The sequence below is a fragment of the Panthera pardus genome, unplaced genomic scaffold (genome assembly GCF_024362965.1).
Source record: "Panthera pardus isolate Hobbes unplaced genomic scaffold, ASM2436296v1 HiC_scaffold_8, whole genome shotgun sequence".
Taxonomy (NCBI): Eukaryota; Metazoa; Chordata; class Mammalia; order Carnivora; family Felidae; genus Panthera; species Panthera pardus.
In genome coordinates this window covers 113,146,267-113,218,355 of record NW_026527013.1, presented here as the reverse complement: position 1 = coordinate 113,218,355, position 72,089 = coordinate 113,146,267, and the positions used below count along the sequence as shown (strand labels likewise).

The following is a 72,089-nucleotide window of genomic DNA, read 5'->3' as shown; positions in this document are numbered from 1 at the left end:
AAAGCTTATCTGAGGCACTGATTCTGCTCCGTGCTTTCTGAAGCTCTGAGGCAAGGGCTTCAGTCTGCAGAACGGTGGGTTCCAGATGAGCTTGCATTAGAATCCCTGGAGTGCTTGTAAATTACACATTTCTGGGCCTCAACCCAGATTCATCGGTCTGGGGCGTGACCATTTTGCATTTTTAACAAGTTTCCAAAAGTGATGCCAATGATGTTGGCCTGGGACCACCTTTTAGGAACTAATCTACAGAACTGAGAGGTCATTCCCTAGCTAAAAAGAGTTCCAAAGTATAGGCTCTTCTTGATGAGCTGTTAGGATTATTTTTAAAAAGTCCTTTTCTTCTTAGAACACCCTCTGTTTATGGGCCCTGACATTTCAACCCACATCATCAACATGTTCCTTTGCCCATTGTCCTTCTTGGCAGTTTAGTTCCCTCAATTTCTCTTGCATCCCCACTCTCCTTACAGAAATCTTGCCAACAGATTTTTTTGGTTAGTGCTTTGGATGCTTTGTATTGCACTTTTCCTGCTCTATCTTATTAGAAGGTTCGGTTGCTTTGTAACTGAAATCTTCCTTCTTCTCTAAGATTTCCCCCAAAGTCCTTGCCGGTTGTCTTATATGCAGAACAGAAATATACCTAACAGAGCTAACTTTGATAGTACACTTCATCAGAATGTATTTACCACGTAGCACACATATATTTTAAATCAAAAGCAAGACAAACTACCAACACTTGCAACTGGTAATTTAGGTTATGTGTAATGAACTGACTTCTTTAGCAACAGTAATAAAGATTTTGCTAGTGACTTTGGTCCTATCAAAGGGCCGAAAACCTACAGAAACTTTTGTGGCCTTTTTGTAGCTTTTAATTAATTTTACCTTTTGGTTTTAATACAAACCTTAATTTAGACTCTGTTATGGCCAATTTAATATTTAAATATCAGTTTGCAACACTATCTCAACTGGATCCCCCACTGTGTCCAATTTAGTATTTTAATTTTTAGAATGGCCAAATACAGTTTTTAAAATGTTGCTCAAGTAGAAATATGTGGCCAAGAATAAGAATCCTAGTGAAGTTTTAGCTTTAACTTAATTTTGCTCTTTCTTTTGAGTCGAGACAACGAAATGGGTACTTTCATTTTACTTATTACAACTGACTGCTTTCTTTATAGCTGTGAAAACATAAACAGCTTGCCACATTCATCAAAGAAGTCACGGTGCCTGTTTGTTTGTGTATGCAGGTTTGTGGTTTGTGCGTGTGTGTTTGTGTGTGTCTTTTTAAAATGCCGCGCCTGTTCTATGTGGTACTTAACCACAATGACAGTGACTGGCCATAATAAAAGCTTCCATTAATTCTTGCTTTGCGTCAGAAAAGTGAGCATTTAAGTCAGCTCTACAGATTCAGGGAATAGGTCTCTTTCCTAAGACACCAAAGAAGGGAATAAATAAAAACTCAACTCCAAAGGAGAATTAATATAAAGGATGACCCAGTAAACTAGTTAAAAGAAAAACATAAATGTCCTATCTCTTGTGAGTTGAATTTCCAAAAACACTCCGTCTTATCCGGCCACTATTTTTTAAGCAATCACACTTGGGAAACAAGAAGATGTGAAGTTCATGTCACTTTATTAAATGGGGCAAAGGGTGGCGGTGGGGACTCTAAGCAAAGATAAGGCAGGGTAGAGAGGATTTGGCTAGAAAAAAAGGAAGGGGAGAAAGGCTTCAAATTCCCCTTTACTCTTTTTGGCTTATACTTCAGATCTCTCATGAATGGATTCTCCACATATAAAATTTGAAAAAGTCTTCTTTTGATGGGTGTTAAACCATTTCAAATTATCTCAGGCATCAAACTGAGCTCAAATGTTCTAAATAAGATAATATCCACGTTTACAAAAGCTTTTCAAATGGCCGTCTTGAAAAAGAGATGCCCCCATGTTTTATAATATCCAGGAACATATTTTAACCTGTAGGTGTGGCCAAGATCAATTTTGGTGATAAGCTCTGTGATGAGAAATATGAAGGTTCCAGCACATTTCTTTGGGTGGTAAAATAGATTAGTGCAACATCTATAGAAAGTGGTTTACAGGGGCGCCTGGGTGGCTCAGTCAGTTGGGTGTCTGACTTCGGCTCAGGTTACGATCTCGCGGTTTGTGAGTTCGAGCTCTGTGTTGGGCTCTGTGCTGACAGCTCAGAGCCTGGAGTTGCTTTGGGTTCTGTGTCTCCCTCTCTCTCTGCCCCTCCCCTGCTCATGCTCTGTTTCTCTTTATGTCAAAAATAAATAAACATTTAAAAAAATTTTTTTAAAAAAGAAAGTGGTTTACAGTATCTATTAAGACATAAAGATGAAAGATAACCTGTGACCTAGCCATTCCTCTTTATGCATTTAAGCTACATATACAACTTCACATGGGTGCAAAGATATATGTTGCAATGATATTCATTGACATGTCGTTTCTTTACTGGTATGCTACTGATTATAAATTTTGTTTTATCCATCTGATGGAATACTATGCAACTATAAAAACAACCTCTAGGTATTGATATGGGGTGATATCAAAGAGATATTAAGTAAAAAAACCCCTCACATTTATATTGCTTTACATGTAATACCTCTGAAATGACATCGAAGAAGCTGATATACGTGGTCAGATCAGGGAAGGTGTTACTTAAGGCAGGGAGCCTGAAGTAGGAGGGGACTGAAACCACATTCACTTTGAGATCTTTTGAATTTAATACTCTAAGCATCTATTTCCTGTTCAGAACGAATTAAAAATGTTAAAAGCACATGGAACCTCAAGTCACTGATAAACCTGAAACTGGGTTAATCCCACTCATTTCAATGACTTCAGTAACCCAAGAACTGAAAGTCTAAATCACTTACTTCTAAATGTATTTATTATATAGAGAATGCAAAAGTCTTACTCGAGGCTATGCAACGTCAGGGCCAGAAAAGCATTTCTTTTTAACAACACATTTCTCAAATACACATTTGTAGAACTAAAACAGACCCAGTCTTTGCTTTCCTGACATGTTTAGTAAGTTTGAAGCCTGTGTAAGGTAAAATAAAAGAAGCTTTGTAGCCATCGTTAAATGTCTTCACTCTAAGATTTATGGCCATAATTGTGACAGAGCAAATGATTTTTTTCCCTGGCAACAAAAATAGTCTTAAAAAGAAACTACGTATTGTTTTTTCTTTTTCAAGCAAAGTATAGATACCCCCGAAATTACATGGTGTCACAGAGCAAGCCATACTTAGAAAAAATGATGCATGGCCTCTTCAATCTTATTAAGAAAATTACATAATTAATCCTTTCTATCTTTGAAGGATGTTTCTGTCTGATGAACTTTGTAATAGAACAACATTTAGCTGGAAATTGTGTATTGAAACAAACTCAGTTTGGAGTTAAGGTAGATTCTGAAATGAAATAGGAATGTCATATCAATAGATATAGTATATCCTATAACTATGGCTGAACTTCTCAAGATTTTTTATGTAGTTATTGGTGGAGGGAACAGTAAGAAATGCAAAGGCTGTCTACTCTACCAAATGATTGACAAGTGGGTTATTGATGAACTAAGGGCAGGGACCTGCCATTTTCTGCACCATTATCTGCACAGACTAGTATCATGGGGTTCATGCTATGCACTCACTCACTCACTCACTCACTCACTCACAAATTCATCTTCCTTATTTGGTTAATCAGTCACCAGCCACTGGTGTCATTGCTAGGTGCTGGGAGACCTAAAAGTAAGTAAGGTATAGTTTCTGTCTCCCAAGCACTTATAGATTAGTGAGAAGGAAGCTCGGGGGAAATGAACACATAAAGAGAGAAATGCAATGCCATGTAATAAGTGTGATAAGAGAGAAAAACCCTTAGGAGCCCGGAGGAAAGTCATCTAATTACATGGATTCGTGTGTCCAGAGGAGGTGAAGAGGAGAGGATCCAAAAAGATGATCAGGAGGGTGTGATACCAGAAGAGAGTTTCAATAATATGTGGAGGTTGCCACAACAATTGTTGCCACAACAATGTGTGTGTGTGTGTGTGTGTGTGTGTGTCTGTGTGTGTCTGTGTGTGTCTGTATAAGGGGGAAGCACAAACAAAACTGCAGGGGGAGAATGCAGCTCTCCAAGGATACGGGGGTAAGAAGTATCAAGGAAGTGGAGGATAGCTTCACACAGTTTGGAACATGGTGAAAGGACGGAGGGAAAAAGTAGGTATGAGACAGAAGCAGGGTCCACACAGGAGATTTCCAGCAAACAAAAGTTTGAATAAGGCTGGATTATGAGGAAAATGTGTCAGGAATCCCACACTTGGTCCTTCTTGAAATCTATTTACCTCAGAAGTGGAAACTATACCTCTAGATGCTAACTAACTAGTGCTAATTTAGGTTAGGAGGGGACAGCTAACATAATAAGCTGAGACTATGATAACAGTTAGGTTGTTTTGCTGAGTAACTGGAGCTTAAAGAAGAATAGTTTCTCAGTGGAAACTATGGCTTGTGTGGAATTGGCTACCACCATACAGTCTGCATCTGACAAACATGATTCACAGACATGTTACTGGTCTTCAGGAAGCGGGTGTCCCAAGTCTGAGGGTGCTATCACTAGATAATGCTTTTCATTTGGAAATACTCCAAAATATCTGGGTTTTTAAAATTCAAAACATATTGAGTAAACTATACGAAGAAAAAGTCACTATTAATACTAAAAGTAACTGTGAAAGGGTAGGATAAAGTAACATGAAGTGATTGTTTTGAACATACATTTGTGCTTTCAGTGTATATTCTGCTTTATTGTGGTAAAATATATTTTGGTAAAATTTACTACAGCCTCTGTCCAAAGCAAGGTAGCTAGGGCTTCCTTACAGCACAGTGGCTGTGTTCCAAGAGAGCACAAATTCAAGACATCCAAGGCCCAGGGTAGACTTTCTGTTGCTTTTTATTGCTCAAAGCAAGTTACAAAGTAAGCCCACGACCAGGGCTGGTGAAGTCAACTCCACCTGTCGGTAGGGCAATAGTGACAAAGAATTGGAGGCCATCTTTAATCTACCACAGTATAGTGATGAATCCCTGAATTCTACTCCTGAAACCAACACGGTGCCGTATATTAACTAAAATTTAAATTAAGAAAAAAACTACAACAGTATTTATTTATGTACCTAAAACTAAAACAAAACAAACAAAAAACGCTATTTCTATATTAGGTTGTAAGACCACATGCTGTTCTTGAGTTCTTTGATAAAATTCTCCTTCTGGGGGCCTGAGGGAAGAGGGATATGGGGGAGGTGGTAACTTGCTGGCATGTATTGTCAAAACTGGCATGTTTATTTTTATTTTGTATTTTAAGCTTCCTGATGATACTGTTCTCTTTGTTTTCTTCTGCTATGTATACAATTATTCCCCTACTGGTATCTTTTGCAGTTACTGACAATGGAGACATTTTGAATCAACTCTGTAATGATATATTAAATTTATCCTGAAACCTGTATTTCCTTAATTCTCAAGATCATAAAAAAGAAATTTTGATTCTCCTTCCTCACATAACATATGACCAAGAATTTAGTGGTCCCTTAATTTTCTACGGCCTGTCTGAATTCCAATTCCAAATTTTTATTTCATTTGAGGTTGTAAACCTAAATCACCTTTATACATCATTTTAAATCACTTGAATCTCCTCTTTCAACATCAGTTCTAGGTTTCTCATTGAATTCTGTGATTATAATAGTCACATTTTCTAAATATTACATTGGTTTCAGTGAATCATGCCAATCTTTTGAAACTTGATGCTATGTTCTTGGATTGTTTTTTATTTTCGTTTGGTCAGCTAGATCCACCTTCAAGTATTCTTCTTGGGAAGGACACATAGTGATATTTCCTTTAACTCTTGCCTCATTGAGAGTTTTCGTACAGACATACCGCCAAACCTTACATAAAATTCTTGCTTTTCAACCTGTTAATACCCTAAAATTCTATAGATATTGGTTGTTTTCCTTTCAATAATGTTGAAAAAGAGCAATTTGAGTATCCTTAGTGTTGTTTCTTTCCAAAAACTAATTATACAACTTTCTTTTTTTTCTTTTTTTTTTTTTTAATTTTTTTTTAACGTTTTATTTATTTTTGAGACAGGGAGAGACAGAGCATGAACAGTGGGGGATCAGAGAGAGGGAGACACAGAATCTGAAACAGGCTGCAGGCTCTGAGCTGTCAGCACGGAGCCTGATGCGGGGCTCGAACTCACGGACCGCGAGATCATGACCTGAGCCGAAGTCGGCCGCTTAACCGACTGAGCCACCCAGGCGCCCCACAGCTTTCTTGAATTTAAGTTTTAAAAATTATTAGTGTTCATTTAGATATAGGTTTTTTTTTTTTTTTTTTTTTTTTTTTTTTACCAATTTTGCCTAGATTCCAATAAGTTACTTTGAGTTGTGATTTTATTTCAGCTCAGGAAAATTTCTTCCATTACATCTTTGACTATTGCTTTACACATATTACTCTGGTTTATGCATTTGTGAAATTATTATTTATGTCTGACCTCAAATCTCTGTCTTTCACATTTTTTCCTCTTTGCATTTTTAACTCTGCTTTTGGAAGAGTAAGTGTGTCCTCTACAGTATGAATGTGGATTTGCAAATTTTTTGTGCTGTCTATAATTAACACCAAAGCAAATTTATACCTTTCATACTGATTTGAAGGGATACATGCACCCTGATGTTTATAGCAACATTAACAACAATAGCTAAATTCTGGAAAGAGCCCAAATGTCCATTGACTGATGAATGGATAAAGAAGAGGTGGCATATAAATAAATAAATAAACACACACACACACACACACACACACACACACACACACACACCATACATATATACATATAATGGAATATTACTCAGCCACCAAAAAGAATAAAATCTTGCCATTTGCAACAACACAGATGGAGCTAGAGAGTATTATGCTAAGTGAAATAAATTAGAGAAAGACAAATACCATATGATTTCACTTATATATGAAATTTAAGAAACAAAACAAATGAACAAAGGGGAAAAAAGGGAGAGAGAAAGAGTGGCAACCCGAGAAACAGATTCTTAACTACAGAAAACAAACTGAAGGTTACGAAAGGGGAGGTGGGTGGGGGGATGGGTGAAATAGGTTATGGGGATTAAGGAGTGCACTTGCTGTGATGAGCACCAGGTGATGTATGAAGGTGTTGAACCACTAAATTCTATACCTGAAACTAATATTACACTGTATGTTAACTAACTAGAATTTAAATTAAAACTAAAAAAAAAATTATACTTTTCCATCACATTTTTTTTCTTGCACAGTTTTCTTATTGTAGCTATATTTGTAGCTTTGACTTTGCAACAGCTTGATTTTTCCTAGCGTTGCCTATTTTTTCCTATCGCTGCCTGCAATTTTTACTTTTTGAATTCTTTTGAGAGACCAAGCAGAAATCTCCTCTCATTTTTATCAGCTTATTGTAGGGTATGTCAATCTCTTCTTCTGAGTCTTTGGGGCAACATCCTCTTTCTGTTAAGTGGCAATATTTATTCACCTTCTTTTCCACAGAAATGATTTGCCTGATTACTAAAATGCAGCAAGAGAAAATCAAGTAGAGGCAGGAAAAAAGAAAAACAAGCAGAAAGACTTTAAACAGATCTAAGTATAAAGCCATATAAAATGCCTACCCTGAAGGCCCACACTCTTCCTGGTATTAGTAGAAACCTATTTGGATGATCCTTGTAAGCAACAAATGGCAATACAACAGTCACTTTATGCATAAAACAAAAATGAACAAATGTTAGAAGAAGCTCGGTTCTTCTAGACACTAAGGATGAGGAAGAAATTGTCCTGAAGGTCACACCTCCATGGGACTGTGCACCATGATGACCAATGTCCTCAACAATATCTGGAAGGGAGGGACACGACCAGGGTCCTCCTGACATGGGCTAACCACTTGAAAGGCATTCAAGTATGGAGACTGTGCTCTTTGGCAATTATGTGGAGTGTGATTACACTGAGAATTACAATCACATTGAGAACTACACTTTTTGACTGTCTACCACAAGTACGGTTGATACTCCCTTACGAAATTACTGGAGTCTAGCAAAAAGCACATGGCCAGGAAAAAAAAGTCACGAAAAACTATTATGTCTTCATGAGCAGAATGAGGCCTCTTCTTAAAAACTAATTTACATCTACTGTAATGCACAGACAAATGGGACTGGAAACCTCAAAGTTCTACTTCTAGACCTTAGCGACAACAATTTTAGCATGAAAATCTATTAAGGCAGGTGTATTCAAATACTCTACTATAGCCATAATGCCAGTTTAGTAGAGTATTCGGAATGCACTACTTTGAGTGATACTACTTCCTGTTGTGTTCTTTTTAATTTTTTTTAATGTTTATTTATTTGAGAGAGAGAGAGAGAGGCAGAAGGAGAGGGAGAGAGAGAATCCCAAGCAGCCTCTGTGCTGTCAGCTCAGAGTCTGACACATGGCTCAAACTCAGGAACCATGAGATCATGACCTGAACCTAAATCCAGTCGGCCACTTAACTGACTGAGTCACCCAGGTGCCCCTCCTGATGTGTTCTTTAAAAAAAAACTGTTGTCTAAATAAATACATAGCAACTACACGATTTGATGACTAAATATAAATAAAAACTTGGAAAGTATTATAAAAATACTTTAGTATTTTTAGTTGTCTACTTTAATTAGCCTTAAACTAATTGAGAGCCATTTGGAGAAATGATCAGATGAGAGAGCCAGGTGTCCATTAGGGATACACCTTGATTACGACAATGACATCATATCTTTTATATGTTTGAAAACTCTCATTTTTTTTTTCTGGAGGACATTCTTCTCAAACATATTAGACAGCAGCTGAAATAGCCTCTCCTAAGTCTGTGAAGACCTTTGAGGGTTTCTTTTTCCTCTTTAACTTAGGGTTTTCCTATATACAACACCAGAAATATCCCAAAAACCCATTGGTTAGATCATTAGCCTCTAAGTATCTATACACTTTCTGGTTTTGTGTTCTTGGGTATATTTTCTTCAGCTAGATTCCAAGATCATTTGTAAAAAAAGTTTTTTTTCCAAACTGCCTGGAAATGTCTACTTGTCAATAGGCAGCAGTGTCTCTCCTAGAGATCTGAGGCCAGAATAATCCTGCCTGGAAGAAGTCAGTGGGAAAATCATCCTGTGTACTTTACCCACAGCCAAAAGATAGTTAGATAGAGACAGATAGAGAAATTGGTGGGGAGTGGGGGGGAAAGGGAGGAAGGGAGGAGAGGGCGAATAGCGGAGAAAGGATAAAGTAAGTTTCATTGTATGTGAAGGTAAAAATAAATCTTAAAGGATACTGTATCGCTCAAGGGAGAGTGGCAGTGGGGGTTAGGTTGATGGAATGAGTATAAGGCTCCCTACTGGAAGCTTCCCTGGGTCTCTAGAGAGCTAACAGCAAAGGGGTGGTTTTCCTAAGAGGGAAGACTAAGCTATTTCCCTCCACAGGGCTCTCAGTTTGCACCTTCAGCAAATCCTTGACTATATCCTGTCACAATGATTCCACTACAGCTAACCTCATAATAAATAAGAAAACTATTTGTTTCCCCCATCAGAATGGTGTGTGTGTGTGTGTGTGTGTGTGTGTGTCTTAAAGAATAAAATAAAACCAGTAAATTTTTTATGCCTTTTGAAGTGTCAATGCAAAATATGGTAAAAGGCATCCAAATGCAATCCAATTATCCCTTTCCCTCTCCAATGGAGAGATTGTTCTGGCGTGACCTGACCCTTGCAACACATCTGAATGAAATGGTGCACTTTAAGGAGTCTCTTCTGGGCCGGGAACATATAAGCCTGTGAGCGCTCAGAGGGGCTGATGAGGAATACAGCCCCAAGACTGCTCCTACATCCAGAGATGCTGCTGCTTACGGGTGTATTTCAACACTGTGAATGTCGTTCCTATTATGTGACAAGATGACAAATACTATCCAATGAACCACAACACATAAAAGGGAAAAATAACATTTTCTCACCTTGGGAGGGCTTGAGGGGTCCATCTAGCTGCAGATACCAGCTTATATTATTTTTCCAAGAAGGTTTCAACCTGGAGTTGGGTTCAAAGAGCAGAATTTTAACTAAGAAGGAGGTTGAAATAAAGTAAGCTTTTCTCAAGAAGCCAGCCTGGGTAACACAGGATGGGCTTTGATGAAATATTCAAAATCTGACTTTCCGAAGGGGACTTCTGGTCTCCCTTCCTTAAGTCTGTATTTCCATAGGTGAATAGGTGAAAAGGTTTTCTACAGTCCAAGCAGAAGCTCTCAAAATCAGAGAAAGTCAAAGACGGCTCTAATAAACAGGCCTCTGTACATCTGCTTCTCAGTCCCAACCCTGCCTGGGTATCACTTACAAGCAGATAATATTTTTTATTGTTTCTCCAGGCTGCTACTAGATAAAAACTTATCATCTATATGATCAATAGTCATTTTGTAAGTCAGCTCCATTTACGGATGCAGGCTCGCACAGCAAACCGGCTGTCAGTCAATTGAGCCGTCCCCTTAAACATGCAGGCTTGACCGAGTGATTTAGTTTTTCACAGCCTGATCAAACAAATATCATCCAGAATGTCTATTTTCTCCCACTCTGGGTTGTTTGTTTAAGTTCAACAAGTGTCAGGGGAATTTAATGGACCATGTGGTAACAAAATCAGCTAAGTGAGTGATTCTTTCTTTGATGTCCCTGTTCTTACAAGGAGCTACTAGGGAACTTGTAGACTTCAGAATAAATTTGAGGGGACAGGGTTTGGTCAAATTGTCTTGTGGTAAAAACTTAGTACTACTTAGCAGCTGTGATTTAAAAATGTACTACTTCAGCTCCTAAGCAAGCTCCAGCCCTGAGGGTAATTTACAACAGAACAATATTCATATTTGTGGAATGATTAGATCTTGGCGGCTTAGAGGGACAAGGGGTTGACACCGAGCTCTGGAGGTCTCACTGTGTGATTCCTTGTGTACAAAGAAGTTCAGGTAAGAGTGAGAAAAAAAGGTTCATATTTCAGAGCATTGGGTTTGCCTATACAATTACAGAAAAAATGCACCCGTTTTCAGACCTTCCTCTCTATATAGGTTTTACATTGTTGGCTCTGTATTACCTCTCGGTGATAGGTTATTAAAATGTACAAAATAGTTTGCAATTCCAAGGCTAAAAATAAAAGGCACAGAGAAGTACTGATTTAGCACACAGGCTCTAGACCACACCATCAAGTTCATATCCTGCATCTGACCTTGGATGAGATACCCAACCTCTCTGAACCTCAGTGTTTGCAGCTGTAAAAAAGGGGATAATAGCAATACCACAGAGGAGTCGTTTGAGGGTTACATGAACTGACGCATGCACAGCTTTCACATCAAGATCATTTTAACAAATGATAATTGTTTTGAGATGTGACAAAAGTAACCTTTAGGAATGTAGTGTTTGCTGAGGAGGTGCTTTATCCATGTGAAGTAAGTAAAAACAACCTCATTACCCGATTCCACATTTCCCCCTTGCTTGCCTTTCCTTCCGTTGATGTTCCATCATTCATCACTGCATAAATCTCAACCCAACCCAGTCAGGACAAGTCTACTAGAGGAGAACAGAGCAATAGTGAGGTCCCGTGAAGATTGGTAGAGTGAACAAATGAATCAAAAGAAACTCGTTATCTGGCTCAGTGTAGACTGCCCAGTGGGGGAAATGGTATAAGCCATCTGTTGAAATACATTTTTATATATTGTGAGAAACCAATGATTATTTTGTTGACCACAATCAGTATGGAGCATTAGGGGGTGAAGACAGGCATGTGTTCGCATAGGCCTTACTCCCCCAAATGCACACACATGTACTTGTGCACACACATGCACAGAATCTCCCTCTGACATTAGCCCCCTTCCATTTGCAATAAAGTCTGCCCTCAATTCTACACAATATTGCTGGCAAAAGGCCATGGTTGCTGGATAAGTGTTTGAGGCACTGACGGCAGCCTCTGGACTCAAACATTGATTCGCTGGAGTTCTGCCCTCTTCTATAAAGTAAAGATCATGTCCTCTGCATCAGTGATAGAAAAATCTTCAAAGAAGGGGTTTGTTAAAAATGAGCATTTTCGTAAAAAATACTTGCTATTCCTCTGTCACTACTCGAGATAGGAAGATGTGGAGTCAATTTAGTGAGCTTCAATTGCAGCTGACTTTGGAAGGAATAATATACTCATGTCTCTTTGGATGCATATCGAATAGGGAGCTCTCTCGAGGGCTGCGATTTTGCAGATTGCAACCTGATCAGACTTCCAAACACAGAGTATCCCCTTAAAACAGCAAGAGGCAAATCCCTAGATTTTTGGAAGGCCAGTGATTTAAGAGCTTCTCACTATACTCCTAAAACATTCGTGGGCATTTCTCCATTTTTATAATTTTCCTGTCAAGCTCGACACCAGGAAGAGGTAAGAAAAAGGCCAAGTGTTGGGAGCCCCCTTCCATTTGTTAGATAGGATGCTGCCCATTTCGTGAATTGTTAATTAAGGCCAAGTAGATCCTTAAAACAATTAAAAATAAAAAGAAGTTTAAAAAAAAAAAGAGGGGCACCTGGGCAGCTCAGTTGGTTGAGGGTCACTTGATTTCGGCTCAAGTCATGCTCCCAGGGTCACGGGATCAAGCCCCATGTCAGGCTCTGTGTTGAGCATGGAGCCTGCTTGAGATTTTATCTCTCCCTCTGCCCTTCTCCCATTTGTGTGTTCTAGAAAGAAAGAAAAAGAAAGAAAGAAAGAAAGAAAGAAAGAAAGAAAGAAAGAAAGAAAGAAAGAAAGAAAGAAAGACAGACAAAGAAAAAGAGGTGAACTCTAAAAAAAGAAAGAGAAGAAAAGGTGCCAAGCATTATAGGTAAGCAAGGCATTTGGAGAGATTCCAAAGGCAAAGAGGGGCCCCTGTCTCTCACATCCCACACATCACACTGAGGCCTGAAGTGCCACCATGATGCCTTCATTCTAAAGTCAATACCTCTGAAGTCGTGAGTTTGGTAAAGAGGAATGAAGTGGCTGAGGTGGAGAGTAGCTGGGGAAGGGACAGTGCAGACACAGGTTTTCCTCCACACAGTTTTGTGCACTGCTGGCTTGGAGGGTGGCTGCGTGAGAGGCCTTCAGAGAATCAGACCATAATGACCCCCTGAGTGTGCCTAATTAAAATGAGCCCAAAATTGAAAGGGAGCAATATCGGTGAGAGCAGCTAGGCGGCTCTACTCTATGGGAGATCTTTGGAGAAATATCCTTCAGGTGATTCAGGTCCTGAGTGTATGATGAATCTTCCTTCTCAGAGAAAGTACAGATAGCAGGTAGACCATGAATAGCTCAAGCAGGGTTCCCCTAGGCCTCTTTTAGGAAATGACTTGTCAGTTTGCAAGAAAAGAGAATGTAACACCATTAAGCAGCCTGGTAAAAGCCCCTCTTCTTCCTGAAATCATGGTTTTCTTTTTATATTTCTATAAAAGAATAGGCAGACACTTGCCCATCTGTGTTCCAACTGAGGCACAAGAATATTGTATTTGGCTGTCAGCATGACCTTTACTCCTGCCTTGAGCAAAACAAATGGAGAGGTGAGAAAAATTTCCTCTCCTTTGGAGTAATTATCTGGAGGTGACAGCAGGGGTTTGGCTAGAGGTCTTGAGCAAAACCTTTGGGACTTGAGGAGCCTGGGTGGCTCGGTTGGTTTAACGGCTGACTCTCTCATTTTAGTTCAGGTCATGATCTCAGGTCATGATCTCACGGTTTGTGAATTCAAGACCCGCGCCAAGCTCTGTGCTAACATGAGGAGACTGCTTGGGATTCTCTCTCCCTCTCTCTCTGTCCCTTCCTTACCTGTGTGCACTCTCTCTCTCATAAATAAACATTAAAAAAAAACTCTGGGACTCAGCAACATGATCAAGTGTCCTGTGTGAGCCTTGACTTGCCGATGTGGGGGCAGTTGAAGAATCCCAATTCCAGGCAGAGGACAGGAAAGATTTCAGGAATACTTGGCTTTGCAAGTGATAAGGAATGGAGAGAGAATGAAACCCTGCAATTGGTCTCATTTTCTTGGCCTCATTCCGTCTGTTGGAAAGTAATCAAAACTTCATGCAAAGTTTTACTGAGTGACAGGACTGAGTCTAGAAATCCCATATGCTAGGTGAGTCTGGAAAGGCACCATCTTGGGAGACTTGGTCACAATACCGGAGGATAGTTGGTAGGTGAAAAAACACATATAGCCTAGGGATGGGGGAATCTACCTTTTTATCATGAATATACCCCAAATGCAGCTGTACCGAACAATACAGCGTAACACATCATGCACAATAAAGAAGAAACGGTAGACATTCCTTGCTGGGAACTGGATACATGAGAGAACAGCTAGTAGTGTACCTCAAAAGGAAAGGTAGTGCTCACCACGGTCAAGCACTGGTTTATGGATGACAACAAAACTTCATTGCTTTCAAAGTTGTCCTTCCATCTGTGTGTCAGTGAGTACACTGTTTCGTGTCTCTCAGACTCGGAAGGAGAGGTTCTTGAGAACTGAGGCCATTGAAGAACTTTTAAAGTTTGCACTTCCAATTCATTCATTCATATAATGGTTAAGTATTTTTTTAAGTTTATTTATTTACTTTGAAAGAGAGAAAGCATGAGTGGAAGAAGGACAGGAAGGGAGAGAGAGAATCCCAAGCAGGCCCCATGCTATCAGTGGGGCTTGAACCCATGAACCACGAGATTATGACCTGAGCCCGAATCGGATGCTCGACCAACTGACACATCCGGGTACCCCTGTTATTTATTTAGAGCCTAACCATGTGCCAGGCACTGCCCAAGAGCTGGGGACTCCATGGCGAACAAACAAAACAACAAAACAAAACACAGCTTCATCTCTGCCTTCAGAGAACTTACATTCTGGAGGATGTGATAGGCATTAATAAAATAATCATACAATGAAATAGAAAATTCCATCCTTGGTTAGGGCTAGGAAGGAGAGGAATATTATGTTATGGGCAGTTGACAGAGTCTGGAGGGGGAAGGGAGGAAGAAACAAAAACCTAGACGAAATCTGAAAGGTGGGTTGGATTATTTAGGTAAAGAGGTCGGGAAGAAGAGAATTCCAGGCAGAGGGAACAGTATATGGGAATGGTTTGTGGCAGGAAAGTTCATAGCACATTCGAGGGTGGGTTGTGGAGATTAAGGGAGCATGGAGAGGCCTGGAATGCAGAGAGTAAGGGAGCACAGCTGGCAAGGTAGGTCTGGATCATATAGGGCCTTGCAGGCTATTTTAATTGTATTGATTGCCCTTAAATTAGTGAGAAGCCTAGAAATACTACCGGCTTTTTAAAACTGGTAATGCCATGAAACAGGGCATTCTTAAATTTTTTAATGCTGAAGACTCAATAAAATGCTGAGTGTTTCCAGAAAATAGGGTTATTCTCAAGGCTGTCACATGTGGCCCCTTGAGTAGTATGCCACATAGTCACACTTTACTCTGTTGTGAATGAACAGGCTTCCAAGAGTTGTGAGGATGGGGTGGCCGTGGTGAGATGTTCTCTGATCAGCAGACAGGGTTGTTTTCTCTAAAGGGAGAATCAAAGGACACACTTGAAATTGAAAGTGGTGTGAAAGGAATCTAAATTGGTTAAATGTCAAATATGTCCATGATTTATGTCTCCTTTACATCTCATTGCTGAAAAAGCTAACACTCCTCTATTACTTGTGTGTGTGTGTGTGTGTGTGCGTGTGCACGCATGTACTTGCGTGCACATGTGTATGTAGGAAAAAAATTTCAGGGCAAGGAGACTAGAGGTCTGTTGCCTTATTTCTCTGGGCACAAGGTCAGAGAAACATGTGACCGAAGAAAAATGCAAATGTCATGCCATGAACTAAGCAAACTCCTTATTAACTTTTTAGATTATATAAGCAATTCATACTCATTGTAGAAAAAGTAGGTTTGTACACCCAAAAAGTAGAAAACTGAAACCTCCAAATTCTATTAACATTTTGGTATGTATATGACCAGATTTTTTTTCCTGTGAACTTAACATTTCTAATATACCCATATTACTCCAGGAGGGACCTGTTCATTTTTAATAGAAAAAGCAATTCCCATTCACAATAGAAATTAATCTGGAAGCAACTGAAGAAGGAAAAGTTACAACCTCCATTGCGAGTTGAGTGTGCTCCTGTGAAACACCAAATTCCACAACAAACAATTCTGACTTCCAACTTTCCACATAACTATTTCTCTTCAAGTTATTAGTAGCTTCAGGTAATGGTGGGGAAAATTAAAAGTATATTATGAGGAAAGGTAGCTCAGTATCTTCAGGTATCTAATAATCAAAAAGAATTCTCCAGATACTCTAGTGAGGGTTTTTCACTTATGCTTTCTGGAAGCATGGGGAGTCGTGGCTCATGCTGACTTTTCTTTTGCCAGAAATTGGTCTGAACTGGGGTTATCTTACAAATATACTTCATGTACCCATTTCCTAGGGCTGCCATAACATATTAAAATAAAATGAGTGGCTTAAAACAAAAGAAATATATTCTCTTATTGTTCAGGAGCCAGAAGTCCAAAATCACAGTGTTGCCAGGATTAGTTCCTTCTGGAAGCAGTGAGGGGAAAATCTGTTCCATGTCTTTTCCCTGGCTTCTGCTGGGGGCAGGCAGTCATTGACATTCCTTGGCTTGTAGCTGCATCACTTAAGTCTCTGTCTCCATCATTACTTGGCCTTCTTTCCTGTGTACATTCTTTGTGTCTCCATATCCAAATATGCCTCTATTTTCTCTTGTGAAAACACCAGTCACTGGGGTCACAACTTACCCCAATCCAGGAGAACTTCATCTTAAAAGGATTATATCTGTAAAAACCTTCTCTATAAATAAGGTCACATTCACAGATGCCTGGGATTAGGGATAAGGATTTGAACATATCTTTTTTGGAAGGAGGGACGCAATTCAACCCACTACACTGATTAAATAACCCAGTATAAAGTAATATGTTTCACTCATTACTAGTAGCATATGGGAAAATTAAAGAAAATTGTGAGGCAGTTTTATTTTCACCAGTGATGCTAGGACTCTACCTGAAATTCTCTACCATATCAAAAATATTGAATACTCAGAACAAAACAAAATAAATCCTTTCCAGTTGCATACTGTGGAGAGACACTAGGCCAATATTAGACAGAATCTGGAAAATAGAAAGGGCAGAGGACAGATTCATGGGTCTTAAGAATATTACCTTCATGTATGAACTTAAGTATGAATCAGTGTATTAAGGATAAAAAATGCAGATAAGAATATCCTGCAGTGAATAAACTTTCATTCTTAGCATTGAGAAATACTGCTGTGCACATAAAAATAAAGCAAAACAAATGAGTTACTCTACAATTGTAATAGAATTGGGATGGATTCTATTTGAAAAATAGGGTATGAAAAGGCTCATATTTTTGGTTGGAATGTTTTATTATTTTTGTGCGTATGTACGTATTTATTAAATGTTTTATTATTTTTGAGAGAGAGAGAGAGAGAAAACAGAGCATGAGCAGGGGAGGGCAGAGAGAGAGGGAGACAGAATCTGAAGCAGGCTCTGAGCTCTCAGCACAGAGCCCAACATGGGGCTTGAACTCAGAAACTGAGCTCATGACCTGAGCTGAAGTCAGACACTTAGCCAACTGAACCACTCAGGCACCCTTATTTCGTTATTTATTTTTGAAATTTACTTATTTATTTTGAGAAAGAGAGCATGCAAGGGGGGAGGGGCAGAGAGAGAGGGAGAGAGAGAGAATCCCAAGCAGGATCTGCACTGTCAGCACAGAGCCTGATGTGGGTCTTGATCATGACCTGAGGCCCAAATCAAGACTTGGACGCTTAACTGTTCCAACCAGGCACTCCTGGGTGCGATGTTTTGATATAAAGTCTGGTTTTTCTGAGACTTTGAAATGTAATGTAATTGCTGGGAACAAAAATCTAAGAAATTATAGTAAGATTTATCTTAATCCATACTGAATTGCCTATGTATAACTAACTTTTCTGTGAATTTTATACAAAATGTTTTTAGAAATTAAAAGCTTTCTGTAAAACAGTTCTGCAAATTGAACCACATTTGCCCCCAGATTTATGCTGTTTGAGATGGAGTACTGTATGGGGACGGCTGTGATAGAAGGGGAGGGAGGACCTCTGTTCTCACAGGGGATCTCCTTAGTGGCTTAGTTTTTCTAGTCTCGATCCTGTGATCTATCACACAATCCCCACTCTTTTCTACCCAGTCAAGACCCCACATTCACTGCAGTGGACTTTGTTCTGTTGAACCATTTCTGCAAAAACATAATCAGCTCTTTGAACCTACCCTCCTAATTTTGAAAAGTGCTGCTGGGGGAGATAAGTCACAGAACCATAGGGATGGACGGCTCAACAAGTTCACGGTTTCCTCTCTCATCTGGATTTCTGGGTTGACCTGGTATGTCTCTGAATGACCCTGGCCAGGATGCTCACTCATTCTACTCCTGCCTATAATAGTGGTGGAATCCCTTTTCTACAACACAGTTCCAGCTGCACAAAGATTCCTCCCAAGGTTCACAGGACCTCTTCTCTAATTCAGGTGATATTAAATAGGATGGAATGTTGTTAGAGCCTCCATTCAGTGATTTTAATAATTATGAAATACTCCATTTGGGGGGAGTACTAGTAACAAGAGCAGAGGAAAATAGCTGGCAAATTCTGTCATCAATATAATACAGTAAATTGAAAACTTCCTTTCATCTGATGTCACAAACTGCATGTTAAAATAGACCTCAGTGGAAAACATTCAAGGGCCAAGTTGTAGTTTAAAAGTATCTGTTTACTGATGTTTAAAGGTGGCCTGTGCTCGCTTTGGCAGCATATTTACTAAAAATGGAAAGATACCGATTAGCGTGGCCCCTGCACAAGTGTGATATGCAAATTCGTAAAGCATTCTATATTTTTTAAAAAATGTTTATTTATTGGGAGAAAGCGGGGGGCGGGGTATGGGAGAGGGAGGAAGTGGGGGGGGGGGGAAGAATCCCAAGTAGGCTCCACACTGACTGTGCAGAGCTCATGAACCTGAGCTGAAATCAATAGGTGGAGGTTTAACCAACTGAGCCACCCAGGTGCCTCATCCACATTTTTAAACTGGAATTTAAATAAAAACTTAAAAAAAATAAAAGAAAAAAAATCCCAATACGAGTAAAGGCTAAATAAATAAATAAATAAAGCCTGTGCTTTAGACTTCCAGCTCGTTTTGGGACCTTCCTATTGTTTTTGTAAACAGTGACATGTGTGAAAGAGTAAGTGTCGGGGAGCTGTTTAAACACACTGTCTGGGTTTCTTTTCCTTTCTGATGGGCAACAGAGAAAATTACTTTCTATTGCTGGCAGTTGAGGTTTCGTGGTTGCCCCCCCCAAAAACCATTAATAATTTTTTTGTTAGAATGCATAATTTATAGTATCAGTTTTGAATGCATAATGTAATACTGTATACTGAAGGATAGTCTTTCTTCAAATAGGTTACCGAAAATGAAATAAATACCTAGATTAAATTTCCATACGAGGGAGAAGGAAATGAAATAATTTGCTGAGTTGCAAAAATATGTAATAGACATTGTGGAGATAATCTCAATTCTAAAAAATTACCTCATTGTTCTAGTCATGTCAGATGGTTTCATTCTAAAAGCAATTCCTAAGAAAAATGTTGCTATAATTGTTGAACAAAACAAGTATTTTTTAAATAAAATGATTTGAAAAATGATCTCTATCTAAATATTAATAAAATGAGACCAAATTGGTTTATAACTTACAGTGTAATATAAAAAAAAAGTGACCGTATTTATTTTAGTGTCTGCTTTTGTGAATGAAGGGGCTCCAGAACCTTTAAAATACAATGTAAGAGCTGGAAAAGTTTTGCTTATCTTTAGATTTAACCCTAAATTTTATTATAAGAAAAAAATTACTATAGGATTTCTTATATTTCTAGAAATTTTTTGGTATTTCTAGAGATTTATTTGTAGATGTTCTGTGGTTGTAAGAAATAGAATTCATATTAAGAGTCATCTACTAAAATGACTACATATTTTTTTCCCAATGACCATCTGCTCCTTTCTCGTGTCTACTATAAATCAGTAACATTATTTAGTATTTCTTCTTTTGCTATTATTACCATATTTTTCATGGATCCAAACCCCTTGTTTTATTAAGCTTTCGTCTTCCCAAGAAACTATCAAACTTCAACCCAAGAACTGGTACTAGATCCCATGGGGATCCCAAATATAATTTTAATTTTCTCTGGACATTTGGCACCATTTGTTTATTCCTCTGAAATGGTTTTATTTTCATTACAATAATAGGGTTATACTCATCAGGACATGTGTTATCTTCTTTAGTGGGACCTTAGTTTTTCCCCATTAGAAAGGAAGGAAGACAGGAGTGAAGGACTGACGTGGAAAGATTAATTCAAGCATAGATAGTTGTAAAATTAAAGGATGGGTTAATGAATTTGATGCTTTTATTTTTTTAAGTTTATTTATTTGAGAGAGAGAGAGAGAGAGAGAAAGAGAGAGAGAAGGAGAATGAAAGCAGGGGTGGGGCAGAGAGAGAAGGAGACCGAGAATCTCAAGCAGGCTCCGTGCTGTCAGCGCAGAGCCCCGTGCTGTCAGCGCAGAGCCCCATGCAGGGCTTGATCTCACCAACCCTAAGATCACGACCTGAGCTGAAACCAAGTGTTAGATGCTTAACCAACTGAGCCACTTAAAAAGATGTCCCATTACTTTGGTTCTTTTAAAATAAGCATGAATTAAAAGCAGTAGGGAAATCTGATTTGTAAAAGTAACAAGTTTTGATGATGTATATAAATGAACTGCTCCATAAAAGTCTTCTTTTTAGAGCCACTTATGATCTTTTGAGGCTGCTTTCGATACATATATATTTCTACTTTTAAAATGTACTTTCCACACAATAAATATTTTAATACCTCTATTTGGTTAGGAGATGCTCTTAAACATACAGAACAATTTTACCTAGATTGTTTATTTAATGTGACTTGTAAAAACTGTAAATCAAACATTATTTGGTAGTTTAACATTTCCCCCTATTTTGAACATCCTCATAATAATAATTAATACCCTTTAAGATGGAACTCTAGGGAAAAAATTAAATGCTGAATGTATCTAACTTTTTCACTCTCTTCCTAAATGTCAGGTTGATTTACAAAAGCTTAGTAATTTTGCTGATGGTTGTCCATGTCTATAAATTCACTACATTTCTAAATTTAGAGATTCTTTGCTAATGTGATTAAAATATTTCCTGATTTGTTCTCCTAATCTTTTTTGGGTTGTGCACAAAATAAAAAGACTACACACTTAAGCCGGAGAAGTCATACGTAACCTTGATAAGCTTCGTAATGCTAATGTTGTTTTGATAGAGAAAACCACAAGTAATGCAAATAGCAGCCTCCACTCTCCAGTACAGGTGCGTAATAAGCGCATATAATTAAGCCAAAGATACATAATGGTTTGTTGTTGGATACGCATTTACAACAGCTGACTACGCTCTTAATGTGTGGTTCATGAGTTAGGTAATTTTCTTATGTCTCCACTCCTTGAACAGAATATTCCTCATGGACTCATATACAAAATGATTCTGTGCCTTTTACACAGTAGATTCCCACTGCTGCCTGTAATTTAGCGTCTTTGCCATATCAGCGTTACCTAAAGATGATTAAAAAGAGCATGTAAATTCACAAACAAGTCATTTTATTCTTCAACTTAAATAATTTAGAAATGCCCCCCAAAAGGAAAGTTATCAAAATGTAAGTCTTTCGACATGGTTTCCATCTTAGTGAAATATATCAACCGTGCATTTAATCACTGTTATGCATAAAATATGGTTTATGGCTCTGCTCTATATATCACATAAACTTCTTTGTATATTATGAATCTGAGTCCTTTAAAGGGCATAAAGCAAATATGAAACACTAGTAAGGGTTTTTAAAAACCAGTACAGACACAGGCGACAGTGCATAAACTAACTCCTTGAGGTTATTTCTAATTCCATACTTCCATCGAGTTTTTTTTATAATGCAAAACACATACGCACATACATTTATATAGTCTTTGGGTTTTGAATTGGGCAAACTCAAAATAAGAATGATGATCCTATACTAATAGTGCGTGAGTTTTTTGATTTTCAACACTTTTAATCCTTTTTCTCCTTTCCATTATGATACTGTAAAACATACTGTAAAAAAAATCTTATCATACATGCACAACCAAAATGAGGCCTAGTGCTTTGTACCAGAGAGGGTCAAGAGTCTATCTACTAAGATTGATAATGTGGACAAAAATAGATAATGTAAATTTGTTTTTTTATTTTAAAAAAGGTGATATCTTACACACATATTGAACTATAGTGTGTGGTAGAAATGGTCAGGATAATATCTGAGCTCAATAGCATTTTCCCATAAATTACTGTGTAGGTACCATTAATCATTGTATTCAAGGGCTATGCTTTACCTGCTTAATTCAGCTGGTTCTGATTTGCACATCATTTCAAAGAAGCAAAAAAAAAAAAAAAAACCCAGAAAAGTTCTACTTTCCGCATTAGCTATACAGCTCATCCCCTGCTAGCCATATCCTAGGACAGGAAGTAAATGATCAACCCAATTCCTTTGTTGACTTATTTTCCCTCCACCTTTGGGTGACTTATAAAGCCTTGTTTGCAATTAATTCCAGGCAAAAACTTTAACTGAGTCATTACTATGAACTTTAAGGAATGGAATTCAGTCCCAACATACAGTTATTCCTGCTGCTGTTGTTATTTTAGTTCCTCATGAAACCATTTCCCCCTCTTCTTGAGTATGTGTGACTGTGTCATGAGTATGTGTGTGCGCACATGCGCGAAGGGGGCAGTATGTCCTCAGCCTATATGCTTGGTTAATATAAAAGGCATGGGTGTCAAATTTATTTTTTCAAAAACAGAAATTGCTAAAAGGGAACTCCCTTACTTTTCCATCACCACGTAAAACCCGCCTCTGTTTCTCAGCTCCCCCCACCATTTTCGAAGACCATTGAGATCAGATGGGTTCTGGTTCTCCTTTTCCCCATTCTCTCAGAGGCTGGTGACTGGTTACTGTCCAAGTCTCATTCTCTCTCTCCCCTGAAACTGCATTTTTAATCTCTCTTACTCAAGGACTCTTTCCATCAGCAATGGAGCCTATTTTCTCTATGGTTTCATGGTAAGTAACTTTTCACCTTAACTCTGATCTACTTTCAACCCCTACCTTGCCACCAACTGCTCTTATAAATGTCTTCCTCATTCTACCAAGTCTACTTTGGGTGCAATTTTCTTCATTAATGTGGGATATTCCAAGAATGACTGAGCAAGGGATCTGATGCTTGAATATTTAAACTCTGACTTTATTCTGCATACTCTAGGCAAAGAAATGACCTCTGACAGAGAAAGACAAATACCATATGATTTCACTCATATGTGGACTTTAAATTTTTTTTTTTTAACGTTTATTTATTTTTGAGACAGAGAGAGACAGAGCATGAACGGGGGAGGGGCAGAGAGAGAGGGAGACACAGAATCAGAAGCAGGCTCCAGGCTCTGAGCCATCAGCCCAGAGCCCGACGCGGGGCTCGAACTCATGGACGGTGAGATCGTGACCTGAGCTGAAGTCGGACGCTTAACTGACTGAGCCACCCAGGCGCCCCTCATACGTGGACTTTAAGAAACAAACCAAATGAGCAAAGGTGGGGAGGGAAAGAGAGACAGACAAATCCAGAAACAGACTCTTAAGTACAGAAAACAAACTGATGGTTACCAGAGGGGAGGTGTTAGAGATTAAGGAGTGAGCTCCTGATGAGCACCAGTTGTATGGAAGTGTGGAATCACTATTTTGTACACCTGAAACTAATTACATTGTATGCAAACCAACTGTAATTTCAATAAAAACTTAACAAAAAAGAAATGACCACTGAAAGTTAGGCTGATATATGTTATATGCTGCCAAGCAACAAGAAGTTCATAGACACAAAGTTCTGTCCTTGGCAGAGCCCCATTTATTACGTACTTTCTGAAGGAGAGAGTGGGAGCTTTTCCGAAAGTTTCTAACAGATGCCAAGAATGTTAATTTCATTTCAGATTAAAATCAATAAACATAAATGCTGATAGAAAATGAAGATTGATACCAAAATAAAAATATTTCTATTACAAGCTCACTGTATAAAGACCAGAAAATATAGATTAAGAAAAAAAAGTTAACATGATCTTTCAGCAATTCATTACTATGGTCAACTACATTTAACTTTTTTGTTTTGAAAAATTTTTTAACGTTTATTCATTTTTGAAAGACAGAGAGAGACAGAACACAAGCAGGGGTAGGGCGGAGAGAGGGGGGACACAGGATCCGAAGCAGGCTCTGGGCTCTGAGCTGTCAGCACAGAGCCCGAAGCTGGTTTCGCACTCACGAACTGCGAGATCATGACCTGAGCCACCCAGGTGCCCCAGACTACGTTTAACTTTGAAAACTATGGTTATAAGCGTTACTTAGGTGCAAATGCATATTGAAAAAAAGTTTAGTGGCATTGTATGGTGCATATGTTTTAGACCTTGCTCACTGAGTGGATAGCTAACGTATTTGAGATATTTTTTCCATACGAAACATCCATTTTTCTTTTTTATAACTTGTATTATGTTGCTAAGAAATTTCAGTATGGAATAATATTGTTGGCAGAAAAACACGTTATCCAGTTTTAACAAGTGTTAATACTTTGTTGTATTATCTTTAGATTGCTTCAGAAGACATGTTACAGACATGATTGAAGCACTTATTTCACTCTCTCTGATCCTTTTAACCTCCCTTACTTCCTTGAAGTGTAGATTTTCCACTCGTATTTTTAGTTCTTACTACATGTGTCCATAAAATGTGAAGTGTGTCTTTGTGTATTTCTTAAATGTACACAATGGATTCTAGTTGTATGTATCTTTTTATACCTCTTGCTTTTCTTGTTAAGCACGTTTTGATATCTGTATTAACATATGTGGATCTCATCCATTTTACCTGATTTAGAGTTTTTAACTGTGTGAATAATACATAGGTTTCTACAACATCATTTTAATTGACAGCAGACTATAAAATATTTTAGTGTGCCACTTACTTAAACCATTCCACTTTGTTGAACATTTAGATTTTATACAAATTTGTGTAATACTATATAACTCTTCTAAGAATATTCTTGTAGCTACACCTGTTGTTACATCTTTCATTGCTTTCCCAAGATAGATTCCCCAAACAGTTATTGTTGGGTGAAAAAATATGCATAGCTTAAATTTCTCTCTCTCTCTCGGGAAATATATAAATTTATATCTTCATTTTTACACTTTTACAACAATGAATATGAATGCATTTTCTTTTCCAGTTTGATGTATGAAAAATACTATCTCAATTTTCATTTATTAAGATATAACTTATAACTTTGTTATAAGTCACTTGTATTTTTTTGGTAACTTCTTTTTGTATGTCCTTTGTCCATTTTTCTATGGTGTGCTGATCTGTTTTTTCTCCCCATATATTAAGATAATTCTTTTAACCCAACTCTTTGGCCTTCTAACTATTTACCATGAATAGTTTAGAAATTCTATGAAGTAAAGTCTGGTGTTTTTTATGTTTTCTGCCCTTGACACACTATTTTAAAACCATTTCCCCACACCTTAAAAAGTCCAATTTTGGGGCACCTGGGTGGCTCAGTTGGTTAAGCGACCGACTTCGGCTCAGGTCATGGTTTCACAGTTTGTGAGTTCGAACCCCACATCGGGCTCTGTGCTGACAGCTCAGAGCCTGAAACCTGCTTCGGATTCTGTGTCTCCCTCTCTCTCTGCCCCTTCCCCGCTCACACTCTGTCTCTCTCTCAAAATAAAATAAAAACATTAAAAAAAAATTTAAAAAAAAATCCAATTTTTACACAAAATTTTCATCTCTTGCCATAATGTCAACATTTGATGGCCTTTAATTCATTACACCTGAGGCCAATATAAATACATTATTTCCTCAGCTTTGTACTTGGTTGGGAAATACAGATAGAATCCGGGTCAGGGCTAACTACTGAGGAAGGTAGGAGTTCCTTCATAATTCTGTCACAGTTTACTAATTATTTGTGAAGACTCTGGAGATATGAACCTAGTATTTTACCTTCTACCAGGGGAGCAACTGTTGAGAGCCAAGGGAACTTCAGCTACCAGGAGGTATTGGGCACATTTCTTCTTGATCCCTTTACTCTCATTCTGTACTTGCCTTTAGACTGAGAAATTTAACTAATAATCATTTCAATAATGTAGTATTTTGACATAGATAGCTTTCATGTTAAAGAAACAATTTCATGGCCTTTTTTCCTGTCTTCCTATGAGAGGGATTCAGACATAAACATTTCACTTCTCTGTCAGCCCAATTACTGCCTCATAGTTTTTCAGACAAATCAGCCTGTACCTGTGCATAAACCTGCCCATTGCTAAGGATTTTCAGTGTTTATAAAAACAGAAGAAAGTTTTCAGAGGGTAAAAGTGCCCCTTTGAACATCAATGGCCTTGCTCCTTGTTTGAAAAAAAAACAACAACAACAATAAAACAATGATGGGGTTAGCATAGTTGATTTTAAAGTTTTATCAGATATAGAGGAACCTGGGAAGATGTGGAATAAGAGGACCCTAGAAAACAGGGTTGAGAAAACAACCTGAAGACAGGCAGAACAAACTCTGTAACTAAAGGTACAGAAGAGGCTACAATGAAGAGGGTAGGAAGGGTGGGGGCAAGGTGGGGAATGAAACAGACTATGGCCATGTATGGGGGCAGGAGGGGCTGGAGACATGGAGAGGGGAGAGAAACACAGTATCACACTGGGGAGACCATGGGGGAAGATGAATCCCTACAACATTTGGCTTTGAAACCAAGAGGGGACAAATTTCATGGGTTCTTAAAACCAGAGAGACTTAAAGCCTGGAACTTTAAAAATCAGTGGGATTGGCTCTAGGAGATCCTAAAGGGCACTCGAAGCTGAGTTCCCACCCTCAAAGAGATACCATGACAAATAGCCAGTGGAGATACAGCAGAGAAGCTAGGCATATGGGAGGGAGAGTAGTGTGCTCATTTTGGAGCATGTCCCGAAGGGCAGGGATCACTGAGGGACTTCTCTAGGAATGAAGGAGCTGGCATGAGCCATCTCCCTCTCCCACCCCCCAGCATATACAGGCCACCTGGGGGAACCAGCCCAGTGGGGGGGCATTCACTACCAAACTTGCTTACAACATGTCCTGCTCCCCACACTTTGGCAGATCTGCTCTTCCCAGTCACATGCTTCAGTCCTGGCCCTGCAGGTCCTCTCCCCCAATAGACCAGTGCTAACCTTGCTAACACCAACCTGAGCACTTTGTAGGACCTTGCTCCAGGTGGCTGCGGTAGCAGTGGTGATGGGCCGTGCAGAACCATGAGGTGCACCTTGTTAAAAATCTGGCTGGAGACCAAACACTGGCCACAACAGGCAACAATCATCTGCAGATGATTGGACTGAAGGAAAAAGAAGCTATGACACAGCAGCAGGGCAACACATAGGAGACACCTCCCTGAAGCTCCAGGTTCTTGTGAACAGGGAACACTGCACTGCAGGGCATTACAGGACCTTTTCTTCATAAGGCTGTTACTTTCAAGAGCAGAAGATGGAGCTAACTTTTTTAACATACAGAAAATAGATACAGAGAGTTAGACAAAATGAGGAGACAGACGAATAGGTCCTAAATTAAAGAACAGGACAAAACCATAGCAAGAGACCACAGTGAAACAAATAGAAGCAATATGCCTGATGGAAAATTTAAAGTAAAGTCTCACTGGACTTGAGAAAAGATTGGAGGACATCAATGAGATCCTCAACAAAAAGATAAAAAAGAACCCATCACAGGTAAAGAACACAATAAATGAAATTAAAAATATACTAGATAGAATAAATAGCAGCCTAGAGGAAGCAGAGGAACAAATTAGAGATCTGGAAGACAGAGTAATAGAAAGCAATCAAGCTGAGCAGGTGAGAGAAAAAATAATTATGCAAAATGAGAATAGACTTAGGGAAATCAGTGACTCCATCAAGCATAATAACATTTGCATTATAGGGATCCCAGAGGAGAAGAGAGAGAAAAGTGGGCAAAAAATGCAATTGAAAAAATAATTGCTGAAAATTTTCTGAATCTGGGGAAGGAAACAGATATCCATATCCAAGAGGTACAGAGATCCCCCAATAAAAGCAAGCCAAGAAGGTCCACACCAGGACACAAAGTAATTAAAATGGCAAAAAGCAGTGACAGAGAATTTTAAAAGCAGGAAGAGAAAAGAAGACAGTTACATATAAGGAAAATCCCATTAGGCATCAGCTGATTTTTCAGCAGAAACTTTACAGGCTGGACTGAAGTGGCATGTTATATTCAAAGTGCTGAATGAAAAAAAAAAAATCTGCAGCAAGGAATATTCTATCCAGCAAGGCTATCATTCAAAATAGGAGCGATAAAGAGTTTGACATACACAAAAGTTAAAGGAATTCATGACCACTAAACCAGCCCTACAAGAAATGTTAAAGGGGACTCTTTGAGTGGGAAGGAAGGACTATAAGTAAGAGTAAGAAAAGTAGGAAGCACAAAAGCAGTAAAAATAAATATATCTGTAAAAATCAGTCAAGGGACTCACAAAATAAAATAATACAAAATATGATAACCATATACCTAAAATGTGGTAGGGAGGGGAGTGAAGAATGGGTTCAAACTTAAGTGACCATTAGCTTAGTAGAGACTGCTATATACAGAAGATGTTATATACAAACCTAATTTTAACCACAGATAAAAAACCAGTAATAGATATGCAAAGAATAAAGAGAAAAGAATTCAAGTATATCACCAAAGAAAGTCAGCAAACCATAAAAGAGAGCAGAATAAAGGATCAGAGAAGAACCACAAAAGCAACCACAAAACAAGTATCAAAATGTCAGTAAATATATACCTATAAATAATTACTTTGAATGTAAATGGACTAAATACTCCAATCAAAAGACATAGGGTGACAGAATGGATATAAGAAAGAAGACTCATCCATATCCCTTGTACAAGAGACTCATTTCAGTCCTAGAGACACACACAGATTAAAAGTGAGGGGATGGAGAAACATTTATCATGCAAATGGATGTCAAAAGAAATCGAGGGTAGCAATACTTGTATTGGACAAACTAGACTTTAAAATTAAAAAAAAAAATTTTAAAGTTTATTCATTCTTGAGAGACAGAGAGACAGAACATGAGTAGGGGAGGGGCAGAGAGAGAGAGGGAGACACAGAATCTGAAGCAGGCTCCAGCCCCTGAGCTGTCAGCACAGAGCCCGACATGGGGCTTGAACCATGAACCATGAGATCATGACCTAAGCTGAAGCCATATGCTCAACAGACTGAGTCACCCAGGCACCCCAGACAAATTAGACTTTAAAGCAAAGACTGTAACAAGAGACAAAGAAGAACACTATATAATCATTAAGGGGACAATCCAACAAGAAGATATAACAATTGTAATTATGTATGCACCCAAAATGGGTGCACCCAAATACATAAAGCAGCTAATAACAAACATAAAGGACATAATCAATAGTAATACAATAATAGTAGGGGGTTTTAACACCCCACTTACAACAATGGGAAGATCATCCCAACAGAAAATCAACCAGGGAACAGTGGCTTTGAATAACACTGGACTAAATGGATTTAACAGGGATATTCAGAACATTCCATCCTAGAACAGACAAATGCACATTCTTTTCAAGCACACATGGAACATCCTCCAGAATAGATTGCATATTAGGCCATAAATCAAGTCTCAACAAATTAAAAAAATTGAGGTCACACCATGCATCTTTTCTGACCACAGCATCATGAAACTAGAAATGAATCACACACACACACACACACACACACACACACACAAAAATCAAGAAAGACCACAATATATGAAAGTTAAATAACATGCTACTAAGAAATGAATGGGTCAACCAAGAAATTAAAGAATGAAAAATTACATGGAAACAAATGAAGATGAAAATACAACAGTTCAAAATCTTTGGGATACAGCAAAAGCAATTCTAAGAGTGAAGTTTATACCAATACAGGCCTATTTCAAGAATCATGAACAATCTCAAATAAACAACCTACCCTTACACCTAAAGGAGCTAGAAAAAGAACAAACAAAACCTAAGACCAGCAGAAAGAAGGAAATAATAAAGATGAGAGCAGAAATAAATGATGCAGAAACTAAAAAAACAATAGAACAGGTCAATGAAACCAAGAGGCGGTTCTTCAAAAAAACTAATAAAATTGATAAACTCCTAACCAGACTCATAAAAAAGAGAGAGAAAGAGAGAGAACTCAAATCAACAAAATCAGAAGTGGAAGAAGAGAAATAACAACTGACACCACAGAAGTACAAATGATTAGAAGAGAATATTATGAAAAATTATATGCCAACAAATTGGACAACCTAGGACAAATGGATAAATTCTGAGAAACATTCAACCTACCAAAACTGAAGCAGGAATAAAATAAAATTTTGAACAGACCAATTACCAGCAATGAAATTGAATCAGTAATCACAAAAGCCCCAATAAATACAAGTCCAGGACCAGACGGCTTTACAGGCAAATTCTACAAAACACGTAAGGAGAAGTTAATACCTATTCTTCTCAAACTTTTCCGAAAAATGCAAGAGAAAGGAAAACTTCCAAATTCATTCTTTGAGGACAACATCACCCTGATAACTTTTATGAAAAGACATCATAAAAAAAAGAGAATTACAGGCTGAGATATCTCTGATGAACATAGATTTAAAAAATCCTCAACAAAATACTCGTAAAATGAATCCAACAATACATTAACAAAATCGTTCACCACGATCAGGTGGGCTTTATTCCCAGGATGCAAGGGTGGCTCAATATTTGCAAATCAATCAACATAATGGGTTACATCAGTAGAGAAAAGATAAAAACCATATGATCATTGCAATAGGTGCAGAAAAAGCATTTGACAAAGTACAACATCCATTCATGATAAAAACCCTCTGCTAAGTAGGTCTGGAGGGAACATACCTCAACATAGTAAAGGCCTTATATGAAAAACCCACAGCAAACATCATCCTCAATGGGGAAAGACTGAGAGCTTTTCCTCTGAGGTCAGGAACAGGACAAGGATGTCCACTCTCACCACTTTTATTCAACATAGTACTAGAACCCTAGTTTCAGCAATCAGACAACAGAAAGAAATGAAAGGCATCCACATCGATAAGGAAGATGTAAAACTTTCACCATTTGCCGATGACATAAGACTAGTTATAGAAGACCCAAAAGACTCCATCAAAAAACTACCAGAACTGACAAATGAATTCAGTAAGATAGCAGGATACAAAAATCAATACACAGACATCCACTGCATGACTATACACTAATAATGAAGCAGTAGAAAGAGAAATTAAGAAGACAGCGGTTGGCTCCCATGCAAAGTTGAAGGCTTAAACAAAGCAAATGAATGGCTTTGGGATATTTGTTATTACGTATTGTGTATACACATAAACACACCGAAACATGCAATGGTACTCACATTTGCCCACGTGTATTTTAAATTTATATTTAGTTAGATATGTCTTATACCTACCATCAAAAACAGTTAAGTGCAGTGACAATGGTACATTTAGGAAACCTGGGCTCGAGAAGCAAAGTCAGAATGCCATTAGTGCTAAAGATTGTTAGTGTGTCATCTGGTCCACTTGTCAGTGTCAGGATATGCAAATCCTTAAGTCATTCAAGAGAGTTTTGTTTTGTTTATTTTTTCTGTTCCTACAGACCTCTAGAGATGGAGGTGTCATGGACTCCTTTGGTAGACTAATATGATACCTCTAACTATTCCCATATGCTTGGGAACAGAAAGAAACCTTAGAAACATGACAATTTTCTTCAAAGACAGTTCTTTCCCTTTTTAAGTGAATTTGAGATAGCTCTCTTTATTCTCTAAAGATAACCCTCCATAATTAAAAATTAACCAAGAACTGTGTAAGTTCAAAGCTAGTGAATTGTCCTTCCCTTATTGCTACATGGAAACACTGACTTAGCAAGTAAAGAAGAATCATCACCATCCTTTATCAAAATCAGCCTTGGTCTTTAGGAATTTTGAATATGGAAGTTCCTCAGGAATGCATTCCTCACAAAAACCCAGAACTTTCCTTGGTCTGAAGTGTTGTCATGTGGAGGAACTTTAGATTTCCCGGGCATTGCTCTAGCAACCAAACTATGAGCAGTGGAGTTAAGTCATGAGAAGCCATATTTTCATATGAGGTAAAAGACTTACTAGCAATTGACTTGCACAGGCTGTCTAAAAATCTAGTGGATTCTCAGCCTCTGGAATTGTCCAAGCAAAGATAGAATAATCACGTACTGAGGTTGTAAGAATATTCACTGCCTAAAAAATTGGGTGGACAGGACTTAAATTACTTTTCATTTTAAGGTTTTATGACTAAATGGCTCCATTATTTTAAACTTTTCTGACCAGGGCTGTCTTGTATTTCTTCAATAATCTTAGTTGTCATTTATGAATTTTTCCAAATTATTTACATATATCATATGAATTTTAAATATATACATATAACTGATAAGTAACATTTAGCATACACTATGTATTTTCTTTTATTTTTAAAGTTTATTTATTTCAAGAGAGAGAGAGAGAGAGAGAGAGAGAGAGAGAGAGAGAGAATCCCAAGCAGGCTCTGCACTGTGAGCATGAAACCTGATATGAGGCTAGATCTCATGAACCATGAGATCATGACCTGAGATGAAATCAAGGTTAGCCGATTGAGCCACCCAGGAACCCCTAAACACTGTATATATTTTAAATCAGATTTAAAATATTTTATAAAGGAGCCAAGAATACTCAAAGGAGAAAAGATAGTCCCCTTGAATAAATGGTGCTAGGAAAATTGAATACTCACATGTAAAAGAATGAAACTAGACCTATCTTACACTACTCATGAAAATTAAATCAGAATGGATTAAAGACTGAAATATAAGACTAAACCCGTAGGACAAAGAAGAAAAGCTTCTTCTTGATTTTTTGGAAATGACACCTAAAGCACAAACAACAAAAGCAAAAACAAACGAGTGAGATGACATCAAACTAAAAAGCTTCTGCCCAGCAAAAGACATGATCAACAAAATGAAAGGACAAACTAGGAAATGGGAAAAAATATTTGCAAATTATATAGCTGATAAGGGGTTAATACCCCCAAAATATAAAGAACTCCTATGACTCAATAGCAAGAAAAAAAAAAAAAAGTAATCTGATTACAAAATGGGACCTGAATATTTTTTTAAGGAAGATATATAAATGGTCAATAGGCACAGGAAAAGGTGCTCAACATCATTAATCATTAGGGAAATGCAAAGTGAAACCAAAATGAGATTATCACCTTATGCCTATCAGAACGGCCATTATTATTTTTAATTTTTTTTAATATATATTTTTGAGACAGAGTGCACAAGTGGGGAGGGGCAGAAAGAGAGGGGGACAGAGGGTCCTAAGCCAGCTCTGTGCTGACAGCAGAGAGCCCAATACAGGGCTCGAACTCATGAGCCCTGAGAAAGGAAGTCTGACGCTTGACTGAGCCACCCAGGCGCCCTGGAATGGCCATCATTAAAAAGACAAGAGATAACAAAGGCTGGAGAGAGAATGTGGAGAAAAGGAAACTCCTGTGAACTGTTAGTGGGATTGTAAATTTGTACAGCCACTATAAAAACCTGTATGGAGGTTCCTCCAAAAACTAAACATAGAAATACTATATGGTCCAACAATTCCACTTTTGAGAATATATCCAAAGGAAACAGAAACACTCCTTCAAAGAATTATCTGCACTCCCATGTTTACTTCAGCATTATTTACAATATCCAAGAAATGGAAATTACTTACGTACCCATCAATGGGTGAGTGGGTAAAGAAGTAGGGGAGACACACACACACACACACACACACACACACACACACACACACAAATATTAGTCAGCCGTAAAAAAGGAGATCCTGATATTTGTGACAACATATGTGGACCTTGAAGGCATTCTGCTAAGTAAAAAAGTCAGACAGAGAAAGACAATTACTGTATGATCTCACTTATATCTGGAACCTAAAAAAACCAAAAAAACAAAACCCAAACGTACAGAAAGAGATCCAACTGTAGTTATCAGAGGTGGGGGACTCAGAGGTAGAGAAGCGGAGGAAGGGGTAAAAGATACAAACTTCTAGCTATTAAGATAAGTAAGTACTAGGGATGTAACGCACCCCATGATGACTATAGATAACACTGCTGTCTATATGAAAGTTGTTAAGAGAGTAAACCTTAGGATCACTCACCCTAAAACTCTTTTCTTTTTGAATCTACAGGGGATGATGGATGTTAACTTACTGTGGTAATCATTTTACGATACATGTAAGTCAAGTCATTATGCTGTATACTTGAGACTTACACAGTGCTGTATGTCAGTTATATTTCAATAAAATTGGAAAATGAAATTAACTACAGGCCACGGGGAAAATACATACCATTACTGAATGCTATGTGGGTCTGTCCATATAGATCCACAAGTCTGCCCCAAAAGTTAAAAACTCAGCCAAACAACTGGTGATTTTCTCTGCACAAAATTAAATAACGAATTATTTTTTCATTATTTTCCAGTTTCCCAGGAACCCACATTATAAATCTTGACATCACTTATGATTTCTCTTTTCTTCCTATTCAACACCTGTTTGTGACACCCATTGTTTATTGTTTCGTGCTACCTTTTCAGTACATCTCTTTTCCATTTGCATTGCTGTCTCCCCAATTCCTCCCTTCATGTTGCTTACCCTCAGACAAGGACAATCACTCCCTGTCTGTTTGCTCACATTTATTCATTCAACAAATGTACGATGAATGCTCACTATTTTCTACTTGAGGCTGGCAGCCAAAAGCAGCAAGACCCTGTCCTGAGTCCATCCTTGTACAGAGAGGCAGACCAAACAGTCCCTTCTCTCCCAACTCGACCCGCCTACAAAAATAATCTTCCTAAAAATCATGAAGGTGATTATGCCACCGTTTAAAAACCTTGGGGAGTTTATACTCTGAAATTTCAGATGCTTCATGGATTTAACCTAAAATCTCTTTCTGGGTCAGTAGCCCCCAACCATCTCCCTTTTTTTATTTGGTTGAGAAAACTCTGACACATTACCAGTCACAAACATCCCTAGGGCCTCGTGTCCCACTCCTTTTTCTCAAAAACTGTCCTGTTTACAGTCCAATGCCAGACGGTCCCCAGAGTTCTTACCTCCTGGTATATACACCTTATGTAGTCCCCTCCCACCACACAGAGTATCTGTGAATATGATGGAATGCCACTCCTGTGGTTAGGCCACTGCTAATCAGCTGACTTTGAGCTAATCAAAAGGGAGATCATCTGAGTGGGGCTGACCTAATCAGGTAAGTACTTAAGAGCGACCAGACCCTTCTTAAAATCAGAAAGATCCATCTTGCTGATCTCGAAGGGGCAAACTCATGTTGTGGAGGGAGCCATGTGGCAGGAAATGGCAAGTGGCCTCTAGGTGCTGAGAATACCCCCCAGTTGGCTGCATCACTAAGTGAGCAGGGAATTGGTCCTATAACCACAAGGAACTGAATTCTGCCAACAAGCTCATGAGCTTCGATGAGGAATCCAAACCTCAGGGACTATAGCCCTAGCTGACTCCTTGATTTCAGCCCAGGGAGATCCTGAGCAAAGGACCCAGCTGATGCAGTTCCTGACCCACAGAGCTACTAAGTCGGTGATGTAAGCAGCTAAGTAAATGGCAAATTAGGCAGCTCTAGAAAACTGATAGAGCCACTCTCCAATTTCACCTAAAAATACCCTACCATCCACCAGGATCCGGTTTCAATGCTAGCTCTTTCACGTTTTCCCTGATTTCCCCACCCCAAAGTACCCTTGCTCTAAATTTCTCTAGGACATTTTTTTCCCCCTCTTGTGGCCCTCCCTACTTTTTTCGTAGCCACTCGCGTAGCTCTCTTTTCTCCCCCCCAGGTGCGCGTTCCTCAAGAATACAGGCGGCCTCGCAATCGCAACTGTATGCGCGCAAATGTGTTGTACAATCACTGAAACAAGTCTTCACTTGTACCGTCGGGCAAATATTTCTCAGGGATCTAAGGGTTAAAGCTTCAGTCTGGGGTTTCACACTCATTTTCTCGTGCCCGTGATGAGCAGCTTCATGCGACTTAGCACAAGTACAGAATTTGGTGACCTGACCCTCCCTAAAACTGTCGTCCAAAAGGCTAATTCTTTCATCAAAGGGTAAACGACATGTAAGTGTGACATATTTAAAACCCGACGTTGAAGGGCAGGGAAAACAGATTTCTGAGTTAGGAATTCTACAAATAAGCAAGGTAGCATTTGGAACCGCCCGGGACACCGCGGTGCTCGCTGTACCGACGCCAGAATTTCGGCAGCAGTTGCTGTCCGCACGTGTCACTTCCTTTTTTACGAAAACCGCAGTTTCTCACACCTGTGTGTGCTCACATGGATTTAAATAAGGAATAACCAGGAACCTAGGCTGGAAAAAGAACCCCCCCTCCCCCGCAGTGGAAGCATTACGGCCAGAGTTGGTTAATTGAAATCATGCATCGAACTAAGTTGCCACTCTGATGCGATCTGACAAAAATGATCATAGGATAAAATTGCCTCTTGCTGATCCCCACCTATCTTACATTTCAACTTGCAGCCAGATTGAAGCAAACTGCTCCAATTTACTGCTCCCGACCTGCTGATAATGGACACTTTGCCGTGCACTCTCCCTTCATTACTGCTCAGGTCAGGGCTGTTAACAGGGACTCTTGCCACTTTTGACAGATAGTCACTACCAAGATGAATGGCGGTAGCCACATGACCACTTAGGACCAGGCCTTCCCTCTCCAGCACCTTCAAAATGCCTTTAAAAAAAATAAAAATAAAAGACCACACTTCACTGTTTAACTCTTTATTAACTAGGAGAATCAATAGAAACCAGGCAACTGTGACCTCGTGATTCCTTTACTGTAGAGCTGCAAATATTTCAAAGCAATCATTTAACGGCATTTAAAAAAGAAAGTTCTAGAGAAGCTGCCTCTTCATTTTCTTCTCTTTGGGAATGGAAACTGGGCTGTAAATGGAGCTCTTTGTGGGGAGGGAGAGAGTCATTAGCCCAAAGCCTCCATTGTGCTAAATCTTAGGAAGAAGTGGCTACTTTTCTGAGTTAAAATGGGCTTGTTAAATCATGATAGAAATTATCAGGGAAGATAGGCTATTTTAATACCACAGTATGAATGGAACCCGAGAGGCTGGTACTCCATCATTTCAATTGTTCATAAACAACCCTTTATGAAAACTTTCTAACACCAACATTTCAAAGTTATTCTGCTTATAGAGAGAAAAACGAGGAGAAAGGCATACATGGATCAGTATCATTTTTTTAAATAGATTTTCTTTAATAGATACACAAGTTTATTTTTATTTTTTTATTTTTTTTCAATATGAAATTTATTGTCAAATTGGTTTCCATACAACACCCAGTGCTCATCCCAAAAGGTGCCCTCCTCAATACCCATCAATCCTCAGTTTGTTCTCAGTTTTTAACAGTCTCTTATGCTTTGGCTCTCTCCCACTCTAACCTCTTTTTTTTTTTTTTTTTTTTTTTTTCCCATTCCCCTCCCCCATGGGTTTCTGTTAACTTTCTCAGGATCCACATAAGAGTGAAAACATATGGTATCTGTCTTTCTCTGTATGGCTTATTTCACTTAGCATCACACTCTCCAGTTCCATCCACGTTGCTACAAAAGGCCATATTTCGTTCTTTCTCATTGCCACGTAGTACTCCACTGTGTATATAAACCACCATTTCTTTATCCATTCATCAGTTGATGGACATTTAGGCTCTTTCCATAATTTGGCTATTGTTGAGAGTGCTGCTATAAACATTGGGGTACAAGTGCCCCTATGCATCAGTACTCCTGTATCCCTTGGGTAAATTCCTAGCAGTGTTATTGCTGGGTCATAGGATAGGTCTATCTTTAATTTTTTGAGGAACCTCCACACTGTTTTCCAGAGTGGCTGCTCCAATTTGCATTCCCACCAACAGTGCAAGAGGGTTCCCGTTTCTCCATATCCTCTCCAGCATCTATAGTCTCCTGATTTGTTCATTGTGGCCACTCTGGTGTGAGGTGGTATCTGGGTGTGGTTTTGATTTGTATTTCCCTGATGAGGAGCGACGTTGAGCATCTTTTCATGTGCCTGTTGGCCATCCGGATGTCTTCTTTAGAGAAGTGTCTATTCATGTTTTCTGCCCATTTCTTCACTGGGTTATTTGTTTTTCGGGTGTGGAGTTCGGTGAGCTTTTTATAGATTTTGGATACTAGCCCTTTGTCTGATATGTCATTTGTAAATATCTTTTCCCGTTCTGTTGGTTGCCTTTTAGTTTTGTTGGTTGTTTCCTTTGCTGTGCAGAAGTTTTTTATCTTCATAAGGTCCCAGTAGTTCATTTTTGCTTTTAATTCCCTTGCCTTTGGGATGTGTCAAGTAAGAGATTGCTAAGGCTGAGGTCAGAGAGGTCTTTTCCTGCTTTCTCTTCTAGGGTTTTGATGGTTTCCTGTCTCACATTCAGGTCCTTTATCCATTTTGAGTTTATTTTTGTAAATGGTGTGAGAAAGTGGTCTAGTTTCAATCTTTTGCATGTTGCTGTCCAGTTCTCCCAGCACCATTTGTTAAAGAGACTGTCTTTTTTCCATTGGATGTTCTTTCCTGCTTTGTCAAAGATTAGTTGGCCATGCGTTTGTGGGTCTAGTTCTGGGGTTTCTATTCTATTCCATTGGTCTATGTGTCTGTTTTTGTGCCAGATACACAAGTTTAGATAGTAAGTATTTAATGACTAAGTTTTAAGAGCAAGCTAATGGGGAATGCAGCACATATGTCTTCTGTTCCTTAAGGCTTCTGACTTAATTCTGTGTTTAAACTATATATGCAGTTTGTATAGAATGCTCTCGTTTATATCTAATTCGCGATCTGCTCATCATTTTTTGTATTTGACAAACGGTCAAATAAGCGCTCACGACTCTCACTAGATTTACACTGTATTGTCTAATTCACTCTACCTCATGAAAGTAGACGAATTATTAAATACCATAATCTGTTATCCACCATTAAAATTAATTGATTTTTATGTCAATTTTAGAACTAATGAATTATTTAGAGGTAGTCTCATAAACTACAGAGCATAGTGGGAAAGCTCTTTTATTCCCTATCATTTCTAGTAAGGCTGAACAATCCTATGCCTTCGCTAGTTTTCTCTCAGCAGAAACCTCAAAAACATAGCTGTTTTCAATAATTACACTTCGTGGAGAAGAGCCACATGTATGAAAAAGATTTTGAAGATGTGGGTGATGCTTAACTCTGGGAGAGGTGTGCCATATGGACAGATATCTCCAGATAAAGTCTGGTATTGCCATCAGGATAATATACTTGAATGGACATGCTATTAAACAGAAATAAAATCCCAGCAAATAGTAATAGTCATAAAAACAAATACACGGGTGATAGCTTATGGTGTTGCCTGAAAAAAATCTTACTTGATATTTTTGTTCAAAGACTGCATACCTACATTATGATAATAATAAGTCATCGTTACGGAAAACTTATTATGTGCCAGGAAAACTTATTATTCTCGCAGGTAGGGAAACTGAGGCTAGAGAGACTAAGCCACTTGTCCAAGTTCAAATAATGAGTAACAAAGGAGTTGGGATGTGAACCAAAGAAGTCTTCCTCCAAAGTTAGACTCCTAATTGTTATACTCTGCTGCCTCTTTCTTCTCAATGCCACTTTATCACTTGGCATGGATGGTGAGAGGGGTCATTGATTGTTCACAATTTTTATCCATCTAATGTTTATTAAAACACAATTCTTTCGGGGCGCCTGGGTGGCTCGGTCGGTTAAGCGTCCGACTTCGGCTCAGGTCGCAATCTCACGGTCCGTGAGTTCGAGCCCCGCGTCGGGCTCTGTGCTGACAGCTCAGAGCCTGGAGCCTGTTTCGGATTCTGTGTCTCCCTCTCTCTCTGCCCCTCCCCTGTTCATGCTCTGTCTCTCTCTGTCTCAAAAATAAATAAATGTTAAAAAAAAAAACAAAACACAATCCTTTCACTTGCAAATTGGTTCATTCAGTGAAAAAAAGTTCTTGCCTTCTAAAATTATCTTCCAGTATTAATATAATTGCTCCGTGTCAATTCTAGCAAACGAACAAAGCTCTGTGGTTAATGGCACTCTTTCCTCCCCCACTGGAACATTACGGTATATCTACATATACTGAAGAAACCTAGAGAAGCAAGTTAAAAGGAGGACCCAGGATATTAAGAAGGGCACTTGTTGTGATAAGCACCGGGTGTTGTATGTAAGTGATGAATCACTAAATTCAACACCTGAAGCTAATATTGCACTGTATGTTAACAAGCTGGAATTTAAATAAAAACTTGAAGGAAAAAAAAAGAAGGACCCAAAGTATTTCAGACTGTGTGAGGGGACCACATATTTTGGTTGTTTTGGGACTGTCCTGGTTTTTGTCAGTGGTCCTGACATAATTGTTAAAAGAATCCTCTTTTTATTCTCAGTATTGTGTCAGTTTGAATAATAAGCTAGAGGGCCCCCTCAATTTTAAGGGAGAAGTTATTCTGTTTATCAGTAATCTTGGCTGTAGACCACCTCTACCAACCCCACGGAGTTGAACAGGCTACTACTTGAGCGAGCTTTAAATACTCCAAATATGCATGCTGGAGCCTCAGGAGGGGTACGTGGACCTTCTACACCTGACCCCTTACCCTTTGCTCTTGTTTCCTCTTTTCACTTGGTCACTGTGATGGTCTTTGTGATATGCCAACTTGGCTAGGGTATGGCCCCCAGTGACGCTATCAAACCTGCACATAGGTGTTGCTGTGCAGGTGCTTTGTAGAGATGGTTCGAGTCCATAATCAGTTGACTGTAAGTAAGGGAGGTGAGCCCCCAAAGATGTGGGTGTACCAATTCCATTAGCTGAAGTACTTTAAGGAACAGAGCTGAGGTTTCCCGAAAGAACTTCTACTATGGACCACAGTGTCACCTGTGCCCACGACTTACAGCCTGACCACCTTTTGTATGGATTTCAGTCTTCCCTAGCCAGCCCCTGCAATCACTTAAGCCAATTCCTTGCACCCAATCTCTTAATATAGGTCACCTGTTGGTTGTGCTTCTCTTGTTGAACCCTGACTGATATAGTCCCTAATGTCTGTTGACTCTTCCTTCAAATCCTGTGCATACTCTCCTCTGCACTCTTAACTTCATGCCTTGATAATGCCAGTGGCTCTTTGCCTCCTCTCTTCTCCCCTTAGGCTGCCACCAAACCCAGATAAATGCTCCTAGATCCGTCATCTCATAATTTAGCAGCTAATCCACTCTGTTAGACACTGAGGATACAAAGATTAACAAAGTATAGTTTCGGTTTTCTAGGGTCTCACCACTATGTCACTCCCCAGCATAAAACTTGGAAAGTTCCCTCCAATGCACGGAGGACAGGGAAAACTCAGCCCGGCACAGCAGACCCTGATTATTTTATTTTTAAATGTTTATTTATTTATTTTGAGAGAGAGAACTTGGAGGAGGGATAGAGACAAAGAGAGACTATCCTGAGCAGGCTCCACACTCAGTGCAGAGCCCAACATGGGGCTCCATCCCACACGCCCCGGATCATGACTTGAGAGGAAATCAGGAGTCTGATGTTCAACCGACTGAGCCACCCAGGTGCCTGGACCCTGCTGATTTTAATCTGCCTCCCAGGACTCTAATCCCACAAGCACCTAATGCATGAGCTTACCTGCTCTCTTCACGGCGTCAACATGGCAGGTTTATGTCTGTGTTTCCTGCGTCTTTGTTTTAATTTTTTTAAATTCATTTAATATCTACACCCCACGTAGGATTCAAACTCATGACCCCGAGATCAAGAGTCGCATGCTCTTCTGACTGAGCCAGCCAGCCGTTCCTCCAGTGTCTTTGTTTGAAAGTCAGTGTTGTATTGTGGGCAGCAACACTCGCATATTTAAAGGAGACTAGGATTCAGAGAATTAGCTACTTAAAACAATCCTGAAACGTCTGGCGACATGAACCCACGACTGGTCCTGCAGAAACAGCTCAGAGTCACAGCTCCACACTGGCCCATCATGGAAACTGCCTGCTCTGCCACTATCAGGAAGGTGGAGAATCCACTGGATTGGGGGATTGGAGCTTTTGATCGCAGGAAACTACCACCACTAACACGTTCGCCTCCCAGCTCCCATGAAACTAGTGGCTGGTCTTTGAGAAACTGCTACGTAAAAACCAACATCTCCAGGACAACACTTACCCCCAGAAGACTGGTGCAGCAGCAGGAAAATCGCTTCTCCTTCACGCCCAACTTCCATGCCTGGCGTGAGGGCATCTAACAGGCATTCAGAACTCCAGCTGCATGGGATTCTGGGAAAACAGGGCCTTTCGCTTCCCAGCTGCTTGTAGCACAAGAAGCCTCAGCAGAAGGAGGTTAAAGAGGATGCTGAGTCGATCTCACATTTTCCGTTAACAGTTGTTTTTATCCAACCTGGGAAGTTTGTATGCCTCTCTTACTCAGATAAGGATTTTTTGCTTTAATACGAAGTCTTAGTATCCTCAAGACTTAGCGTAATTTCTAGCACCTAGGCATGTGTCAGATACATACATGTTCAATAAATGAATGAAACACAATAATGATTTATTCATTTATCGACAATCACAATTATAAATTATGATTTGTCACAAGTAAAATTTTTCCAACAAATTATGGGAACCACATCCCATATAGCGCCCAGTATAGTACTTATTTGTGGAAGACACTCAATAAATATTTCTTGAAGGGATGGATAAATACAGTGCTATCAGAGACTAGGGTCTGATATGCATACCTCAAGTAGACTTGCATAACCAATGTCAGTGTTTATCTAGGGCACTAAGTCATTGGACTGTAAGGTAAAATTTAATTTTGCATATTATAGAAGCCCATGATATAACTATTGCCTCTATGTTTATATGTTTTATCTCCTAGGAATTACTACTTTCTAAAGATTTTTATTTTTAAGTAATCTCTACACCCAATGTGAGGCTCAAACTTAACGCCCCTGAGATCGAGTTGAGCCAGCCAGGGGCCCCCTAGGAATTATTTTTATTGGGTGTCTTTCTTCTAAAATTGCAACCTAGTGAGAACTAATTTTATACAAGCACGATATAATTCTCTGAATAATACACTTTATTTTAAAAGATTAATGGTAAGGAGGATTTACATAATAATCATGCTCCTGATCATTTATGCCTGCAGTGAGGAGGAAGGCAGAAAACCTAGGTGAGAGAAGTTGGGGCATCATTTCATGGGATCATGGCGAGATGGTCTGTATGTTTATGCCCCCTTAAAATTCACATGTTGAAATCCTGATGCCCAAAGTGATGCTCTTAGGAGGTGGGGCCTTTGGGAGGTGCTTAGGTCATGAGTGTGGAGCCCCTCATGAACATGATTAGTGCTCTTTTTAAAAATAAAGTTTTTTTTTAATTTGAGAGAGAGAGAGTATGCACAAGGAAGGGAGAGGGGCAGAGGGGGAGAGAGAGAGAGAGAGAGAGAGAGAGAGAGAGAGAGAATCTCAGCATGGAGCCTGCCATGGGGCTTGATCCCATGACCTTGGGATCATGACCTGAGCAGAAATCAAGAGTGGGGTGCTCAGCTGATTGAATCCCTCAGAGGTCCCCAGGATTAGTTCTCTTATAAAAGATACCCCACAGGGCCTCTAGCCCCTTCTGCTATGTGAGGACACAGTGAGTAGTTTGATACTCAGAAGAAGGTCCTCATGCTGATCTTGGACTTCCAGCCTCCAAAACTGTGAGAAACAAATTTCTGTTGTTTATAATCCATTCAGTCTGTGGTATTTTGTTAGAGCAAACTGAATGGACTAAGACACATGTCAAATACGTTAAAAATGCCAGAAAGAATTGAGAGACGCCTTGGCAAGAATGGGATAAGGTTCTCCAAGAGAGGCTTGTTGTTAGCCTGCATTTCACCCCCCTGAAATCTGTCTCCTCACATGTGAGCTGCTTGTCATGCGCTCTCTGCCTCTGGAGAAACTTTTCAACAGACTGAAAGGATGCTTGAGAATTGGATAATTTGGCCTCTGTACTGCCAATGCTGTAGTAAGTCATGTTATGTGCTGCCCACAGGAGAGCAGATGGGGCTTCATATTCACTGTCTAACTTAGAAAAATGCCTCAAATATCCATCTGAGGGCCGCTGGGTTGTTCCTGGAAAGGTTAGTTTACTGTGTTATTTTGCATATCAAATTAGGGCTAGGACTATGCTTTCACGCAGTCTTCCTGCCGTTTCCTTAGAAGCCCTTCATTAACTAGAATTATATAAATTTAATTAAAAACTATTATCTATTAATTATTTTTAATAGTTTTTAATTATTTTAAAATAATTATCATATTATAATATTTATAAATAAATATTATAAATAATAGTATTTAATTATTTTAATAATTATCTATTAATTATTAATTAATTATTATTAATAAAAGCTATTATTCCAAACTATTTGGAATTTCTTTCCAAAACATGTGTTGGTTGAGAAATCATCTTTGCAAAAACTTTCCTTATTGTCATTTTTATAACAATATACTAGGTTCACCTTTAATATTCTAGCTCAGGGTTTCTCAACCGTGGCATTAAGAGCGTTCTGGATAAGGGGACACCTGTGTGGCCAGACGGTTGAGCATCTGACTTTGGCTCAGGTCATGATCTCACTGCTCATGGGTTCGAGTCCCACACTGGGGTTTGGGTTGACAGCTTAGAGCCTGGAGTCTGCTTCAGATTCTGTGTGTGTGTCTCTCTCTGCCCCTCCCCTGCTCTCTCTCTCTCTCTCTCAAACATAAATAAACATTAAAAAAAAAGAGCATTCTGGACCAGATAATTCCTTGTTGTGGGACCATTCTGTAAATTAGAGGATGTTTAACAGCAACCCTGACCTCTACCCACTAGTTGCCAGTTGCAAATTCCTTCTCCTTCTTCTTCCCCTCACTCAATTTGTGGTAATCAGAACTATTTCTATTCTTGCCAAATGTCCCCTGGTGTGCCAAACTATCCCCTGGTTGAGAATCACTGCTTTATCTCCTCAAGGTCAAAGTTTTGGGTGATCAAATGGCAGTTGCTAGAAATCCCAACAACCAAGGCTGTATCTTCACAGAATCAGAGAAAATCATTCTTTCTTTTGTGTGTATGTAACATGGAAGACAGAACATGGTTATTGAAATCAGTTTTCCATTATTTTAGAAAGAAATCTGAGATGGCCAGTACCCACCCTCAAACCCTGTCTTCCTGCACTAGGTTACTATATAACTATAGAGATCAAAATCTTTGGAATTTACATTTCAATAATCAACTTACATTTCAATACCAAAGCTTTATTAAACTTGCTTCATTTGGACTCACTTAAAACTGAGTTACCTCAGGGTGCTGAGTGTTAGTTCATCTTTCAGGCTTACATAGAAAGAAGCTACCAAAAAGTATGCAGGAGCCCTGACCCTATTTTATAACGGAAGAGAGGTGTATTTAAGCTGCATTTTCTTTGCCCTTGCTTCTCTAGCTCCTGAAATGAAGACTCGAGTTGGGGGTTTGTCATACAGCTTGAACAAAGGTACCATGAGCCAGGTCATTTGAATGATCCTTAAAGGAATGGGGCTGTTCAGCCGAAGATTTCCCTGATGATGGTTGAGCCAAGTCCATGTAGCTCATGGTTTCATGACAGTGTTCTTGGTAGCTCTGGTCAATACCTTCCAGCTTGCCATCTTCTACCTTTTGCTTAATCCCAATCTCTTTGGATTTTAGGTCACAAAGAAAACCTCACATACTGAATCGCTGCATCTTCTTTTAAAACATATTCCTCTCTGCTGTTTAGAGGAGGGTCATAGGTGTTTTTTTTATCCATTTGCAATTATATATACTTAGTCACATCGCACGAGTACAAGGAACGTGTATTTTTTTCAATCCTTCCCAAGTTAAGTTGGGGATGAGCAACACAAACATTCCATAATTGCTGCCTGAGAGCACAGCCATGAGAAGGTGAGGACAATCAACCAGAGATTACCGATGTTTCCTTTGTGCTGGAAAAGCATGCCATAACCCACCGGCCACCAGGAACACACTTTAATGACCCCACTGCTTCCTTTCAGCACCTACAGAAGCAAGAAGTTCTTTACTGTTTATGCGCTGGGCTGAAGCAGTCCATGACTTCCTGGATTATCCAGGGCTTCCAGGCAGTGGTTAACATTCCAGCAAGTTCTTGATCTCGGCAATAATTCCCACATTCTCCAGGCCTGGTCTGGGTGGGGAGTGGCCTGTTCCATGGCACTGAACACAGCCGACCCACTGTATCCAACTCTGCTTAACATATATCCTAGGGAGTTCCTAAAGGAATCAGGCATCACAGCAAGCCCTGAGGCTGCAAAGTCAAGACTGAAGCACTTCTGCCCTACTTCATTGTCCGTAGAGCCACTTGTGGGTGTCTCATAGATCCCACAGTGTGGACGGTCTTCATAGAGAATGCAAGAGATCAAGTTTGTCTTCAACTCACCTGATTATCTAAAGGAACCCTGAAGCTAAGCATGGATCCATAGGGAAATGAAGCTATAGATGAATAAAATTACACACACATCTGCCACCTATTGCTGTGTGCTTTCAGGGCCTCAGCTAAAATGGATTCGGAAAGAGTCCCATGTTGACTTACTGCTACATTTATACTGTAAAGAACAGGTTGGTGTAAAACTGTCTTTTCAAACCCTTACATTCGAAGTTAAGAGACCTGTGATCTCCGAATAGTTTCATGCTTAGATTGGCCACAGTGCATCAGGAACAAGGGAGATAACTCTTTACAGCCTCCTGTGCTATAACGAGCTTCCGTGAGCCTCACAGTGGAGAGGAGTCAGCAGAAATGACCTCTGTGGGTGATGAGCATTTGTCCAGTAGATATGTTGAGGGAGGTGTGCTAATTTTTTGGTTCTTCTCTAGTGAGGAAAGCAGAAAAAAGAGGTGGATTTATATGAGCTTTAGAATTACTTGTGTTGCTTTCTGGACAGGTTTGAAAGTTACCGTCCCACAAACCATATTGGGAGGTGAAACATTCCCAACGCCTTTCAACTAAATCCTTGGATGGGTGCTCAACAGGAACCAGGGAACTATGGAGGCCCATGTACTTGATATTTAGGAGAACTCCTCTTCCTGATTCCTTTACAGGAACAAGTTCTTAGGCTAACTTAGTGGGGAATTCCTTTAGCAAGTATTTATTGGCACCTACTAAGTCCTAGGTGTGAGAGACATAGCAGTAAACAAAACAGACCAAACCTACCCTTAAGGAGCCTACATTCTAATTAGAGAGCTAATAAGATCCAATGTTATGAGACCTCACTATGGGTCAGATATGATTTTAAGCACTTTATTTGTATTATCTCAATCCATACCACAACCCTACAATGTAAATACTATTATTATTCCCATTTTGCAGGTGTAGACATTGAGGCTCAGCAAGTTGAATAACTTACCCAGACACCTTGGCTGTACAGCCAGCCATCTGAACCACTATCTGATCTTCCAGGTCAGAGGACAGACCTAATTGCAGGAAGGATTATTATGGCAAGGCTGGGTTGTCCTTTCTGAGTTTGGAGACTGGTGCCAATGTTTTACTGCCTAAGTGCAGTCCTCCTGTGCAGCAGTAAAGATGGGAAATTCTCATGCATGCTGCACCTGTGTCCATGAGAATCCCATGGAGAACAGGCTTCCTTGTTCTCCCCTGATCCAGGCCAGACTGCACTCGCTCTGCTTATGTAAGTTAGTTCCAGTGAAACTCTTTACCAGGGAATCTAATCCGTTTATTCTGTGTTCAGGGAGTCAAGCTTTTGTTGCTGAAGCCCAGCCTCACTCAAGCCTCCCTCCACCAGAGAACCTGTTTATCAGGAAGAAGCTGCATGGCAGCTCATAAAGTTTTAGGTCACACAGCTCACAGTGGAAAGAGTCCGGGAGCAAACACTCCCCGGCTAAACAACGAAGATTTGCAGTGACAAGGTGATGAAAAGAGAACCTCATGTGCATAAACGAAGCCACCCAAACGTCTGCACACACACTTATCCATTTCCTATCCAACAACAACAACAAAAACAACGAAACTGGCCACACACAGCCAGATGCGTAAGTTTGCAGTGAGAACAAAGGCAGCCATAAATATTCCAAGGAGCCAATAAAAAGAAGAAGATGAAGAAGAAGAAGAAGAAGAAGAAGAAGAAGAAGAAAAAAAAAACAGGAGTGGTTAGCTCTCCAGAGTAATGGGCTCCATAAAAGCTTTTATTGTTAAGAGAGTTACTTTACTAAGAGCTCTGTGAAAAAAGTCGAGTGAATGTGAAAAATTGCATGCAATAACCTGAACTGAAAGATGATTATCAACCTCTGAGTCTTGTATTTTGGAGCAAGTCAGTGCTGCTATTAGAAGATTGCCATTGTAGTTAAAGAAAAGCTCGTTTTGTACTTTTCTGCCCCTTCTGGGTAAACAGAGAGTCAATACAGACTTCTCCTCTGTGCTAGCCCACTTATTTGAACAATTATTTTAAAGATGTAATCCAATCTTACCATCTTCCCAAAAGTACAACTCCGGTGAAATTTGCCAGCAGAGTTCTGCACACACAACTTACTAAACCATGGATTGAGTTATTTCCAGCATGTATTCCTTCCCTCCCATCTGCCCTTCACCCCCACCCCATTCTTTAGCCATCTGTTTGTTTTGTCATTGGCTATTGACAGGACAGTGGGTGACATTTAAGGGAGTGGACCCATCTGCACTTCAACCACTCAAAGGCTAGCCAACTAGAATGATAAAAAATGTGTTTTTTTTTGTTTTGTTTTGTTTTAACATTTTTTCTTAGGCTATTAGTGTGGTTTTCCTGCTCTCAGTATGACAGACCCTGCTCTACCCTTTCATGGGTGGATGGAGGCAGTACAGCTTTCCAAAATGTTGGTGTAGTGGGGGAAATGTTGGTCATTTGTTTAGGAGATGATATTGTGTAGATGTTAATGGGTGATGTCTCTGAAGTTCGGGATAATAACTGCTTTATTATTCCTTTGACTGTACCCTGATGGAAAGTTATCAAAGTTCTAGTTACATATGTAGGACATGGAACAATATGGTGTAGACTCTTTGGAAGTTCCAGATAAAATTAGGACTAACCTTATTTGATCAGCTCTCAGGAAGATAGTTTGAGTGCCTTCAAACAACTCTCCTAAATATTTTTAAGGCATTTAGTTTTTTACATGTTTATTTATTTTGAGAGAGAGAGAGAGAGAGAGAGCACACATTCACAAGCAGGGAAGGGGCAGAGAGAGAGAGGGAAACAGAGGATCAGAAACAGGCTCCATACTGGCAGAGCTCGACATGGGGCTTAAACTCATGAACCATGAGATCATGACCCAAGCTGAACTCAGAGGCTTAACCTACTGGGCCATGTAGGCACTCCCTTAAAGCATTTAGAGAGAACATGTAGCAACTTTCTTTTCACAGGTTATTTAATCAGCAAATTGAATTTCAATAAATGGCACCTTGACTTATGGAGGAAACTCTAACTTGGCTTTTCTGTCCTATCTAGAACACTTTAGGACTCCCGGCCATTCTCAGTACCCTCGTGACCCAATGCAAGTGGGGGACCCTGAAGCTTAAGGTTCATTAGCTCCATAGGAAATCCACCATTGACTTGTTGCTTCGTGTTACATGAAGTAGAATAATGTAAAAATCAGATTCATATACACCTTCCATGTGGTGAAAGTATGTGGGAGGGAGAGACACTGACAATGATCATCCATCCTGCTGATTTCTTTCTACAACAAGCACGTAAGAGGGCATGTGAGTGGAGTCTGACATGAAGTGAAGTGCATGAGACTCTTGCTTACCAAATGCTAACTCAGTCTACTGTACAAGGGGTAAAGAAGGGGAGGGGAGCAGTAAGCAATTCTGACTAGATCATTGAGATCTAGCAGGAAACACAACTCCTTTGTTCCTCCCTCTTGGATCTATCCATCCATCCTTACCTGGAGTAAGTATTTTGAGTACCCTGGGTGTATATATATATATATATATATATATGGAAAACCATAAGATTTACTAATGGTTTGAATATGTGATAGGAGAGTAAGAGAAGAGTCAAAGGTAACATACATTTTTTACCTGAGCAGCTAGAAAGATAAAGTTGTTATTTCCTGGGAGGGGATAGCTGGGGTAAAGGACGGGGTTGGGAGAGAGGAGTTCCATTTTAGACATGTTTGATCGCCAAGGGGAGATACCAAGTTGGCAGTTGGACACACAAACCAGAGTTCAGTGGGAAAGTTCAGGAAAAATGGTGGGCTAGGAAACACTTCACAACTAGTGCTCTGGGGATAGGGGGGAGAAAAAGAGGCTCAACATGTAGTGTTTGTCAATTTCTTTGGTGTAATGACTTCACCATGGCTGATTTCTAGTAACCAACATAATGACGCTGTCATTAGATATGGATTTGAGAAGAAATGTGCTCTCGTGAGCCCAGGCCAGCTGGCTCTGGTATGTCACTGGGAACAGAGACATAAATTTGGGAGTCATCAGGATGTAAAAGAGCCTTGAGACTGCACAACGGCACTTAGGGAGTGAGCAAAGAGAGGAGATATTTAAAAACTGAGCTGTAGGCACTCCACTGTGAAGCGTTTGGAAGATGACGACAAAGCAGAAAAGAGGAGACCAAGAAGGAGACTAAGAAATGTTTCAAGAGGGAGGGAGAGGACATCTGTCAAAAACTACTGATGAGCCAGGTGAGATGCGGCTGGAAAAGAGGACACTGGGATTGGCTCTGTCACTTCAACAGCAGTGGCTTCAGCGGACAGAGGGAACAAAAGCTTAAGAAACCTATCCTCGCCTCCTTCTCAAAATAGCAACAGCTGGAGGCAGGGTGGCTTTGGCAGCTCAACCCTGTATTGAAATCTTTAAAATGCACTTTGGGCCTTAGAATTAGAGTAGATTTCAAAATCACATGATGTCAGGACTGGAAAAAAATCTGATGGGTCCCTTGGCTCAAAGTGGCTCAAAGCCCTAGGAGGAAAGAGGGGAAGGCGCCAGCCTACGTTCAGTAATTTGAAAAGGTATTTTATGTTTATTTATTATATTGTTTAATGTTTATTTAGTTTTGAGAGGGGGGTGGGAGAGGGGCAGAGGGGGAGGGGCACAGAATCCGAAGCAGACTCCAGGCTCTGAGCTGTCAGCACAGAGCCCAACGCGGGGCTCGAACTCAGGAACCACAAGATCATGACCTGAGCCGAAGTTGGACACTTAACCAACTGAGCAACCCAGGCACCTGGAAAAGGTATTTTAAAATCTATACAAATCCCTAGTCATTTTCCTTGCCTACAGTTTCATGGGATCCTGTGAATAAAAATCAGTCCTTTCATTCACGTTCACTGACCAACAACCTCCTTTAACACTGCAGAGACTGTAGAAAAGTTTGGAAGGGCTTTTTTTTTTTTTGCAGAGTCTGTGCAGGTGTTTCCACCTCGTGTTTTACTCTTACTGTTTTCTCGGTTGTCTCTCATTCTTGCACACTGCTTAGTACACCTGCGATGTGGGGTATCTGGGATGCATATTATTCACAGGTAAATATTATCAGTGTTTCTCTGTTTTTAGGCCATCCATCTCTAGGCAAATGTAACATTTATGCAATCTTGTTTCAGGGGTAGAACTAATTTTCATTAGCAAAGCTCTACTCTGGCCCTCCCTTGCTCATTTGTTCACTCAAAACACAGTGAAGGGGAGTGGTGGTGGAAAGAAGCCTGGAGAGGAAAAATTCTCCAGAGGAAAGAAAGGCAGGTGCAAAGACAAGGAGGCATCAGAGAACATGTCATTTTCTAGAAACTAAATCATTCAGGGGCAGCTAGGTGGCTCACTCGGTTGAGCATCCGACTCTGGCTCAGGTCATGATCTCACAGTTCATGAGTTCGAGCCCTGGAGTTGGGCTTTCTGCTGTCAGTGCAGAGCCTGCTTCAGATCCTGTCTCTCTCTCTCTCTCTGCCCCTACACCACATGCGCATGTGCTCTGTCTCAAATATAAATAATGAAGGAAAAAAAAAACATTTGAAACTAAATCATTAAGGCTGGATCATACAGGTGTAGGATTGGTGAGCTGTGAGAATAAAAAAGTAGCCTAGACCTAAATTCTAAGGACCTTTTAAGAGATGTTGAAAGGTGAGATTTTGTTTTTTGTTTTTTTAATGGAGAAATGATTTCAGAAAAAGTGAGATCTAGGACCCTTACTAGTGGAAAGTCTGGGAACCATGAATCCTTCCTATTATCCATATTTAGCTGCATTTTCAAATTCCTTCACACAGTTTGATTTTACTTTTTCTTGAAAACTGTCTTCCCCACTGCCCTTCTCTACAGAAAGGAAGAATTCCTCAGTCTTTCAGGAGCTCCGGCCAAACAAGCAAATTCCACCAGGCAGCACCCACTGGAGTGATTCTCAGATCTCCAGGCATGTATTTTCAGGATTTTGCTGGATTTTTAAAGTAATTGCCAAAAAGGAGGAAACTTTGCTGTAGCACTCTCTGCTGGGTCATGAAATGAAATTTCAGTCCTGGATTTTCAGACTGTAGGCTTCATCCAGTTACAGGCAAATATACTTTCTTAGAAAGGTCTCTGCAGACACAGCTTTTGCTGCTAAAAGGGCTGAGGTCATGTGAAACAGGCATCAGGGTAAAATATATGGACAAATATAGATGAAAAGAAAAAGTCTTTGAGTTTAGCAGGTATTCACCTTCTATTACTGATTGATGGATTAAAAGAGGTCAAAATTTGCATGTTTATACAAACAGCACAATACGTATAAATTACGGAAAGTCTTAATTGTGTTTTCATCTATACTTATGCATAAATATATTGTATATGAGAACCTATTTTCAGACCATCAGGCTATCCAAATATTTAAGCACAATGTTCTACGAATAGGAGAGAGCAATGAAAAACACAGAAATCCTCATCCTCATGAACCTTCTATTCCAGTGGGGATTAAAAGACAATAAGCCAGGTAATCAAGTTACGAACCATTTTAGAAAATAGTGACCAAAACGAAGGCAAATAAAGCAGGGAAGGAACATGACAGGAAACTGAGGGACGCAATATACAGTTTTATTTTTTGCATATTCGCACATTTTATTTTTTTAAATAAAGCTAGTGTGATGTAGCTGTTTAGGTTTTTTGTTGTTGTTGTTGTTGTTGTTGTTGTTGTTTTAATTAGGTCAAAAAGAACTTCACTTTTGGGAACTGTTGGAGGGAATCTTGACTGTTCCGGAAGCTGAGAGCTGTGGCCAAGCAGGGGAGAACTGGAGGGAGGTGAAGGCCCTCCCACTGCCCATCACAATGAGCTGTGAAGCGCAGTGCTCAAGGGTCGGCTGGGCTTGCTGGGGGTGCCCACCCTTCCTCCTCCAGACCACGTAGGTTGACCTTTGCCCTGAGGAACTATAAGCGATGAAACTGGGAGTGGAGCAGTGTAGTGTAGTGGAAAAAATCTCCTTCTTTCTCTATCTTCTCACTGTACCGGACTCCGGAAGGAACTTGGGTGGTAGTATCTATCTTTTGGGAGAGAATTTAGGATTAAATCATTAGTTTAGGATAAGTGCTCCTTTCTTTAGAAAATGGGATCCGCCAAAGCAGTGACTCTGGTTTAAACGGCTTACCAAGCACCTGGGGATCCCGTTATAAAGGCAGATTCCTGGCAATGTCTCCAGAGTTTTTCAAGTCTGTAGGTCATTTTTCCCGCTTCCCTGAGGAGCCTGACATAGGGATACTTCTCAAACTCAATTTTGAACCACATTGCCTTACAGAGGAGAGAGTAGCTCTAAGTCACTTTCTCCTTGATTGGATGAGTATCAAACTCCAGGTTTCCTAAGCATGCTCAGTCCTTGCTTGGGGAGAGAGAGAGAGAGAGAGAGAGAGAGTGTGTGTGTGTGTGTGTGTGTGTGTGTGTGTGTTTTGGGGGAGAAGGTGATGGCAGGGAAAAGAAAAGAAAAGGGAAAAGAGAACCTGAATCTAGACTCAATCTAAAAGGAGGAGGGAAAAGAATGTTGCCAACTGGGACATGTTGCCCTGGCTCGGAGACCCAGCATCTGACAACAGTAAAGATGGGAATTCAGAGATCAGCAGCTTCCCTGAGGTTTATGCTGATTGATATGCTTCATTGTGTTCTAGAGATTAGAGAAATAAGAGAAATACAGCTTGATAATTAACGAACAGTCGGGAAACCTTGAAAACACATGGCAGGTAAGGAGATTTATCAAAAGCAGTCCTGACATGCCCATTTTTCAGAGTTCAGTGTTTCATCAGCAGAATGTAAAGTAGAGAAAAAAAATCCAATGTTTATTTTTATATTTCACATGCTTGGTTTAAATGAGAATACTTCATAACCGAGCTGTATCCACTTGGCCATGGGAACCTGTTCCCTGAAACAGCTCTAAAATACCAGAACACATTTTATTTTCCCCCCACCTAGTATTTCCCAGTTTACAGTCAACATAAAAGAATGTGATAATGCACTGAAGCAAGAGATTCAAATGAGCAACAATCCCAGGTAAAACATAAGAATAGATTTATTTTCTAATCGTCTTAATTTATTTTCTTTTAACTTTCTCTTCCCATCTTCATCAGAAACCCTCTACTTTTGCCTTCTTTTTATGAGAAATGCGCGCACACGCGCACACACACACACACACACACACACACACACACACACGCTCAGTTATACTCAGGTGTAAATGATAACGTTTCATGTATTAGTCTTGCAGAAGTTCGCTTTTGGACAGAATTCCAGAAGACTCGAATCAAGGGGCACCTGGGTGGCTCAGTCGGTTGAGTGTGCAACTTCGGATCAGGTCATGATCTCGCACTTCATGAGTTCGAGCCCCACGTTGGTCTCTGTGCTGACAGCTCAGAGCCTGGAACCTTCTTTGGATTCTGTGTCTCCTACTCTCTGCTCCTCCCCAGCTTACACTCTGTGTCTGTCTGTCTAAAATAAATAAACACTTAAAAAAAGAAGAAGAAGACTTGAATCAAATGGAAAAAAGATACCAAGCATCACATTAAAAAGTCACTGATCTGGTGCGGGCAGTATTTTCTTGGGCCCTAAAATCACCTCCCTCTCTTCTCTCTCTAGTCAAGGGGCTTAATGATTTCAGCTCCCTGCTCACTGACTCCCTCTCTCAACTTATTTATAAAACACCACATCCCCGATAAGAGAAACTCTGAACTGCTTCCAGGGGACAGGTTTTCTTTACCACGGCTGTAGGAAAATGACAGTTGCACAAAATGAAATAAAGAGACCAGTAAGTAAAGAAATATGACCAAGAAACTAAAGCTTGAATAGAGTTGCTAAATAATACCGAAAGGGAAAACTTTATACATTCCCAAAGCCATAATTGGGCAGGAAGGTTGAAGCCTTCATCATGTTAGACTACACAGGGTCACTTGTTGAGCCACAGTAGAATATTTTGTTCATAATGAAACCTTATTGGGTTTGGTTGCTGTAAGCTTTTCAGCTTCTAATTATGGTGTTTAGAAGACAATGGCGACAGCTTAAAATAATAAAGAATGCGGCTAAAACCAGTGAGATTGCCGCGGTGGTACAAAGAGAAGTGTTGGCTCTCTGTGTATAGTATACATTTAACCTGTCAGCAAACACAGAGCATTTTACAGGTAAAATGCAAAGGGATGCATTTAAGGAGCCATCACATGAATGATGAGGTTTTTCGTGTTGCTTTCAAAACGAGCTGCTTAAGTTATAATACTAGTTTAATATAAATTGGAGTTTATCCTTTTGAAACCACTTGCAATTTGCTTCTGTTAGGCCCCAGGTCATTATGATGCGAAGTTCAAGGTTCCTGGAACATAATGCGATTCAGGCCTGCGTTCTTGTGGCCATGTCCAATTCAGCTGAAAACGAGAATTATAGTGAGAGCATTTCCTGGTCTTTGACCCTTCCTGTGAGCTTTTTAAAAGCAGGGTTTATGCAGAACACTAACCTCATTCTCAGACATTCAGTTCCAACTAATGTTAGCTGTGTTAAAACTCTTAAGTAAATTGAAAACTGTTTAAAAATACCCCATTCCAAGTTTAAAAACAGTGGGCACTTACCTTCCGATTTCCTTCCTTAATATGCAAAAAGATTTGCCTTGCGAAACGGAATATATTTAAATGTTAAAAAGGGTCTCTCCTCTCTCTGCCACAAATGTAGTCAGGCAACACAAAGAACAGTTGTTTTAAAATCTCCAGATGTAACTGACTAGGGAGAGATAACAACAATAGGAAAATAATCTAGAACGTGTGTGTCTTATATGTGAACCTCTGTTGCAAGGACTTCAAAATAAACTAATTTACATAATCTTAACAATAGCCCTGCCCTCCGGAAACCCCCCCCCCCATATTTTGTAGATGAGGAAACTGAGGAACAGAGAGGGTGAGTAACTTGCCCAAAGTCACACAGGCCAGCAAGTAGAGGAGGGAGACCAGCCCCCAGGAAGGCTGGCTCCTGAGTCCACCCCCCCTTTTTTTGTTTATTTATTTTTGAGAGAGAGAGAGAACAGGGGAGGGGCAGAAAAAAAGGGAGACACAGAACTCAAAGCGGGCTCCAGGCTCTGAGCTGTTAGTACAGAGCCCAATGCAGCGCTCAAACTCAGGAACTGTCAGATCAGGACCTGAGCCAAAGTCGGAGGCTTAACCGACTGAGCCATCCAGGTGCCCCCTGAGTCCATACTCTTAACCTCTGCCTCTCAGGACAATACCCGGATTCCTGGGGGTTGGTATGATATGCACAGAAAAGACCTTTGAAAACAAATTCCATGATCCATAGGTTTGGGGAAAGCACCCCCAAAATATAAGCAACGAATTTATGAAACAAGCAATAAGTCTAAGCCTTTTCTTTCTTATTTTTAAGTGTCATCTAGAGCTGAGCTCAGAATTCACAAGATTTGATTAAAATCTGTACACCTGGCCAGACTAGGACTTTTTTTTTTTTTAATTTTTTTTTAACATTTATTTATTTTTGAGACAGAGAGAGACACAGCATGAACGGGGGAGGGTCAGAGAGAGAGGGAGACACAGAATCTGAAACAGGCTCCAGGCTCTGAGCCATCAGCACAGAGCCTGACGCGGGTCTTGAACTCACGAACCGCGAGATCATGACCTGAGCCAAAGTCGGACGCTTAACCGACTGAGCCACCCAGGCGCCCCCAGACTAGGACTTTTTCTCAAGACAATCACATTACCGTGAGGCCCTGAAGAAACCAAAGGACCAGTGTGTGAGTGCTCACTTGGCGGGTCTTCCTTTGGGACGAAGGTGAAGAATAATAAGGACCTACCTACACAGCCACCGACGCTGGGTTCATCTGTTCTTCCCACGCTTTACCAAGCTGAGTGAATGATCTGGATGGAGTCATGTCCTTTGCAGGAGGTCATACACTGGTTGAAATCATCAGGAGATGATAGATCTGAATAGATTCAACTCTGTGTTCTAAAATACTGTCCAAAAAAAAAAAAAAAAATCAATAAAAAGTAAAACCAGGGACCAAAACCAAAACACTGGTGGTACCTTCAAACCTTAGGTTCCTTAAACACCTGTCCTGAGGCTATGCAAAGAAGCTAACTGGTGTGAGTTATGTTTGTCAATCAATCAGTGCAGAGGATTTGCAAAGTGAGGTGAAAATCCCCTGAGGCCTTAGAAGTTCCAGAACATCAAGGCAATGAACAGATCCCCCGAAGCTTTTCATTGAGGAGCATCAAGAAGAACATTTTCTTCTCTAGCCAGTGCTGAGCTGAACCAAGTAACTCAAAGGACAGAGTCCCCAGGGGATACTCGAGGGTTCTGTGAGCCTAGAGAACAGATCCAAGAACATCATGAGCCTCACACAGAGCCACTAAAGGTCTGGATTGCACCTAGGCTTAGAGAGTGATTAGCATGAGAAATCCTTGCTCTCTGCAAACAAGAAGACCGGAACATCAGCGCTGATGAAATTCTACTTTAGAACCAAGTGTGTGAAGCTTGAGATGAACTAAGTGTCTAGAACAGAGGGTCAGCAATGCATCACCAGCCACATCCCTCGGTCACCACTTCTTTTTGGGCTGCTCTGCAGAAAAGCAGATGGGAGCCAAAAGGTCTTGGTGCCAGAGTATTAATGTCCCAAGAATCTGTCCATCTCCTGCTACCTCCCGCAGCACTGCTTGAACGAAAGCACTGCAAAGGCAGGTAGTGGGGCTGGGAAGAGCAGGTTTGGGGAGGGGAAAGGTAAACAATCAAGGAAATAGAAATAAATGGTGGAAAGTCAACTCATAAAGAGTAAGTCTCAGGAGAGACATTTTAGGAATAGCGACATCTGCACCCCTAACTCACTTATGTTCTCATAAGAGCCTTGGGCCAAGAGTCAGAGAACTTAGATTCTGTCCCAGGTCCAGTACTGCAATGTGTGACCCCGAGAAAGTCACTTCGCTTGTCTGGGCCTCTGTTTGTGGTGAACACCATGATGAGATCATGTAGCAGCATTTTTAAGTGATGGCATAGTTTACGAACATAAGTGTCTGAGGTCAGGTTCTGGGAGATAGATTTTGAATGAAAGATTACGAGCAGTAAGTGGATTTGGAGAGCGTCGGGGCAATACCTTTGGGGATGTAAACAAGGCAGGACCCTGCAGTGGAGGACACGAACTGTGGTGCAGGTGTGAGAAAGACCTCTGTTAGCCCCATGTGCTGTGCAGCCGGGAGGCCCCTCAGCAGCCCTGCACTGAGGTGAGGGGCCTCGTGGGAGGGGTGAAGAAGGTAGGTAATCTGGGGACACAGGACAGCTGTGATGTTAGGAGCTTAACCTAATCCTAACCCCTGACCTTCAAGGCTACAGCCCACCCTCCCTCCTCCCCCAACTCTCCTCTGACTGAAAGTACCCTCTGTCTGCCCAAATTCAAATCTGACTCCTCCCCTTCGTGGCTGTCACTCCCCCTCCCTCACCCAGGTTTTATCCTCTCCCCCCTGCCCCACACCCTACAACTACTCCCTGCCTCCCTCCTCCTCTCCACCCAAGGGTGTAGGAAGAGGAAAAAAGGAAATAGAACCACACCCTTTGTCATTATAAAAAGAGCTACCCCAGGTGAAGGGAATAGCAGTTTTTATCCCCCCGCAAATCACCCAGACTTATGGATGCAGGCTGCCCACAGGGAGGGAGCCTAACCTTGACAGAGGTCTTTCTCTTAAGCTGAGGACAAACATTATTACAGAGGGACTCAGCCGATAGCTGTCAGCAGGCAATACTTAGATGACTGGGTCATGAGAGAGGTGGGGGTCCTCCGTGAGCATCACTTCCTCTAAGAACAGTTCACACTGGGGAAGATTACAGCATTGCAACCACCTAGCGCCCGTGAAGAAGAGGCTTTTAAATCTCCCATCTTGTATATGACCTTACTCTACCCTCCAAGGCCTCAGTTTCCCTGTCTGTACAATAGGTTGCTGTGAGCCATCACGTGCCTTTCTAAGTCTTGTGAGTAGCCCACTGTCTACACTACATCTTAGAACAGTATCTACCCAAAAGACATCTACTGGGGAAAAGGGAGAGCTTTTCTCTCCCTCCACTTTAAGTTGTTGCTTATGTGTGTCCTTGGGAAGTAGGAGAGAAATGACAGCTAATGGAAAGGTTTACGATTATTTAAAGGGAATGCGGTTGGGAGGGTCAGGGTAAGAACTTCAGAATTTAGGAATTCTGAGGTTGTGTCGGCAGCCATTTTATTCCAGAAAAAATAAATAAATAAATAAATACATCAAACTTTCAGTAATCTTTTAAGAACCAGGGTTTTTCATTTTGAACATTTAGAAAACATATGCAAAACAAACAAGCCTATTATAACAAACCTCATTTTCCTTCCTTCCAAGTGGAGGTCAAATTCTCCACATTTGAGTCTGTGGCTATCTGAACACCTGTGTCTTGCACTTCTAGGCGAAATGGCTGCCCAGAAACTCCTCCCTTTTTGGGGAAGGAATTTCTGAAAGTACCAGTCATGGCACTTCAGCAATATCGTGCTTATTGTCTTACAGTTGAACTTGGGTCACCGGCCAGCTGGAGGTGTCTTTCAAGTTCTCAAGCGGAAACTCACTTCATGTGAGCTTGCATCAGACACAGCCTAGCAGTAGGGAAATTTACTAAGAGGGATATTGCAGAGGACAGGGGTGCGGGGGGTGGGGCGCGGGAATTAGGAAACAGTTTCCCAGGGAAAGGGGAATGAGCACAGCGGAAGGGGCCATGGTTCGGGGTGATCATGAAGCAGAGCCCCGAGAAACGCAATTACCCCATTTTAACCAGCTTGTCTCTATCCTGCAGCTCATTTTAGAATAACAGCAAGATGGCTGCTTGCATAATCCAGGATAGATGTGGCCCACCCCATTCGGGAAACTCTGCCCCCCCCCCCCCCCCCCAGCAATCCCGCTCCGAAGACAGCACTGACACTACGGGACTGAGCAAAAAATAGGATACAAAATAAGAGGTGAGAAACGAGAAAAATGAAAAAAAAAAAAAAAAATCCAAGCTCCTGGAGATACAGATGGATAGGTTAATCCCCCGGTGATGACAGAGGGCTCGTAGAGACCCTACCGCAATGGAGCAGAGTGTACTGAGAACAGGACCAAGTCCTACATGAGGGGTCTGAACCTCGCCAGAGCAGGCTTTTCCACCGAAAGCAACAGACATCTGAACATTGCTCGATGCCTGCTTTACAGCATCTTCATTTCTGATGGGGCCTGGTAATCTGTGAGAAATGAACTTCAATTGCTTTTTCTGCGAGTGCTAAAAAGTTACTTTTACATCACTGGAGGGCCCTGGCAAAGCACATGTCAAGGACCTGTGGGTCAGTGGGACTGAAATAGCGGCTATGAAATGAACACTTGATACTGTATATAAATTGAATGATCAGCTGGGTGATTTTAGAACTACCTGGGTGGAATTTATGTGTCTTCTGGATGAGATGATGGTTCTAGGCCAGTGGGAGTACCTCTGACACACAGTACAGTAATCAGTGCAAGGTGGGAGGAGAGCGGGGCGGGAAGAGGTGGGTGAGTGGCTTGACCTTGACCTTGTTCGTTTTCACCCCTCTCTTGTGACTGGTCTTTCACGTGAATGCAGAAACTGCCAGAGCACTTGCTTCCTTGCTATGCGCCAAGCTCAGGAGATGGCTCAACATTCGCTGTCTGGGATGGTCAAGTACTTCTTGACATTCAGGTCCCTGACAGACTGGGAGATTCTCGGGGCAAGTTTGTCAATTCACAGATTTTACTTGGAAAAGCAAATCATTACAGATGATGATTAAGAAGAAAGTTCCTAATATTCACACATTCAACTCGTTTAATTTATATCATCGGTTTTCAGACAAAGAGAAAGATGGAAGAAAAGAGCCAACAGACACGGAGGCACAAGCCCAGTGGGAGAGACTGAGGTGAACACACACTCAGAAGAGGGGAGAGAGATGAGGGAGAGAGGGAGGAGGGTATGAGGGAAGAAGGGAACGAAGGAGAGCCAATAACAATATCAAGGGCAGAGGGAAGAAGAGAGAAAGAAATGGAGAGACACAGATAAAGGGAGACAGACAGGAGGAGAAGGAGGGAAAGAAAGCTAATCAATCGAGCAAGAGGAAACAGCAGAGAGACAAACAGGGGCTTAAGGAGCTGAAATTCGTGTGTTATTCAAGACTCAAACTTTTCTGTTAAAACACTCATAACTTCCTTTCCGTCCTAATTATCTTTTCTTACTCTTTTCTAATCAGTGTTCATTTGTCTTTTGGTGAGAATAACAATTGTTGGTTTTTAAGTTACAAACACCAATTTAGGACAACACACAAGTGAAATCACAGTAAGGTTGGGGGAAAAAAAAAGTTGTTTTTAAGGTAGCATTGCGGAAAAATGGAAAGAGAAGAGAAAAAAGAGGACAAGGAAATCTCACCGGCTTAGTCCTCATGCCTTTGAGATGGCCCAGAGATGACGAATCGGACTTCTCCCAGAAGGTTTTGATATTTGTAAATAACCTCAGCATTCAAATTTAGGCTCTGCAAACACCTTTGCTTCACTTGACAGTAACCCCCTACTGGGTCAAGAGTGGAAATGGGGGAAAAGCTAATTAGGGAGGAGGAGGAGCCAAAATTAACTCCAACTATGCAGATTCAAAGTATCCACAGCCCAGAGTGAGAAAGAGTTTTTATAAAGAATCTTCTCATTTCTGAGTCAGATGTATGCGTTTCACCTATGTTATGTCACCTTAACCCCTACATTACCATGTGGTCCTGGGATCTCCTTTTAGCTCATCAGAAAAGGTTAAGACACAGAGATGTGTATCCCGACCGGTTGCCATCCTTGACCCCACCCTACCATGCAGGATGGGCTCCAAGCTCACTCACTTATCAAGTCATGTAGCAAAAAGAATGTTTGAACAAAGCATATATAATCTTTACTTTAGCCTTGGACACTTAATTCCATGCATCAGAGAATAAATTACTGAAGCATATTAATAAGTTGCTAACTTCCAAGTACAGGTAAGAGATTAAAAGACAAGTTCGAAAGGGGTCTATTCTACTTTGGCAGGGGGAGATTCTCAGGCATACCTCACTAGATGACCCAGAAAAGGACTCCAAAAGCTAAATTTCAAAAAAAGCTTCAGACTAGTGGGAAATATTTGTGCTGCCTCAAATTGGCACAGGCAAACAGGCATTTGCTGGCATAAAGCTGGCACTCATGCTCATAATTACTTCATTTGCATGAAATAAAAATATTTCATTGCACCATCGTACCAGTCACAGGCAAAAGTTGTGGATCTTGGAGACTCAGGCTCATATACACTGAACTCAAATTTGAGCTTTTCTATTTTACACAAATAGCAAATTCTAATCTCCTGGATGACAGAGTTAGATACATTCCCCAGATATATATTCTTTTTTTCCAAAGGAAGAATACAGATCAAGACATTGGGTTGTAAGGACAGGCTACTGTGATTCACTTCGCTAGAATCTGCATTAGAGAGGAAATCAGTCCATTGGTTGATTTTTCATGTTCTATTGCATCACATTCCCTTAGGTTTAACATCAAATACATCAGCAGCAATAGCAATGCTTAGGTGGCAATTTTCCCGTTGGGCATTCACTTAAGGTGACTATTCCGAGCTCTTAACAGGGAAAATAAGATGCTTTTCACAAGGGGCTATGGCAGTATGCAAATTCTGAGCAGGTGAAAGACCAAGATTATGAAGAATTTTTTTTAATGATATTTATTTTTTTGAGAAAGAGAGACACAGTGTGAGTGGGGGAGGGGCAAAGAGAGAGGGAGACACTGAATCTGAAGCAGGCTCCAGGCTCTGAACCATCAACACAGAGCCCCATGCAGGGCTGGAACTCACTAACCCTGAGATCATGACCTGAGCCAAAGTCAGAAACTCAAACGAATAAGCCACTCAGGCGCCCCAAGACTATGAAAAAATTTAAACCTGAAGTGCTAGGTCTCTGGATGTCAAAGAGATGGAACCCAATGCTAAAGACAGTTCTTCCAACTGCCACATAAGTGCAATTCATATGTCTTTAAGAAAACACGCAGAGACCGGATTTATAAACACATCACATGGGGGCTGGCTGGCATTTTAAAGTTTTCTAGCGGAGAAAGACCTATTTTGGCCCAGGATAACCATGCCCAGTAATTTCCTCGTGTCTACTTGAAGTCCCGTGTGCCAACCGAAAGGGGACGAAACGTGGCATACTTTCACATTTTCATCTGGCTCTGATTCCAGCTCAGAAACCTGCACTGGGGGTGCCGCCCTGCTCCTGGGTGCCTTCCAGTACAGTGGTCACGGTTGCAAAAAAGGAGGAAAAAAAGAAAAGCAAAAGAAAAAAAGAAAGAAATCATTGACTGTAAAAACAAAATCAGATCATCGGTTCCCACCAGGGCTGAAACGCAGGCGAGAGGGAAACTGCTCGGCGCCGTAGTTTGCTCTCCCGCAGGAGAGGCCCGCGTCTGATGATTTTCTCTGACGAGCCACGCAAAGCCGACCGCGGTCGGCCGGGCTGCCCTCCCCCCACCTCCCCAGCCCGCACGTAATGAACACACAACACGGACCGATCTCAGCGCTCTACATACCTTTCTCCGAGCACTTTTAACTTTTCCCATGTCCATTAGGCCTTACAGCCTAATCTTGCTCTGCCAATCGCTCCCATGGTGAGATCATTAAGTAAATTATTTTAAGATCAAACACCCTGCAGTGACAATAGCGTCCCATGTAAGGTAAATGCTTCAAAGGCCCCCCTTTCAAATTACAGCTCTCGGGACTTATTCATCACCTCTCCGTAGGGCTTGCCCCGCCATTACTTGGCTTTTTGCCGCAGGCGAAGGTAGCACTGCTAATTGGCCTCTGTAACAAAACTGACCTGTGGACAGGATAAAACTTGTTTGGAGCTTAGAGACAAAAATTATTCAAGGTTAAAAACACATGAATGCCCCAGCTACGTCACCAAAAAAAGGGAGTGAATGAATGTCTTCCCCTGCGGTTCTTAATGTGAAAGAATGCGCTCCCGGCGCGCCTGGGTCAGACAAAAAGCTCCTTCAGGTAGCTGGGCCAGGCCGGGGCCTCAGGGATCCTTTTCTCCTCCTCCCGGGTTTTCACCAGCTCCCCCAGCCCCCACCCTGCTCCGGGCCGTTCTCTGCTTTTTCAACTCCGAGACAAGGAGCTCCATCCATCCTTTGCTTTGGTTCTTCGGAACACCTCCCCGGGAGGGCCTTTGATCTCCCGGGATACTGGCAGATGGAACAGTTTAACTCCTCCGTACAGGTGCAGAGAGTTGACTTGACAGGTTGGGGCTTTTATTTCTAGCACATTAGCCGGGCGCATACAAATGGGTTTTTGACAGACTCAAGCAGGTAAAATAGCACCGAGGTTCCCGCAAAAAGCGCGGTCACACCTGTCGGGACGGCACGATTTGAAAACGCTGCATAAATTAAAGACAGGTAAAACCTCGCCGTTCCCTGCTGAGCGTTTTTCTTTTTTTTTCTTTTTTTTCTTTTTGATTTTAACGACTTGCGACGGCGGTATGTGGCGGGGTGAATCTCAAATGAGTAAACAAGGAATGAACTCCTTGATCTCCCCAGGCTCAGAAGAAGCAGGGCTCAGGCAGGGTGATTGCAAACCAGCTCTCCAGCGCTTGAGGCCGGTAACATTCCAGTGATACTCGCTGACCGCTAGAGAAATGGAAAATAAATAAAGGCCCTTGCCATATTTCCCCTTTTGCTTCCTCTAAGGGTTACTGCCCTCCCTCCCACTTGATTATTCCCCATTCTTTCTCCCCAGGTGAAAGACTTGAGGAACAGATTGTACCTACCACATCGGGAGATACCTTTTCCATTGAGAAAACTTTGGTAAATATCACATTCTAGGGATGGTCAGCGTAGCTGCTTAAGACACTTGCCGGGGCTATTTTAAGCATTTTTTTTATGAAAAAAAAAAAATTGTTTTGGTGATGGGCAAGTCCCTCCTTATCAGTTAGTCCTGTTTTTCTAGAAAAATATCTCATATAGTTTTGGTTTTTACTCTTACAACTTGAGTGTGCAAATAATTTTCTTACAACAAAAGTATTCTAGGACATTCCTTTTGTGAAATGGCATGTCGAGAAAATTAAAAAATTGCATCAAATGGTGTTATTTAGTGAGAGCTTTTCCTTTATTTTCTTATCTTCCATATGTTCGGGATAATATTCTCTGTTATCAAATCAGATTATAAACCAGTAATTTGGAATTAAAGCTTTCCTTTGATCTTCTCTCTTCTTTAACAGTTTCAAGGGCTCGGCAGTGCTAACTTTTCTCATTCTCAATAATCTTACTTGGCACTGTAGTCAAATTTACAGTTTCTGGGGAAAGAGAGGTGATCCCTTCCTCGCTGTGCTTCCAGCCAGAGTAAGATTAAACCTTTCTTCTCCTTCCTTTGCTCCTCACTACAGATCTAGTCCAGTCTGTAAAAAAGATAGGCTCCCATCAAAGGTGCGGTAAGTCACAGCCTTTGCTCACCCTCTTTAAGCAGACTTTGTATCTAGAATTTGCCTGTCTCTCTTCCCCCGAGATCACCACCTTCACCCAGTATTGCCTAAAATCATAAGATTTCAGAGAACACTGGAGCCATTCCCCAGGTTTTATAGAGAAAATATGAGATGAGAAGCTGAGGGTCAGAGATAGAAAGTGAGTTACTTTCCACAAAATAGATAATATTCATTTGCCCATTTATATCAATTCCTGCCATATTGTTGAGTGCCACTATACAGAAAGCAGTAGGGGGCATGCAAGTGTGAGTAAGGCAGTCAAAATGAGGTCCAAAAAGCCCGCCCCCTAATAGAGGCATGTGTGGGAATTTCTGCACACATGCATGTGCACGTGTGGGGATTATGGGTAAATGGATAATTAGCATGTGGTATATTAAGTACTAAAAATTTGCTGTACATAGAGTGCTCCAGGAGCACAGAGGGTGAGTAACTGGCTCTATTAGGGGCGTTAATGATAAGTTCACAGAGGAGGTGATTTTGAATAAGGAAAGACTCAAAGACACAAAAGAGTTGAAACTGTTCAGAAGACAGTGCGAAAATGTATATTGGTAGATATTGGATGTCTTGGAGGAAGTCACAAGAATGAGCCTGAGGACAAAGCTCTCCCTGGTATATGACAGTCGATGTGTGTTGTAGGTAAAGTCAAGTTCAGCATATCCATTCGCACAAATGGCCAGGTAACACTATTCTAAAAATTGTATTAAGTATGAGCACAAGGTAAACGTCAATCACTGTTTGAGCAAGCATGCTAGAACTTTTTGATCCACATAAACGTCTTTTCTTTGAACACTTTTGGGATTGCTTGCACAGCTCCTAACATATTTTAAGAAACTCCTCACTTACAGCCCATCTGTATTTTGAAAATGATTTCATTTTAGAAAATAGTGAAAATTTGGCCATCTGGGTGGCTCAGTCGGTTAAGCGGCCGACTCTTGATTTCAGCTCAGGTCCTTATTCACACTTCGTGAGTTTGAGCCCCGCATTGGGCTCTGTGCTGATTGTGAAGAGCCTGCTTGGGATTCTCTCTCTCCCTCTCTGTGCCCCTCTTCTCCTCATGTGCTCTCTCTCTTTCCCTCCCTCAAAATAAATAAACATAAAAAAAATTACTAAGTTAAAAAGAAAGAGACGATAGTGAAAACTAATTTGGAATTAAGTCTGGGGAATAAGTATTATGACTTTGTTGGGTGGTATAGTGTTTGGAGAAAAATTGAGCTGTAACTAAAAAGCGGTAAGTCAGATAGATAGTCTTATATGGTATATGAACTGTTTCTAACAGGCAGTGACAGAAGATCCAGAAATATCAGAACAATAATAATTTTCAAAGAGTAAATGTTCCCAAAGTTAACTAGTTTGAAAGTAAGTGCATTTGTATGTCAAAAAGTCTATTGTATTTCTTTAACGCGTCTTTGTTTTACTTTGCAGTCATACCTTGGTATGTCCATGGGACATGGATTATACCTCTAAATGGGCTGCACCATCATAAGTGATGGCTGAGTCTGAGTGGTCCCCATATTCTTTCTTCTCTTCCTTGCTGTATTAAAATAGTAGCTGCAGATTGTTATGATTTTGTGACTACAGTCTGGGCAATAGAAGATGAGTGGAAGTGATGTGTGTAATCTCCAGGTTGAGCCCATAAACAGACCACGTCTTTCATCCTCTTCCTTGGTCCCTTTCCTACTAACTGGAATGCCCACACAGTGTGAATGAGTCATCTTGCACTGGGCAGATGGGGCAAAAATCCAGGGATGATGGAGAGACAGAATAGAAGAAGCATAGGTCCAAAACTGTGAACCTGCCATACCGGTCCTAGAATCCTAATTCTAAGTTTCCCAAGGGAGAAATCTACTTCCGTATTGTTTACGTCCCTGCATTTTGGCAACATGAATCTACATCTCAACTAAAAAATAGTGGTGGAGTGAGCAACAGTACATGAAATGCACAGCACAGCCATTACCAATATCAGAAATGCAGTGGAAAGTTCTATTCTAATGAGGGTGGGTTTGGTAGCATCTACATAAGACATAAACTATTGGAACCACCTGCACTTCTCTTGTCATACAGGAGACTCTGTGAGATTGCCATTAGCCTTTTATTCAACCTGAACTTGTTGTCATGTTTCAAAATATACCTGAAATACCACACTTTTTTTCACTAAAAGAAGTTGTTACGTGTCTGGGATGGTGATTTTAGAAATGAGGAATGTGTGCTGTGAGAGAGAACACTTAGGCAGGGCACCACCCAGCTCTAAACGCAAACTGTCATGATACATTAAGCCTTTATTCTGGGGAAGGAAAGGCAGAGAGCTGGTTTAGTAGACTATGCTAGAAACGTGGTGAGGTCCATCTGACCATCACAGCAGGTGCTCCAGCTCTACGTTCTACACGAAGAAGCTAAAGCTCAGAGAGCTGAACCGCTTCAGTAAGCTCAAAGATTTGAAACCATTTGTCCAAGATCAGATGTCTAGCCAGTGGTCAGGCTGGAATTCAGACCAACTCTGCTATAGACTCCAAGTTAATAGGTTGAAATCCAGACTCCAGATGTGATGGTATTTGGCGGTAAGACCTTTGGGAAATCATGAGGTCTTGAGGGTGGAACTCTCATAAATGGAATCGTTCCCCATATAAGAGAGACCACAGGGAGTTCCCTTGCCCTTGTGCTATGTGAGAACAGAGCAAGAAGAGAGTCGTCTATGAACCGGGAAGAGGGTTGTCACCAGAGCTCAACCATGCCAGCACCCTGATCTCAGACTTCCTCCACAACTGTGAGAAGGAAATTTCTGTCATTTATAAGCCGTTCAGTCTATGACATTTCTGTTTTAGCAGCCTGGACAGACCAGGACATGCTCTGTGATGGGACTCTGTCACTAAAGCACCATCTTCTCTTGGTAAATGCTTTGATCAAGTAGATTACCTAACCGCATGTTTATGATGCTTATTCAACCCAAACTGATGTGTCCCTTAGTCATTCACAATTCCATCACTTGATCGTATGAAATGTCCTTTGTTTCTTATTCATTGTCTCTCTACCACAGGAGTATAAGCTCTGTATACAGTTCCCTGCTGCTGTACCCTCAGTGCCCAGAGCATTGCCACTCAGTCGTTATTTGTTAAATAAGTGAAGGACCAAATGAACCCCAGAAACTGCAATCACTGTAATGAGTGGTTCAGAGCTGCCGTGGTACTCACCACCTCTCCTTGTCCTTCTGTGTGTTAGCTGTCCTAGGGAGGCCCATGACATAGGGGGGCCGTGTGAAGGCCTGTATCTCAGAGTGCGCTATGGATCTTTTTCTACCAGTTTGATTTTGACACCATTTACTTCCCACCGACCCCTTTGCAAATTACTTTGCCTCGACCTAACAAATTGCACCAAACAAGAGTTTCCAGATGATGGCCCATTATGTCCCTAAACTCCAGTGATGTGCCTTGTTCACTTAAAATGAAGAGCCTGCCTGGTTCCAGGTGGCTGATACAGGTGTGTTCCTAAATTCTGCAAGGGATGATGACTCTGGGGAAGCATATCCATTGTCACCCACCCTCAGGAGGAGAGGACTCTGACAGATAGAGGGCAACTTCTCACGAAGAAGGACCCTCACTTGTTCAAGGGCCTCTGAGCAGTTAACTCAGCCTCAAAGGGGAATTGCATCCAATGCAATAAGAATCTTTAGCCGTTTGGGGCTGGGAAACTGTGTTTGACCAAGGAGAATTAAAGCAGTATGTTGAGAAATTGCAAGGAAATTGTTCTTTTTCATTAGAATATTTTAGAAGTGTAATAAAGTGGTCAAGATTTTTACAGTGAGTAAAGATCACTTAATTAAAGTCAATAAGCCTTTACCTCCTTTCCTGTTCATGTTCTCAAATACCATTAAATATTTAAGCATCACTAGGTCAGTTTCTTCCCCCTTTAACCCAAATTGAGCCTGATGGTTATATATTGAAATTACCTAGGATCTAGGCCTTTTAAAGCTTATTTTCATTCACTTTAAGGCAATTTCATTCACTCATATAATTTCAACCACTATGTGTTGGTGACTCCTAAATTTATATTCTCAACTTAAACCCTCTCTCATGAGTTCCCTCTCATATATCAATGATCTACTTGGTGTATCTACTTAGATGTCTCACAGGTACTTCAACTCTCAAACCTTCAAAATGGAAACTTAGAATCTTCCCTCACCCTAAATCAGCCTTCTTGTGTTTCCCATCACATAGATGGCGCCTCTGCACAACACATGGCTCAAACCTAGAATTCTAGAAGTCACTCCTGACTTCTCCCTCAGCCTCATATTCCACATCCAAGTCAATGTCCAAAGCGTGTTGGGTTTTTTTGTTTTTTTTTGTTTTTCACTTTGTTTCTTGCGTGCCTCCTTCGTCCATTGTTTTGTGTTCACTTATAGTCACCTCACTGGTCTCATAAAGCCATTGTTCAGGTAGACCTGTCAGTTGAGGTAGACGACTCCAAAAACCAGGTTTATTATTTTATTATTCTCCCTGCAAACCCCTCTCCTTGAATTTGTTCTCCACACCATATCCGGGTTCTTTCTAAAATGCAGGTGTGTTTAAGTCCCTTCCTGATTTAAACTCTTCCTTGCTTGCCACTGCTCCAAAGTTGACATACAGAAGCCTTAATGTGTCCTGAATGCCTTGCAACATTGACCCCTGCCTCCATGTAAGCCTGATTCGAGGCCATTCCCCTGCTTATGCTATGGATTGGCCCTTCCATGCTGTTCCTTTTGTTCCAAATGTTCTTTCCCCTCTTCTTTGTCTAGTAAAATCCTGAGCACCCTCCAAGCTTCAGCTTAAATATCACTTTTCTCAGGAAAGCCATGCCTCACTGGGATCCCAAACGAGATGAGATCTCCTTTGTGTTCTTTGTTCATAACTCTTGTCCCCTTGTTATCATCATATTCTCATGCCTGGCTCAGTGTGCAGCCCTAGAAGAGTCTCAGTGCTATTTAGTGAATGAAAAAAGGGACAGTACAAATTATCACAGGCTGGGCCTGGAGTGAGCCAGACCATTGCTATCCAATATTTTTAAACCATTTCTATCCAATATTTTTAAAGCAAATACAGGAAAATAAAATTAGAGGGATATGTTTATGCAAGTTTTGGTGTATGTTGTTATCTGATATAACATGGTAGTGTGCTGTTAAATACAGCTGGGGAAAATCAGTAGGATAAAACAACTATTTAGGATATATCAATGCATAAAAAAGAATCCCCTTTGCACATGCCCACACACACACACACACACACACACACACAGCAAATCAAAGAAATGTACAAAACAAGAAATATGTAGAATCTTTTTTTAATCATACAACATTAGAAAAATATAGGACCTACAAGAATGTTTGAGTGATGAGAGAGACATAACACGTTCCTAGATAAATATCAATCTTGTAAAGTTGTTAATCCTCCCTAAATTTATAGATATATTCCCATCAAATGAATGGATGTTTTGGGGAAAAAATCCTTTAAAATTAACTGGAAGAATTGAACAGGAAAGAATAACCAATAAAATATTTTCAAAGAGGAATATGGTGGAAAAACTTGCATAGTCAGATACTAAAACGTAGTCCATTACCAAATACAGGCATATCCTGGAGGTATTGTAGTTTTGGTTCCAGACGATCACAATAAAGTGAATAGTGCAGCAAAGCAAGCCAAATGAATTATTTTGTTCCCCAGTGCATATAAAAATTATGTTTAC

General features: G+C 40.5%; 1 long non-coding RNA gene and 1 other non-coding gene across 3 annotated transcripts; one reads left to right on the top strand and one right to left on the bottom strand.

Moving 5' to 3' along the window:
* The first annotated feature begins 18,892 nt into the window (after positions 1-18,892).
* Positions 18,893-18,994, top strand: LOC128775755 (U6 spliceosomal RNA). The gene has a single exon (XR_008420734.1). It is a non-coding gene; the product is annotated as a U6 spliceosomal RNA (small nuclear RNA).
* A 36,045-nt stretch (positions 18,995-55,039) lies between these two features.
* On the bottom strand, positions 55,040-64,940 carry LOC109263807 (uncharacterized). 2 transcript variants are annotated; one of them, XR_008420454.1, is made up of 4 exons: positions 64,435-64,940; positions 57,654-57,813; positions 56,427-56,467; positions 55,040-55,306 (listed from the first exon to the last, which is right to left on the bottom strand). It is a non-coding gene; the product is annotated as an uncharacterized LOC109263807 (long non-coding RNA). The 2 variants fall into 2 exon arrangements; XR_002078403.2 differs by lacking the exon at positions 55,040-55,306 and adding an exon at positions 55,332-56,229 and having other exon boundaries at positions 56,431-56,467.
* Positions 64,941-72,089: the final 7,149 nt, after the last annotated feature.